The sequence below is a fragment of the Phascolarctos cinereus genome, unplaced genomic scaffold (genome assembly GCF_003287225.1).
Source record: "Phascolarctos cinereus isolate Bilbo 61053 unplaced genomic scaffold, phaCin_HiC Scaffold_8;HRSCAF=390, whole genome shotgun sequence".
Lineage (NCBI taxonomy): Eukaryota > Metazoa > Chordata > Mammalia > Diprotodontia > Phascolarctidae > Phascolarctos > Phascolarctos cinereus.
Window position 1 is genome coordinate 10,612,928 of NW_027556291.1, and position 72,089 is coordinate 10,685,016.

The 72,089-nt window shown below is 39.7% G+C and overlaps 1 pseudogene across 2 annotated transcripts; it reads left to right on the forward strand.

Moving 5' to 3' along the window:
* Positions 1 to 7,925: 7,925 nt before the first annotated feature.
* Positions 7,926 to 54,268, forward strand: LOC110192325 (casein kinase I pseudogene; annotated as a pseudogene). Of its 2 annotated transcripts, XR_013483585.1 has the most exons (4): positions 7,926 to 8,115; positions 8,639 to 8,761; positions 16,271 to 16,332; positions 51,860 to 54,268. The product of XR_013483585.1 is annotated as a casein kinase I pseudogene, transcript variant X1 (transcript). The 2 variants fall into 2 exon arrangements; XR_013483586.1 differs by having other exon boundaries at positions 7,926 to 8,761.
* Positions 54,269 to 72,089: the final 17,821 nt, after the last annotated feature.

The window sequence follows — 72,089 nt, forward strand, 5'->3', positions numbered from 1 at the left end:
CCTGAAATAGCAGGGTTCTGGTGTCAGGCCTGCCCCTGACATTTGGTATAATGTAACTGGGCCAAGAGAGTTCTCAGGTCTCACGTCATGGTTAAATTGGGGTAGAGTGCTACAAAGATGGCGACTGGCGTGATTTGATGGACAGCCCCAGCACCTTGGCATCCTGTGGCCGGGGTCTGTCTCATGGTGTATGGGGAGCCTTGTCAATGGAGTAGCTTACCACTCATCAGTGGGTGCTGGATGAAGCTGCCAGGAGGATAAAGAAATGCTGCCAAGTCCAGCATTCCCTGCTTGCTGTTGCCCATCCAGTCAGCGTAAGACAGACATAAGCTGCCCCAGTGCATTCACCAGCTAGAGACAGAGCTCTTGGCTTTTAAACACTGAAGGTGAGGGGCAGCCACTTGAGCTAGTGGGAGAGATCTCTTCTGATGGAGATAGGGACCAATAGACCACAGCTAGAAATCCATGGGCCTGAGAACGGAACTACCATCTCTGATTGAGATTTGCCAAGATCAGAGCTGTGAGCCAGAGGAATGGGAGCAGAAGTGAGAAGGATATTTGGGAACTCCCATCAGTGGTTTAAAAAGAGAAGCCCCATATTTATCTTATCTCTGTTTCCTAGAGGAGGGAGATGTTCTTTACTGATGGAGTAATGTGCAGACAGACTTTTGCCACCAAGGAAGTAGGGAGTTTTCAAGAGAAGCAATGGTTTCTGAGGGGTGTGCTATATCATTCATTCAATGTTGACACTCAGCAGTCGAGGTCAGTCGGCTTAGGGAGCTCTCTGAAGACTTAGTACTGTAGAATCAGTTCAATCAATTAGAGGCTGCAGGTGGGGACCGCCCTTTCTCTTAGGGAGCTGAGGTGGGGAGTTATTTGCACCTGGTCCCATAAAGATGAATTTCTGTTTCAGCTGGCTCTACAATAGGCATTTGCAAGGGAAGGCGTAAAATTCCTAAAGAAAATGGGTTTGATAGATTGGATCTATGAGTACCTCCCCCCTACCTGTGGCAGGTGACCAGCCTGTCTGGGAAAGAGGAGGGGATTAGATCTCACCGGAATGGCTGGCTTTAGACTTGAGATACGGGTCTCCCCTGCCATACAGATGTCAGCTGATCACTTGGTGAAATTGGAGAAGGAGCTTGGCACAGCTATGATGGGCAAATACTGCTTTCAGTGTACATAGGCACTTTGGAGATGGGGGAGGGTCCCAGAGGCTGATGCCCTGCTAGGTGGCAGGGGGAGCTTTGGGTGTGGCTCCTGAAATGTCTGATTTATGAGAAAGTAATTGTTGGCCGGCCTCGGGAGTGTTAGATTATAAGAGGAGTTCAGCCCCACTCAAGCCTAAAGTAGCTGCTAAAATAATGGGGTCAAAAGGATCCCTGTGGGCACAAATTGACTTTGAAAACTACATAGTGGCATTATCTATGTTGTGTTGTGTTTTTATTTATTTTGTTAAACATCTCCCAGTTATAGTTTAATCTGGTTGACATCTCTGTCCTAAAACACCTGTTCCATTTGGATCATTCAAGGAAAGTTACAGAGAGCCAGACTCTGAAGGGAAGAAGTTCCATGGGCTCTTAGGAGTTAGTATCTGTGTTGGCCTTTTTATCCATCTCTAGGTAGCTTTATGTGGGTAAGGCCAAAGGGAAACCCTTGCAGTTGCCTGAATCACCTCGAGTAGTTAACATCAAACATTTTCAGATCCCTAGGGAAGTGAAAGCTGTTTCTTCCCTAGTGATGTAAATGAAAGAAGCTGCAGTAGTTTGTTATACCATCTCCCCTTTACAACAGTTCTGTATTGCCTGTAAGGAAGGCAGCTGCTACCTGGCAGCTTATGGTACACTATGTGGAGCTGAACAAAGTCATTGTGCTCACCGCTCTATTTCTTGCTGATCTTGTCAGTGTTGTAGACCAGGTAGTCCAGGCCCCAGGCAGTAACATCGGGTTATTGGCCTCCCCGATGCTTTTTGCTCTATTCCCATGGCTGAGATTACTCACTAGCATTTGGTTTTCACTGTCCTTCTCTAGGATTATCTGAACTATCTCATAATTTGCCAGGATGGTGGCCACAGTCCTGAAAGAAATCTCTCTTCCTGAGGACATAAATGTACACTATGTCTTCATCGAAGACCTCACGGTGATTGGATCAGATAAGGCCGTGGGGGCAGAGGCACTGGATCAGATGGTGGCTCCTAGCAGGGTCCAGGGGTGCAAAATCAAACCGAAGCACCAAAATCCAGTCTTTTGCAGACTATGCCCTTTCCTAGTGGTCCCAAAGCCTCCTTGGAGGAGTTCACTTTGCTCACATCTTTCCTCCTGTCTGGTGTGCCTGCCGCCTTGGCTCCAGGAGCCACCCCCCCCATTAGGCTTCACCTCTGCTTCTCAGTGGTGCACAGAAGACTCCTAATTGCTCACCATTGCTTCACCATTGTACTTTGTTACTTCAAAGGGCGTTCAACGTGGTTTTGCAGTGTTTTGCTTTCTTTACTGTTTTTGAGAGGCAGTACGGTAGAGTAGATAAGAGTCCTGGACATGGCATCAGGAAGGCTTTTATTCCACTTCTGCTTCCCAGGTGTATGACCCAAGTGTGGTTACTAACTTCTCTGGGTCTCAGTTTCCTCATCTGAAAAATGGGGCTAATGCCTGTAGTACTTGCCTCATAGGGTGGTTGTGAAGCTCAAATGAGATAGCATGTCAAGTGTTTGCAAACCTTGAAGGGCTATGGAAATGTCAGTTATTATAAGTGTGGTGCAGTGAAAAAGTGCTGGATCTGGGGTCACAGAATCTGGGTTGAAATGTTGCCTCTTACTACCTCTGTGACCTTGGGCAAGTCTTCAGCTCTCTGGGCGGAGCTTAGTCTCCTCATCTGTCAAATGAAGTAGGTTGTTGGAATAGGTTACCTTGAAAGTCCCTTCTGGCTACAAATCCATGATTTCATGAGCCTCTTACAGCCCCAACTTTAGCTTGCTTTTCAACAGCCACTTCAGGATCTTGCTGTCTGTCATGTTCCAGATATTCAGACCAGGTTAGGTTGAAGCAATCTTCACTTCAGTGCTTATGTAGAGTCTGATGTCATCTTGATTGTCCTTAAATTAGTGTCATTCCTCCCGTTTCCCCCCATAAACCAGTGTAAAATACTCCTGCATGCTGGCTTTAGCTGGAAATTTTATGCTGACCTAGCATCTATCCTGCCTAATCCCTTTGACCTGATGTCACCTAATTATTGCTTTTGTACCCTATTTATTATTATTATTGCTATTAATTATTTCTGTTCTACCCTACTCAGTAAACTCCCAATATTCCCACTGCTTGCCTGCACACATGAGTTCTGGATGTTGGGTTAGGTTTTTCAGGTGCCACTAAGACCCACTTCCTCAGGGAGAAAGATGAAAGTGAAGTCTCCTAGGCACCCAGGTCCCATCTCTGTTCCTCTTGTCATTTTGTGCCAAAGGCTGGCACCCAACCTCTCTGCCTGCTATGAGTGTGGCATATGGGAAGGGCTGTGAACCGTGTAGTCTTTGCAGCTGTACACGTACATCCACATGCACACATGTACCACTACTTCTATTATAAGCATCATCTCTGACTGTGGAGGAGAGCAGAAGTTTCCTGTAAACCTGATCACACCCTGGATGCTGGTATGTAATATTCCATGGGACCATGAGGCAAATACCCATCATGTCAGGAATTCCTGAGGATCTGCACCTGTTGGGGTCTGGCCCCTGCAACTCCAGATGGGGCCTGCACTGTTCCGAACTGAAGATATTCTACCATCAACCAGAGGGTTAAATGAAACTTTGCTGACACTGTCTTCAGTGAGAATTCCCTGAACCAAGGAAGCTATAGGATAATTGAGGGAAGGACTCAGTGAGCCCTGCCCTCCCACCTCCCATCATGACAGCTTATAGCATTGAAATAGCATTTCTGAGTGGATGGGCATGTGTGTGTGTGTGTGTGTGTGTGTGTGTGTGTGTGTGTGTGTGTGTGTGTGTGCATGCTCCAGTTAGCCAATTACAATTCAAAACTCCTTCCAGATTGACTTAGCAGGCCGTGTGGTGAGAGTTGGTCACTGGAATGACTTTTCATCAGATCCTTCAGATCTTGGCAGTAGCTAACCCAGCAAGGTGCTGCACTGTCTCTCTACCTTCTAAAGTACGTATTGGCCTTCTTGATTCACTGTTCATTACAAAGTGTTCAATGAATTATTTTACAACTTTCAGATCTGAAAAATGAATCCTGTCATCTCATAGCTGGAAGGGGCTTCAGTAACTATCAAGTCTAACCTGCACCTGCAAGAATCCCCTCGACAGCACTTCCCACAAGTGGTCACAGCCTTTGCTTGAAATCCTGAAGCAGCCCATTCCTTTTACAGATGTGATCAGAGTTAGGAAGTGTGTTTTTATATAACCAGGCTAAAACTGCCTCTTTCCAAGTTCTATCAATTATTCCTGATTTGGCCCAAAATAAATTTTCCCTTCTTTGAGCTGGATATAACCTCAGCCTTCTTCAGCCCTCGCAATCCAGCAGCCATGGAGATACAGGAAGGGGGGAGGGACTAAGATCACACATTATGTTATGGGTAAGAGGAAAGAAAATAAGGGGGATTATTGGGGTTCTGGAGAGGGAGGGATACTTGCTGATGATTTGTACATTTTTATTTTTATGCTGCAGAGTTTCTATATCTAAATATTCCTCTCTTTCTTTCTTATGTAGGAAATAGATGTTGAAGTGAAATAGTTGTTGAAGTGCTGATGCCACTGAGTTTGAAAAGCAAGGAGACCAGAAACTCATTCTTTGCTCTCATATAAATTAGTAATGACCAATTGAAAATTTCATTTCTTGAGTCTTGTTTTTTTTTTTTCCCCATCCCAATTTGAATACATCATCATGCAGTATGGAAATTCAGTAACAATCTACAGAGGTCTCCTGGGAGAAATTGGTATAGCATATTTCTGAAAGAGTTGTATTTTGTTGTAAATGTTGGTTCTTTATACACGGCCCACCATATGTTGTCAAAATGTGTTAGCTCCCAAGATACTTGCATGTACCTCTAGGGTAGGAGCTGCCATATTTTTAAGGTAGTTTTGCCTATTTTTAGTGTTCATTTCTTTTTAGATTCAGATTTTTGAGGATTTGATATGCATATGTGTGATCCCAGGCAATATTTATGTAGCACCTATATTTTTCAAGTGAATATCCGCAGGACTGAAATCTAAGCTCAATTTTTGGAGTATATACAGTATATACAGAGTATAATTCTTTACAAATTTTGGGAATAAGAATCTCTGTTGCTGCTATTTGGACCCATCATCATGTTCTCATACGTTCTCCTCTCCTTTTCTGGTGGGCTGTCAGATAAGCTTTTAGGACAGTATGCCCTGAATAATATTAACTTCAATACTAATAAACTTCTAACTCCATACATAGTCCTCTTGCCATGGAGTTAGGATAAAGCCCCAAAATCTCAACTAAAAAAATCTTGAAATTTTAAGTGCCAGCCCTAAAGTGCTCGCAGAAAGGTTCAATTGGGAAAAAAAAAAGCACCAAGTATGACTCCTGCCTTCTGCAGCTTACTGCCGCTACAACCCAGAGTCAGTTAACGTAACCTGTGTGGGCCTCAGTTTCCTTATTTGTTAAATTCAGAGTGTTAGGTTAGATAAGCTCTTAGGTCCCTTCCAATTTGAAATCTGTGAACCATTCATTAAAATAATTGTCTTTAGCAAATTGTAGCTGATGGTTACTGTTTCTCATCTCTCACCATAATTCTTCTCTTCAGTTCAACAAATCATTTACTAATTCCTCCTATGTGCCCACTAGGTGCTGAGAATCCTCTTCCTTCTTGAATTCTCTGTAGCCATTGACACTGTCCATCACCCTCTTTTCATTGATACTATTTTCTCTCTAAGTTTTTATGATACTGCTTTCTTCTAGTTCTACTTGTTGGACATCTCCTTTTCAGTCTCCTTTACTGGATCTTTATCCAGCTTATGCCTGCCAATTGTGGCCCTCTTCTCTTATTCCACTCTACCCTTTCATGTGATTATCTTATCAGCTCCTGTTAATTCAGTTAACATCTCTATACAGATGATTCTCAGATCCTTTTTTTTTCAGCTCTGACCTGTTTTCTGACCTCTAGTCTCACATCTCCAATTGCTGATTAGAAATCTCGAATCAGATATTCCATAGACACCTTAAACTTAATATGTCTAAAGCTGAACTCATTATATTTCCCTCCAAACCCTCTCTTTTCCCTAATTTCCCTATTACTGTCAAGAGTACCACCATCCTCAACTTCTCACTCTCTCTCTCTCCACTCCTCCCATTTATAATCTTTTTGTCAAGTTTTGTCTTTTTTTCCTTCACAACTTCTCTCATATATACCCCTTTCTGTCCTCTGACACTGCCACTATTCTGGTATAGTCCCTCATTGCCTCATGCCTGGACTATCGTAATAGCCTTCTCAATGGGCTCCCCGGCAGAAGTCTCTCCCTAGTCCAGTCTGTTGTCAACCCAGATATCAAATTGTTCTTCCTGAAGCTCAAGTGTGATCAAGCCAACCCTGCCCGTTATCTCCTCTAGCTTTCAAAGTCTTTCATAATCTGGCCCCTTTCTACTTTTCAAATCTTCTTATACCTCCCCTCCTTGTACTCTGTGATCTAGTAACCCTGGTTTCCTTGCTATTTCCTTGTATAAGACACCCCACTGGGACAGACTCATTTTCTCTGTCTGTCTCTGTCTCTCTTTCTTCATCTGTTTCTCTCTGTGTCTGTCTGTCTGTCTGTCTCTGTCTCTCTCCTCATCTTCACCTTCTAGTTTCTCTGGTTTCCTTCAGGTCTCAGGTAGTCCTTTCTAATTCAGGAAGTCTTTCCCAGCCCTCCTTAATCTTACTGCCTTCCTTCTGAGATTATTCCCAGTTAATCCTGTGCATAGTTTATTTATCAGTGTTTGTCTTTTGTTCACCCCTATTACATTGTGAGTTCCTTGAGAACGCAGACTTTTTTTGCCCTTCTTTGTACCCTCAGTGCTTAGAACAGTACCTGAAAAATAGAAGGTGCTTAATAAATGCTTGTTTACTAATTAAGAAGGCAAAGACAGAAAAAGCCCCTGCTCTCAAGGAGCTTGTGATCTGTGAAGGGAAGCGAGATGCATGGATGAGTAAACAAGGAACTCAAGGCCTGGGATTGTTATATGGCTTTGCCAATGGCACACCAGTACTGAGTGGAAGAGCCGGGGTCAAAGCCACATCTTTAGATTCCAAAGTCAATATTTTTTCACTTGTGCCCCTCAGAGTGATTTGGGGGTAGAAGTTATGGTTTTAAGATTTTTCTTAGTGATGACCTTAGAACCTTATCCTAACTTCATGGCTATTGTATGCACATATGACGTTAATAAACATCTGTATTCTTATCTGAGAATCTTTTAAGGAGAGGAGAATGTGAATGAGAGAATGAGAGGGGGTCCAGATAGCAGCAGCAGCAGCAGCAGCAGCAGCAGGCAGAATGATTGACAGAAGGGTCCAATAACAACTGGAGGAATCAAAAAAGGAAAAAAAATGTAGGGGACAACAGCTGAATGGAGCCTTGGGGTTAGTGATCCCACCAGGCAGAACAAGGAAGGGGAGTGTTCCAGGCCTGGAGGACGGAGACAAGATGGCATGTTGTGGATGCGGAACCACAAGCAGTCTGGTTTGGCTGGAACTGAGAGCCGGAGGCTATAGCCCGAGGGCCCAGATCTAGAATTGCTTTATTATAAGGGGCTCCTGGTTGAAGAAGCTCCCACCACTAGTCAGCGTATCTCCCAGCCAGGATACATCAGGACAGCTCTCTATCCACTACTGCATGGTGCCTCTGTATTATGATTACTGCTATTGTTGTTGTTGTTGTTGTTGTCATCATTTGACCCCCCCCCCCCCCCCCGTACCAGAGGCTCCTCTCCCAACTCCTTAGGGCAGGCTGCATCTCTTCAGGACACCTTCTGTCAGTCTCCCTAAAAACCCACGCTTGCCCCCTCCAGGTGAGCACGGACGACGCTGTCACACCTCGTCTCACTGTTTAAAATGGCAATAGTTTTCATTTGCCATAAAGCATTTGCCCAGCTTTTGATTTCCACAAGGTAAGCAGCAGCAGCCATTATAAAGAATGAGCTTCCTTGTCAGAGTCAAGCAACGTAGCCAGATTGGGTCCCATGGCCAATTTATAGAACTTTTTTTTTTTTTAATAAAGGACCATATGTTAAAAAGCAACTTTAGAAGAAAAGCCAAGTGTTTGTAAAAGATAAGGGCACTGTGGCTTTTATTCCATATGCACCATACATGCTGTATCTTTGGGATTCCTCCCTCTACAGCATCAATGCTGCTTGTACCTTTGGTGTAGGGGCAAGGTCATCTGCAGAGGGACCTGCATTTCTGTCCGGAACACATTTGGCTCCCTAGGAAAAGGGCACTGTGGGAAGAGTCTCCCATCTCACCCTCTGCCTCCCTTTGCTGCCCCTCACCCCCGGGGATATAGTGCAGAATCCATGATAACACAGTGCTCTGTACCATGCAGGCTGCATTGACCTGCTGGCATTTAGAACCCTAGGATCAGAGTTGGAAGGGATCCCAGGAGGCATTTAGTTCAACCTCTTCATTTTCCAGATAAGAAAACCAACGCCGGAAGAGGTGAAGTGACCATATAAGTGAGAAGTGGCAGAGCTGTGACTTGAATCCCGGTTCTACAACTCCAAATACAGAGAGTATTCTTTCTACTAGATCACTGAGGTACTATCTCCAGTCTTTGCCTCTTTCCTCTTTACTGTTTCTTACTTTAGAGATACTGTGGTCCTGGGTCAGAATCATAAGCCTCAGAGGCCATCTGGTCTACCTTATCCTGTAGCAAGAATCTTCTCTATATCACCCCTTCCCTGACCACCGCCCCTCTCCCCACTCCCTGCACCTCCCCGCCCTGGCCAGGTCATGCAGGCTTTTCTTGAAGATATCCACTGATGAGGAAATCATGGCCTCCTCCTGAGACAGCCCTTTTTACATGGGTCCAGCTCTCATCATTATATCAGTCTAAAAATTAATTCTCAGCAACTTCCACCTATTGGTCCTAGTTCTGGGATCAAGCAAGATGCATTCTTCTTCCACATGTTAATTCTTCAAAGGTCTAGTGACAGTCATACTCCCGCCCAAGTCTTCTCTTCTTTAGGCTAAGCTCCTCCAGTCCTCAGAAAGTGTGGTTTCTTTAAGCTGATGACTCCTAAACCTTCACTTCCAACCCCAAAGCTTTAGTTCCAATGGCCTACTGGATTCCTCTGCCTAGATGTGCCCCGACCCCTCAAACTCCTCATGTCTAGACCCAAACTCATCCACTTTCACCTCAAACCAGCTCTGAACAGTTGGACCTTTTTTTCATAATGATGTCATCATTTTCCCAGTCACCCAAGTACGAAAGCTCAGTCATCCTTGAGGCCATCCACACAGTCACAAAGTCCTGGTTATTTATTCTTCTTACTTAATACCTCTTGCATCCATCCTTTCCTTTCCCTTCATACTATTATCCCACTTAGACTTTATTACCTCAGGTTGATGGCAATGGCTCCCCAACTGGAAGGCCTTTTTAATATAACAAACATTTTAAGGGCAGAGCACTTTCTATACATTGTCTCAGTTGAGCCTCCCCATAACAGCTCTGGGAAGGAGATGTTATTATTATCTCAGTTGTCCAAAAGAGGAAACTGAAGCTCAGTTTCACCTCAGAGAGGTAAATTGATTTGCCCAAGGTCACCCAGGGAATACATTTTCAAGTCAGGATTTGAACCCAGGTCTTCCTAATTCCAACTTTAATACTCTTTCCATTCTTCCCACGTCTAATCCTACCTTATGCATGGAGGCCAGGTTGATCTTCCTGAAGAACTGCTTAGTCACCTCATTCTTTAAAAGCCTTCACTGGCTACTCTTTGCATTCAGGAGAAAGTCCAGAACCCTTAGCTTGTCATTCAAGGCCCTCTCTAATCTCACCCCACATTAATTTTCCAACCCTTTCTTCCATAAGAAAGGCATTATGACAGTGGATGAGTTCTAAAACTAGGAAGACCTGGGTTCGAGTCCTACCTTTTATATATACTGATTGTCAATCCCTAGACATCTCACTTACCCTTGCAGTGTTCCAAGCAATTCTTTACAGCCTTATGTTTCTGAGATGCTATTGGTAGGAGGAGTTTCCTCACTTGGAAGTTGTGTATGACAAGAAAATCACATGTCCAGTCCCTGTCCTTCTTCTATTACTCTTCTCTACAAACCCTCATTTCTATCCAAACCAGACCATTTACTGTTCCTGGAGTATATATATTTGCTTCCCCTCCTCTGTACATTTATTCATGCTCTTCTTCCACTTAGAATTGCTAGCATGTGTATTCAACAATGGCCAAGTGCCTCACAAATATTAACTTATTTGAGCCTTCCAGCAACCCTGTGAGGCAAATAGTATTATTGTTGCATTTTGCAGGTGAGAAAACTGAGGCTGAGTGATATTAAGTGCTTTTCCCAGAGTCACATTGCTAGTATGTATCTAAGGCAAGATTTGAATTAAAGTCCTTACATTGTACCACCTAGCTGCCTACAATGCCCTCCTTTACCTACTGATTTGAAAATATGAAAGCAAGCTCCTTAACTTTACAGATCATACATAGCTATCAGCAATATCTAATCTGATAGATGAAAATGTCAATATTCAAAATCTCGCTGTACAGCTTGGAACCAATGGGGTGAAAGTGAGCATGATATAGTAGAAAGGATGCTGGATTTTGAGTCAAAGGATCTGATTTAAAATCCAAGCTTTTATTTATTACTTGCATGACCTAGATCAAATAATTTCATTTTACTGGACCTCATTTTCTTTTTTTTTGGAAAATTTTTTATATTTTATTTTTTCCAATTACATGTAAAAATAATTTTTGAATAATATTTTAGTTTTCCAATTACATATAAAAATAGTTTTTAACATTTGTTTTTTAAAAATTTTTCAGTTCTAATTCTTTTCTTCTTTCTCTCCCCTGTCTCTTCCTTGAAAAGAAACACATTTGACATAGATTATATGTGTGTAGTCATACAGAACATATTTCCATATTAGCCTTGTTGTAAAAGAAAACAAAAACCCTAAAAAAAACCAACATGAAAAATAAAGTAAAAAAAGCAAACAAACTATATTTCAGCCTGCATTTAGACTTCATCAGTTCTTTCTCTGGACGTGGATAGTGTTTTTCATCCTAAGTCCTTTGGAATTCTCTTAGATCATTGTATAATATTGCTATTACTATGTGCACTGTTCTCTCGTTCTGCTTACTTCACTTTGCATCAGTTCGTACAAGTCTTTCCAGGTTTTTCTGAAAGCATCCTGCTTGTCATTTCTTATAGCACAATAGTATTCCCTCACAATCATATGCCACAACTTGTTCAGCCATTACCCAATTGATGAGTATCCCCTCAGTTTCCAATTCTTTGCCACCACAAAAAGTGCTGCTATAAATATTTTTGTACATGTGAGTCCTTTTCTTTTTTCTTTGATCTTTTTGGGGTGCAAGCCTATTAATGGTATTGTCATTTTCCTTTTGTCATGTTAGCCAATTTAATAAGTGAGAAATGGTATCTCAGAGTTGTTTTAATTTGTATTTGTTTAATCAGTGATTTAGAGCTTTTTTTCATATGACTATAGATAGCTTTTATTTCTTCTTCTGAAAACTTCCTGTTTATATCACATCATCATTTATTAAGTGGGGAATGACTCATATTCTTATGAATTTGAGTCTGTTCTCTATATTTTTGAGAAATTTCTCAAAAATGAGGCCTTTATCAGACAAACATGCTGTAAGAATTTCCCCCCAGTTTCCTGCTTTCCTTCTAATCTTGATTGCATTGATTTTGTTTGTGCAAAACCCTTTTAATTTACTGTAATCAGAATTATCCATTTTGCATCCCATAATGCTCTCCATCTCTTGTTTGATCATAAATTCTTTCCTTATCTATTAATCCAACAGATAAAACTTTCCACGTTCTACTAATTAGCTTAGTGTAATTTTTATTGCATTATAATCTGAAAATTATGTATTTAATATTTCTGATTTTCTGCATTTGTTTCTGAGGTTTTATGCGCTAATACATGGTCAGTTATCTAACTTTTTCTAAAATTTTATTCATCTTCTTTCTTGTTTAATTTGTGGTTAGATTTATCAGTTTCTGAGAGGGAAAAGTTGAGATTCCCCCACTAGTATAGTTTCATTGTCTGTTTCCTTCTGTAGCTCATTTAACTTTTCCTTTAAGAATTTGGATGCTATACCCTTGGATTCATATATGTTTAGTATTGATATTATTTCATTGTTTATGGTACCTTTTAGCAAAATGTGGTTTCCCTGTTCTTTCAATTTTTTTTCTTCTATTCTTGCTATAGCTAGCATTTCTAGTACAATATTGAATAATAGTGGTGATGATGGGCATCCTCACTTTGCCCTGATCTTATTGGAAAGCCTCTTAGCTTATCCCCATTACAGAAATGCTTGCTGATAGTTTTAGACACACCTTATCATTTTAAGGAAAGATCCATTTATTCTTGTGCTCTCTAGTGTTTTTAATAGAAATGGGTGTTGTATTTTCTCAAAAGCTTTTTCTGCATCTGTTAATCATGAGATTTTTGTTGTTTTTGTTATTGATATGGTCAGTTATGTTGATACTTTTCCTAATATTCCTTGTATTCCTGTTATAAATTCTACCTGGTCATAGTATATTATCTTTGTGATATATTGTCGTAATTTCCTTGCTAGTAATTTATTTAAAATTTTTCATCAGTATTCATTAGGAAAATTGGGCTGTAGTTTTCTTTAATCTATATTTCCATGGCCCTTTATTGTAATTTTTATTGCATTATGATCTAAAAATATGCATTTAATAATTCTGACTTTTTGCATTTGCTTATGAGGTTCTTATGCACTAATACATGGTTAGTTATCTAACTTTTCTAAAAATTTTGTTCATCTCCTTTATTGTTTATTTTCTAGTTAGATTTATCAGTTTCTGAGAGGGAAAAGTTGAGATTCCTCCACTAGTATAGTTTTATTGTCTATTTCCTCCTGTAGCTCTTCTAACTTTTCCTTTAAGAATTTGGATGCTATACCATTTGGTTCATATATGTTTAGTAGTGATATTACTTCATTATTTATGGACCTTTTAGCAAAATGTAGTTTCCTTTTGCTTTTGCTTTGTCTGAGATTAGGATTGCTTCCCCTGCTTGTTATACTTTAGCTGAAGCATAACAGATTCTGCCCCAGCTCCTTATTTTTACTCTGTGTATCTCTCTGTTTCAAGTGTGTTTCTTGTATACAACACATTGTTGGATTCTAGTTTTTATGCTATCCACTTCTGTTTTATAGATGAGTTCATTCCATTCATATTCACAGTTATGATTACTAACTATATTTCCCCCCATCTTATTTTCCCACTATTATCCTTCTCTCTTTCTCCTTTTATCCTGTCCCTCCTCAAATGTCTGTTTTGCTTCAGACCAATACCTCCCCAAATCTGTCCTCCCTTCTATCAGAGCCCCCTTATCCTCCTTCTCCCTTCCTTCCCTGTGCAGTAAGATAGAGTTCAACTTAGTGTGTCTTATTCCCTCTTTGAGCCAGTTACAATGAGAGTAAAGTTCAAGTATTGTTGCCACCCCCGTCTTCCCCTCCACTGTAAAAGCACTTCCTTTTGTGCCTTTTTTACGTGAGATAATTTACTCCATTCTACCTCTCTTACCCCTTTTCCCACTTCATCCCTTTTTCTCACCCCTTCATTTTATTTTTTTGAAATACCATCATAGTGAACTCACTCCCATGTCCTCTATTTGTGTGTACTACTTCCATTTAATGTGGAAGCTGCTAAATCTTGTGTTATCCTGACTGTGGCTTCACAGTACTTGAATTGTTTCTTTCTGGCTGCTTGAAATATTTTATCCTTGACCTGAGAGCTCTGGAATTTAGCTGTAGTGTTCCTGGGACCTTTCATTTTGGGATCTCTTTCAGGAGGTGATTGGTAGATTCTTTCCATTTCTATTTTACCCTGTGGATCTAGGATGTTAGGGCAATTTTCCTTGATAATTTCTTGAAATATGATGTCTAGGCTTGTTTTTTGATCATGGCTTTGAGGTAATACAAAAATTCTCTTCTGGATCTATTTTCCAGGTCAGTTGTTTTTCCAATGAGATAGTTCACATATTCTTCCATTTTTTTTCATTCTTTTGACTTCATTTTATTGTTTCTTCATGTCTCATGGAGTTATTAGCTTTCACTTGGCCAATTCTGTTTTTTTTTTTTAAGGAATTATTTTCTTTAGTGAGCTTTTGTGCTTCCTTTTCCATTTGGCCAATTCTATTTATTAAGAAGTTCTTCTCTTCAGTGGATTTTTGCGCTTCTTTTACCACTTGGACAACTCTGTTTTTTTTAGTTTTTCTTCAGTTTTACTAAGCTGTTGACTCTCATTTCATAATTGTCTCGCATCACTCTCATTTCTTTTCCCAATTTTATCCTCTAGCTCCAGGGCTGACCACCACCCCAGTGAGACAGATCTTTCCTGATGACTTCCTAAGTTGTCTTGGCCTGGAAAATTGCTCCATCCTGACCTTTTGTCGGTTCCGCTGCTCTGGAATGCGTTCTGAGGTGTTATTTTGAAGTTGTTTGGAGGGGAACTGGGGAGAACTCAGGCGAGTTCTTGCCTTTTCTCCTCCATCTTGGCTCTGCCCTCCCAATTTTCTTCCTTTGTAAAATGAGGGGGTTGGACTAGATGATGTTTAAGGTACCTTCTAGCTCTAAATCCTGTCCTCATAGCACTGGAAAGGATCTTAGGTATAGTTTAGTCTAACTCCCTTATTTCATCCTAGCATTAACTTCATGTGGGATAAATGTAAAGTTCTGTATTCAAGTGGAGTGCATACATCTAGACATCCTGATCCAGAACCCCACTCTCACAGATTAGTTGGGTTCTTGAGCAAGGAAGGCTATTCTTCCTCTCAGTGTGCTTCCCCCTCAAAATTATCATTTGAGAATTATTTTTGTCATCCAGTCTTAAGTAGCTTTTAGAACAGAGTATTTACTGATTCTGCACAGTAAGAACAGTTACAAAACATCCCACCAAAACTGTGTGACATGCTCTCCCACAAGTACAAAGAGCCTAGAGGAAAGTGAATTTGTACTAGGACAGAGCATGTGGTAAAGGGGAAACTTCCAGGTTTCTGGAAGTCTTTTCCTCCCATTCATGGAATGCTCAAGAAATTCCTTTTAGACATGATATTGCTTCTTTGTTGAGATCTTTGTCTAGCTCTGAATCTGCATCCAGTCTGTCTTTGGCTTTTAATGCATTAACTGCCATCAGCTCTTCCTGGGGTGCTATCAGAACACTGATGGAAATTCCGACATCCTCTCAACCCTTTGAAGTTCCAAACGACCTTCTCTGGCCAAAGCAGAGTGGGGGGAGGAGACCTCAATTCAGTTGGAGCTGGGTTCATCTTCAAGTGGTTCAATGAGAGCATTATGCTTGTTCTAGACTCTAGAATGACTCTGTTCTCAGTTTGCTTAATAATTTATAGATGACCCCTAGGTTTGACCAAGCTTCCTCAGCCTATCTGAACCTTTTCCCAATGCAACTTCACTCTAGTTCTAAGTATTTTTTTGTGTTTAGTCTAAAGCCTATGATCAAGATTGATTGCTTCTTTTTACCCAATTAACGTAGCAAGATATCTTATCACTTACTTTAAATGGGATGGGGTCATTTATTTGAGTAAATCAATGGAGATTCACCTTTATATTCTCCCTCTCCCCAGTTTTAATATTTACTGTCCCCAGAAAATCTAATGAAATATGTTTAGCAGAGTCCATAGTCCTAAATCCTGGCCTTCAGGTTTAGACGAGATTTTATGTACCTGAATGGAAAAGTGTCTCCACATTGATTAGATCACAGCTACATAGGTGTACAGGAATATGTACTAGGAACTAGGCATTGGTAATAGTAACTTAACATTTATAAGACCCTCCGAAGTTTTCTTTAGTTCAGAGAGAGTAATGAACACATTGGTTTCAGGATGATGAACTTTCTTCCTATAGTAGCTCCCAGGGATCATCACACTTCTCACAGAAGTGTGGTTCTCTGTATCTGGGAAGCAAGTCCTTATGAGGATGAAAGTTTAGGCCCTTACTGTACTGTAGAAAGGTTTTGAATGACTTTCTCACTGAAATAACCTGTAACATCTCTTTTTTACAGTTTGCAGAAGAGGAAATGGAGGCTCAGTAAGATGAAGTGAATTGCCCGTGTTGAAATAGCTGGTAAGTATCAGTTATTGTGTCTCCAAATATGATGCTCTTACAACTTTCTTAAGGTCTAGAGGGCTCCAGTGGATTGGGGGAAAAAATACCCACTTCTTATGATATCAGGGATCTTTGGAAAACCTGAGTTCACTAAATTAACACATCATTAATGAAATGGTGGACCAGATAATTGTTCCTTAATTTTCTAAACTTGACTTAATATTTGAAAACCTAAATAATAAAATTGCAGAGTTTAAAATTACCTAATAAAGGAGGGGGGGAAGAACCTCCTGAAATGATTTCTACTTAAAATTCAATTGTAGCATGAGTGAGAAGGCAAAGAAAAACCTCAAGGAAAGAAAGAAAAGGGTGAAAAAAGAAGAAAAGGTGTGATTAAAACTTTGCCCTCTCTTTGCACAAGCTTAGATTCTAGGACCAGTCCCCAGATAGGGCCAATTTCTCCTTTGTTATCTTACAAACTTCACTCTTCCATGCAGCTATTGGACATGGGGGAAAAATCATACATCTTGAAAGAGCCTTTCAAAATTGAAACCAGGCCTTTCACAAGATATATTTCATCCTATAGATATGCTTATCTTTAAAGGTGGTTAATAAATGGGTATGTGCTTATAAAACTCAACCATGGCCTGCAAAAAGAAAGGGTCTGGTATAAGTAGGAGACTCAAGATGCTCCAGTCAAAGCCATGTGGCTAGACCATAAAGAGCTATAACGATGATTAATAAAATGGCCAATTAGCATAAAAACCTGACAGAGAAAATGCACCAAAGACAATATCTTTTTGGTTAATATATTTTTATCTTCATTTTTGTACTGAGCTTGAACTTCCTTGCTCAGGTTATTGTAGAAACAACCTGAAATATGAGGCTTTTGAAAGTCATCATTCACTGAGGCCCCTAGTACGCTCGTCAACACCAGTATCTCTTGTTTCTCTGGGAGGGTATTTTAAACATTGGCCCATTCTACAACAGATCCAAGCTTTAAATGACCCCCCTCTCTCTATACATATATGGGTGTATGTATATACATGTATATATGTGTTTGCATTGTATATTATATGTATACACATGTAATGCATGCATGCACATCTATTGGTATATGTATGCACACATACATATATATCTATGCATGCATGTTTATATGCATTGTAATCTATACATATATGCATACATAGACATAAATACCCACACACAGATTGTGCACATGCATGCATGTGTGTATGTTCATGTACAAACATAACACACATGTATCTATGTGCATGTGTAATATGCCACACACAGACACATGTTCATGGGTGTGTGAGCACATAGATATTTGTGTGTTTATACATATATGTGTAGACATGCATGTATATGTTTATACATACATGTACTCAATACATGTGTATACATCTGTAGACATGCATACATACATAATTAAAGGCAAGAATTTACCAGATGATCTTGGAGAGGGGAAGCTGAAGAAAACATAAGTCTTTAGATACAGACAGCCCTTGTTAGTTGAAGGGCAGGCCTGAAAACTTATTTTGCCTTAATGGAGACTTTGTAATCCTAGGTATTTGTTTCCAAAGGCTTTGGATAGAGGCATTACTCCTGATGAGCCAGGAGGAGGTTCAACGTTTCAAAGACAGGTGAAAGTTCTCCTTAGCTGACTGGCTGGGACTCTAGAGGTGAAGATTCTTCTAGACTAAGTTCTTAACCTTTGTTGCATTCTGGATGGACCCTTTTGGCCATCATCTGGTAAGGCCTGTGGGCCCCTGCTCATAAAAATGTTGTTAAAGATATAAAATAACATATGTGAGATTAGGAAAGAAACCACTTAAATGCAGCTTTCAAAATATTTTTAAGTTTAAGGACCACAGGTTTAGAAACCCTCTTCTAGAAAGAAAAGTGATACAACCAAGACTTAGAACTGATAGGTTCCTTTCATTAGATACTGATTTTCATGGGTTTTATATTTGGGGGTGTGAGCATTTTCCTTTTTCACTGCAACAGCTGAAGCTTAAACCTCTTGTCTCTAAGCTGAAAGAAAATGGTAGAGACCACCCTTTTTCTTATGGGATTGGGGGAGATGTTGCACATAAGCTGGCGATTCCAGCTGAAATCCAGATGCTGATAGTAGAGAGAAACTCTGTAATCACATGCCTATCAAAGCAATGGCTAACAGAGCCCACAAGCTCAGTAGAGCAATGCATAGCAAAATCTATGTGCCCATTGGAACAACACTTAGCAGTAAACATATGATGCCTAGCATAAAACCACTTCTCAGCCAACACAAGACAAGCAGAGCATCACTTGCTATATAAGACCAGTAGGAAGGAGGCTCAGTAGCAAAATATCATCAGAACATGTGGGCCACCAAGCACAAGTTACCCATTGCTTTGAATGCACTTGTCATATGTATCCTCTCTACATGCATCCCTCCAGATCTGTGGCCCTGGCCACGTATGTGAAGAGGGAAAGAAATAAGTATTTATATGGCACCTGCTATTTTCTAGGTACTGTGCTCAGCACTTTACTAATAGTATCTCATTTGATCCCTATAGCAATCCTTTGAGGTAGACATTGTTGATATCCCCATTTTCTAGTTGAGGAAACTGAGGCAGATAGAGGATGAGAATTGACCTGGGGTTACACAGCTAGTCTGAGACTGGATTTGAACCCAAGTCTTCCTGAATTCAGGCCCAGTGCTTTTGTTTCGTCATGATTTTTAGGAAATCTAATGATTTTTTAAAAATTATTTTTATTATAAACTTAAAAAATATCAACAGACTTTAATATTTCCATATACAAAAAAGAAAAAAGAGGATTGTATATAAAATTGTAAAATCTGTTTTATGTACAGAATTAAGTATTGTGGTGAAAATAGGTATTTGGCTAGATGGACCTGAAAGTAGTACGTTATGATTGGATGCAGAGCTGGAAAGGGTCTTAGAAGACATCTAGTCCAATCCCTTCATTTTATTTTATCGACTTAAATTTTAATATGTTTTTAATCTAAATTGTGTGTGTGTGTGTGTGTGTGTGTGTGTATGCACATGTGTGTTGTATTAAACTTTCCTTTATCTGGTTCAGATAAGAGTGAGATTCAGATAAGCTTGTACTCCCACACTCGCCTTTATATTTGCATACTGGTTTTCTTTTTCTTTCTTTTTCTTTTTTTTTTTTTGGTGTAGCCAATTTTTGATAAATAATAAGTTTTTTCCTCTTCCTCATTTTTGCCATTGTATATTTCTTTTCTCTACCATTTTCTTTATTAAAATAAAATAGCACAAAACTTCATCTAGGTTCTAAGTTAGTCTCTTTGATCCTTGAAAACATTGCAATTTTAAAGGAACAATAGTCTTTTCTCCCCCTATAGGCTATAAGCATTTGATCATCTTTTAGCTTGTTCAACTTATTTAATTCTTAAACATCTTTCTTGTATCTTGGATTTATATTTCAAAAATTCTATCTTGCTCTTTTTTTCCCAACAGAAATGCTTTGAAAGGCTTTGTTTAAAGGTACCTTCTTTTTCTTATAATATTAATTCTGAATTTTACAGGTTATTATCCTTGGTTGTAAACCTTTTTCTTTTTCTTTTTGGCATTTAGTATTTCAAGATTTCTTATCTGTTATAGTAATTGTTACAAAATCTTGTCTGATCTTGACTGTGGTTCCTTGGTACTTATCTCTTCCTGGTTGCTTTCAGTACTTTTTTATTTGACTTAGAAGTTTTGTATCATTTCTGGTTATATTTAATTTGGATTTTTAAAAGAGGTGATCACTGGTTTTTTTTTCTATTTTTACTTTGTACTCTAGATCTAATAATTCTAGACAAATTTCTTCTTATGATTTCCTGAAATACTGTATCCAATGCTCTTGTTTGGTTATGGATTTCAGGAAATCCAGTGACTTAAAAAATATTTTTATCATGAACTTGAAAAGCATCAACAAACTTGAATATTTCCATATAAAAAGAATAGAATAAAAGAGGATTGTATTTGAAACTGTAAATCAGTTATATACAGATTGTTTTTTAAATATATGTCAAATTCAGCATGGTAGTACCAATACTACTCTGCTTCTCTGTGTCCCCTGTTGAACCTACTGAAACATATTTCTGCATTAACCATGTTCCCCAAAAAAAGGAAGAAAAAGAAAGAGAAAAAATATGTTGCAGTCTGCATTCTTAGTCCATTAGTTCTCTATTTGGATATGAACAGTATTTTTCATCATGAGTTCTTTAAAACTGTGGTGGTTCATTGTGTTGATCAGAGTTTACAAAATCTTTCACAGTTGATTACCTTTACAATATTGCTATTACTGTGTACATTATTCTCCTGGTTCCACCACTTTTCCTGGTACCTTAGTTTGGTGCAAAGGCACCACTTGCCATATATGTGTATCACTCATTGATAATGTATCCACTCCACTGGGACATAAAGCCATCTGTGTCTCTTAGAATTTCAGATATGAAATCTTTATTGGACGCCAACCAGAGCCAGTATAAATCCTTGGCGTGCCCTAGGTAAGCTGGAATGGTTTACTATTGAAAACCATGGTTCCTATATGTTACTTGACTCAACCACAGGAGAAATCTTGGCATGCCCTGGACAGCTGATATTTTTCTACAGTAAAATATGTTCATTTCTAAAAAGACAGATACAATAATGTCCTTTATTGTATATTCATCCGTCCGTCTAACTAGCTAGATATCTTGTCTGCCTGTAGTATTGGCTCACAGCTGGACTGCTGGGAAGGATCATAGACTCTGAGCTAGAAGGTATGGAGAGAATTCGTGACCTTTTTTTGTTCCTTCCTCAAAGGCCTTTTCAGCATAAGTGGATTTATTGACGTTGTGAAGTGTTTGATTGACAGCCTGTGTGGAAGGGAAGCTTACTGTTCAAAAGCAGATCCCTGAGTAAGGAACCTCCATATGAGCTCACCTTGCTACCAGGTTGCCCCGTGTTTATGATTCATTCACTTCTTGGCTTTTCCATTGAGCCTAGTGTAGAGGAGACCAGTTAGCCATTTGTAATTTTGGGAGGCAGTGATTACCTCTCCTTCAGGAGCATAAGTGAGAACTGACCACTCCCTCCCTCCTCCCACCGAGTTTCTCAGTGGCATCGTGTTCTATTACTGCTCCCAAGGACTCTTCAGACTCTCATGAATTATGTATCATTAGAATGAGACAGATAGGCCTTTAGAGATGAAACCTATTAATTTTTGTTTTTAGAATTGTAGAAATTATTTTTATTTTAATAAGAAGTTAAGAAATCAGAGCATATGCTTCTGTGATGGGGCATGTCATGCTCTCTCATGACTGGGGTAAAGGTTTTCAATTTCTGATGCTTAAACTTTATGGTCACTATATAAAAATAACTCTGAGGGCCATTCAAAAATGCTTTGGGCAGGAGTTCTAACATTCCCAAAATGATCCTACAAATCCCATTCTTGTATTCTTTTTAAGTTGTTTAGTTTTGAATCAGCAGTCTAAAAGTGTGTTTAAACACTGCAGGTAACCATTTCCCATGGAACAAATAGGAAGGAAATCAGGTTATGGTGAGGGCACCCAGCAGGACTTTTCTACTGTCTACTCGGTGTCAATGTAAACTGATTTCTTTAAGAAAGACACTCTGGGAAAAGAGAACAGATTGCAGGAAACATGTTCTGCATGCAAGAAAGAGCAAAGAGATAGAATACACGATACTCTGAGATAATTATGCAAAGACAGAAACAAAAACTGGAGAAACAGGATAGCAACAGAATAACAATATTACAGCAGGTGGGACTTGCCCAACTAGGTTTGCTTGCAGCAGCACAAAACAGATAATACATGAGCATTCTGGCTCACTTTCTTTCTTTCGTGCAAAATAATTGCTAGCTCATAAGTTCCTGATGGTTTCTTTATCATGGTTCATGTTACTCAAATTGCTATTTGCTAAGCACCAGGTTTGAGCTAAATAAAAAATGCAACATATACCAACTCCTGAGCAATATACGCATCAAGAGTCAGCCTAACAAAACATAAAATTCAATGCATGTGGCTGGGAGAAATAAAAAGAACTCAGGAAATTGAGACATATTTGTGGTTACCCCCTTAATTATCTACATGCTAGTTAAGCATAGCAGTATATAGGAAGGAACAATATCTCATAAGGTAAAAATTTCCTAGTATGGTGTAAAGCAGTGAATGGCAACTAGTTACTTCATTGATGAGAGATGGTACCTTTTTAGGATGGTACAGTTATAGTAATTGGGGGACACTTTGGCCTTTGAAACTCAACAGATGACAGTGACAGCTCTAGCAGTTTGCATAGTCTACACTAAATAAATCTTGCGGGTCAGCTAGGTGGTGCAATGGATAGAGCTCCGGCCTTGGCGTCAGGAGGCCCTGAGTCCAAATCTGGCCTCAGACACTTGACACTTACTAGTTGTGTGACTCTGGGCAAGTGACTTAACCCCATGGCCTCACCAAAAAGCAATCAATCAATCAATCCATCAGCAAATAAATAAATAAATAAGTACTTCTTGGTCAGTTTCATTGAGCCCACTTTAATGAGCAGATCCCTCTAGGCATTTTCCTTGGGAAGAGACAAGCAAGAGAGTGAATGTCAGCCACATCACAGATACAGCAGAAGATGCTGGTCATGCTGAGGGAAATCCCTCTTCCCTTTAGCCCCCCAGCAGGACACCAGTGTGATTCTTTTTCAGAAGTTCCACTTGCTCCTTGTGGCTCCCAAGGCCTCCTTTGTTTGATCTCTCCCTCAGTTTTACATCCTTTGCAGTTAAATCAGCCATGTGATATGCATACTTGGCTCTTCGCTTGACTCTTGTTTTGCAAGCCAATCCAGCTACTGTGATCATATCTGTGAGTGGGCAAGAAGCAAAGGAATACTTCACTCCTTTTAGAAGATAAGGGCAAATGTCTTTCTCCAAGAGGCAGCATGGCATAATGAAGACCTCATAATTTCTGTTAGCCTTGGTTTCTTCCTCTATAAAATGGGGTTAACTATTTGATAATAGGTAAAAAAATGGAAAAGTTGATTAGTTCAACAGATTTGGTAAATAAGGCCTAGAGACAATCAAACATGGTAGGGTAGTGTTTGATAACACAGGCACATCACTTATTCGGGTAAGAGTTTCCTATTCAACAAAAAATTCTGGGAAAACTGGAAAGCAGGAAAAGTAACATCTAGGGGTTCTTCACCTTTTTGTTGTCATGGGCCCCTCTGGAGGCCAGGCTGGTGCAGCCTATGGACCCCATCATAGAATCATGTCTTTAAATGCATAAAATGAAATACATAGGATTATAAAATATTGAAATGAATTTACATAAGATATTTATTTTTAAAAGTTCACGTTTTTCAGGTTAAGAACCACTGGTTAGGTGAGCATTCCTTCCATATTCCACAATAATCTGCAAATGTATATGTGACCTACATCCAAATGGATATAAAAGTTCATACATAGATGAATTCGAGGAGAAGGGCAGGCAGGCAAGTACTAAGTGCTGAGGTTACAAATGCAGGCAAAGAGAAAGGTGCTCCCTGCTCTCAAGGAGCTTACACTCAAATGGAAGATGAAATCCCATAAAAGGAAACTGAAAAGGGTGGGATGGATGAGGTTTTTGCAAGGGAATACTATGGCAGAGTCTGGAGAGTCAAGCCCAGCCAGGAGGGGAATGAAGCATGGTTGGCTTGAGATCATCTAAAAAATGGGGCCGTGGAAGGAATTCACCGGTGGGAGAAGAGGGTTGGCATGGTAAAGGCATGTTCCAGGATGAGATGGCGAAGTCCAGAGAGCCAGAAGCACATGTGCCAGGGAAAGGAGATGCTCTTCATAACTATCCATAGGGGAAGAATTCTTAACTAAACAAGGGGTGGAAGAGATCACATTGGATAAAATAGATGTTTTCAGTTATGTAAAACTGAAAAGTGTTTCTTCATGCAAAATAAATGCAGTTAGAATTATAAGGAAAACCTTTAAGTAGGAATAATTTTTCCAACAAATATCTCTGATAAAAGTTTGATATCCAAAGTATATAGAAGTGATACAAATATATAAAAACAAATAACACTTTCAAATAGGTCATAGATCAGAGGAAGGTAGTTTTCAATGAACAAATGTAAATGTCAACAATCAAATGAAAGATTGAGTGACTAAGGAGACATGTATGAAGCACCTACTATGTGCCATAACTGTCCTAAGCACTGGGGATGATGATAAAAAAGCAAAGAAAGTTTTTTTTTCCCCCCCTTCAAGGAGCTTACTATCTCTAAAAAGAGAAGACATCACATACAGGAGAATGGTGGTCAAGGAAAAGTGTGTTGGTTTGGAAAGTAACTGGGATTGTTAAGTGGATCCATATAGGAATAGGTTGACAGAATTAATTCAATTCTGGATCCAGAACTGGATAGGGTGGCAGAAGGCTGAGGATACAAGCGTAACAGCAGGGCTGCTGGCAAGGAGATGACCGTGGAATTAAGTGAAGCATGGCTGGAGCTGTGCCTACATGTGGTGCGGGACAATCTACCAGCTATGAAACATGACAGGGCAGGAGTTTCAGGGATCAAAAGGTTAATTTCCCCAAAGGCAAGTTTCATAGTTGTTTGTTAAAGCTGCTGGTAAGAAAGGGGCCAGAAAGTGAATCAGTAATAATAAGAGAAATGCAGTTTAAAGCAACCATGAGCTTCAACTCCACATTCAACAGATTGGCAAAGATGACAAAAGTTGAAAATGGAAATTGTTGAAGGGGTTGTAGAAAGACAGGCACACTGATGTATTTTTTCTTTTTTAAATAAGCTTTTATTGTTGTCTTCTGTTTCTTACATCATCTTAGTTATCTCAAATATCCTTCCCCCTCTCCCTCTCAGGGAACTATCCCATATAAAAAATAGTATTTTTTAAAACAAAAACAATCAGCACAGCTGATCAATACATTGATAAAGTTCAAAAACATGTACCATGTATAACCCCTGTGGACCTCCCATCTCCACAAAGGGGCAGGATTGGTGGTATCTTCTCATCTATCTTTATTCAAGTCATGCTCAGTCTGTATAATTTTGTTATGTTAAATTTTGATTTTTATTCTGCTTTCTTTCCATTGTTGTAGTTTTGTGTTTAATTGTCTTCTTGGTTCTGCTTGCTTCACTCTGTATTAGTTCCTGTAGATCTTTCAATGTTTCTCTGTATTCATTACATACATCATTTCTTACAGCACAGTAGTATTCCATTACATTCATGAATCACAGTTTGTTTAGCCATTCTCGAATCTACTTTGTTTCCAGTTCTTTGCTGTCATAAAAAAGTGCTGCTATAAATATTTGGTGTATGTTAGAGACTTTATTTATTGCTTCTTTGGCGTATAAGCCCCGTAATCGAGTCTCTGGTTCAAAGAGTATGACCATTTTAGTCACATTATTTGCATAATTCTAAATTGCTTTCCAAAATTGTTGTACCATTTCTTTTTTAATTTTATTTTATTAATTTATTTTGATTTATCAACAATCACTTCCATAGGCTTTTGAGTTTAAAATTTTTCTCCCCCTTCCTCCCTACCACCCTCCCCAAGACGGCACACAATCTCATATAGGCTATACATTTACATTCCTATTAAACATTTTCACATTAGTGAAGTTGTAAGTAAAAATTAAAACCAATAGGAGGAACCATTATAAAGAGGAAACAAAACTCAACAGAAGAGAAAAAAAAATGATAGCGATTCAACTTCCATAGTTCTTTTTTTGGATGTGGATAGCATTTTCCATCACGAGGCCTCTGAGGATGTCTTAGATCCTTGTATTGCTGAGAAGGGTTAAGTTTATCAATATTAGTCATAACACAACATGGCTGTTATTGTGTACAAAGTCCTCCTGGTTCTGCTCACTTTACTTAGCATCAGACCATACAAGTCTTTCCAGGTTTTTCTGAAGTCAGCCTGTTCATCATTTCTTATAGCACAATAGTATTCCATCACATTCATATACCTCAACTTGCTCAGCCATTCCCCAATGGATGGGCATCCTCTCAATTTCCAGTTCTTTGCCACCACAAAAAGAGCTGCTGTAAATAAGTAAATGTCTTTGTTAAGAGCTAATTGAGTCTATTGACTAATCACTGGAAGCTTATTAGTGGGGGTTTGCAAGCTATACTATTAGTAGTAGCCATCCACAGAAACCTAGAGCAGTAGCTATATATTGGGGAAATAGCCCCTGAGGAGGTGCTACACACAGTTATATACATCTGTTGTGTATACAGTACATACATGATAGCTGTATGTGTATATATATGCACACACATATGTATCATTGTGTATATATACAAATTATATATACAATGTATTCACACATATAATGTCTATATGCATGTACACACACAAAGACAAAAGTGAACAGCTCTCTGACCTCAAAGAGTTTACATTTTAATGAATGGAAAAATATGTGATGTGGTGTGTGTGTCTGTGTATGTGTATAGATATCTTAGCACAGTGCCTGGTACATATTAGGTGCTTAAATGTTTATTGATTGATATATACACATATACTTTTATCTGTACATACATATATGCACATGCGTTACATGTATATAAATACCCAAACATATTGTTTACTTCGTTAGAATGTAAATTCCTTGATGTCAAGGAGTTTTGTCCTTGTGTTCTTGGCGCTTAGCACATTGCCTACTCTTAACAGGTGTTTAAAAATGCTTAGGAGTTGGTTGGTTACCCAAAGCTACACAGGTAGTAATGGTAGAGTTTGCATTCAAAATTAAGTTTTCTAAGTGTAATTCGAATCCTCTATAAAATGTGACTCAATAAATGATTGTAAAGTAAAAAATGACTCTTACAAGAAATCCACTTTTACCCCTTTTCTAAGGCAGAGGGGAGGCAGAAAATAGAGCCCATTTTCTCTCTGGACTTGCTAATGCTGTCAAGAGTTCGAGGTTCCCACATATTTCAAATGGAAAACTTAACAAATTCACTAAAATAGGCAAGACCAATACTAAGTTTATATATTTTATACTATGTAAAACAGATGGAAAAATGCTTGCATTTTGAGTGAGAGGGTGCGAAAGGAACTTGAAAGTTTTAATGTACAGTGATTTTTCACTGAGTTTAAAAAATACTATCAATTCATTTTAACTTAAGTCGGTCAGTTGCCCAATTCTCCCATTATGTGTTTGACTTCTTGAGTGCATGGAAACTACATTGGGCCCTATGCTAACTTTCATTCCACCCTAAGTGATCCTCCACACAGTTACCAGAGTTATTTTCTTAAAGTGCAACCCTGATCATGATTCTCCCCTATTCAATAAATTCTAGTGACTTCCTGTTACCTCTAAGATAGGATATACATTCCACTGTTTGATATTAAAAACTCCTAATAACTGATCCCATCCTACTTTTCCAGCCTTATTGAATATTACTCCCATTTACACACTCTGCAGCGTCATTCTTGCTTGTTGCTCATAATCAGTGTTCCATTTCCCACCTCCTTGTCTTTGCACTGGATGTCCCCCTATGTTTGCACTACATTTCATCCTCACCTCTGTCTCTTAGAATCCATGGTTTTCTTCAGGATTCATTTCAAGCACCTCTTTCTACATGAGGCTTTCTTGATTTCTCCAGCTGCTAATATTTTCCCACTTCCCCTAACTTCCTTATGTTTATTTTGAATCTATTTCTATATACCTATACATGTACCTGCAGTAGAATGTAAGTGCTTTGAGGGCAAAGATTGCTTAATTTCTTTTTTGTATTTTTATCCCCACTGCTACCATAGAGTCTGGCGCAAACTAGGTGGTTAGTAAATGCTTGTTATTTGATTGATTGTTTTCAACCCACTGAAGCATTATTAAAGGTAGTGAAGTCATAATTTACTAGATTGCCCAGGTGGCCTGGCATACTGTCAGAGGGAAACAGTCATTGTAGAGTCAATGCTCCATTATCTGTAATGATGAGGGATGGAGCCACCTTGGAGAAAACTGCATCCTGGTATAATCCTTTTCCTCCTTTTAGTTGCTAGTCCGGATTTTATTTTTTTTTTTATTATAGACTTTAAGACTGTCAACAAACAGAAACATTTCAATATAAAGTGGGCACAAAAACATCATATATGAAACTGTGAACACCTTAGGTTTTTTTAATTGCATATTAAATATAGGTAGTAACACAGTTTCTCCTTTGTGTCCCTTATGAACATTTTATTTTATTCTGTGCATTTTTAATGTTTCATTGATCTCATTTTTCATCTCTTTTCATGATTCATTCACAAACTTCTCAACCTCCACAGAAGCTTTCTTTTGTAACAAATACGTATTGTCAAGCAAGAGAAATCAACATATTGACTGTCTGAAAATATATCTTATTCTGTAAATTTCATCCCTGAGAGGAGGAGTCATGTTTCAACATCAGTCTTTTGAAGTCATGATTGGCCACTCTTTTGATTCAGTTTCTGAAATTTTTCAAAGTAGTTGTAATCATGGTCTAAATTCTTGTCTTGCTTTGGCATCAATTCATACAATTCTTCTTTAGTTTCCCTGAATTCTTTGTATTCATAATTTCTTATGGCACAGTAATATTCAGTTCATTATATTTATAGATCACAATTTGTTTAGCAATTTACTAATTGATGGTCACTTTATTTCAAGTTCTTGATACCACAAAAAGTGCTACTATAGATATTTTTATTCAGAAGAGTATTTTTCTCCTGTCTTTGATCTCTTGGGGGATGTATGCCTAGTAGTCAGTTGCTAAGTCAAAGGGTATGCACAGTTAAATGTTCTAAATTGCTCTTCAGAACAGTCGAACCAATCCATGGCTGTGCCAAGAGCGCAGCAGTGTGTCTATCTTCTCATAGCCCCCCTAAGGACTGCCATTTCCCCCTTTTGTCATCTTTGTTAATTTAATAGCCATAAAATAGCACCTCAGAATTGCTTTCATTTACAGTTATCTTATTTGTCGATCAGCTAGCCTTTATTAAGTACCTACAATGTGCCAGGTGTTTTGGAGCATGAATTGTGATACTTGTTGATAGCTTACATTTCTTCATTTGGAAACTGCTCATTCAGAAACATTGACCACTCATTTATTAAAGAGTGGCTTATTAATACACATTGTGTCTATTCCCTATATATCTTGCATTTTAGGCCTTTATCAGAGATATTTGCTCTAAAGATTTTCTACACTTAAATGGTTCTCTCTAATTCTAACCACATTGATTTTGCTTGTACAAAAAGCTTTTAAATTTTGTTATCAAATTATGTGTAAAGTTATATTTTATGTAATTCAAATTGCATTACATACTTACTGCTGGATCACCTGCCTCAAGTCTCTCCCCACTCCAATCAAAGCCACCAAAGTGATTCTCCTAAACTGTGTGTCAACCTCCTTTCCCCTACCCCCATCCACAGGTACTCTCAGTAAACTCCAGGAGCTCCCTGTTGCCTCTAGAATCAAATTATAATATCCTCTGTGTCAGATTCAAAGTTCTTCATAACCTAGCCCCTTCCTACCTTTCCAGCCTTCTTGTATCTTATTTCCCAGCACATACTATTTGATCCAGTGACTCTGGCCTCCAGGCTGTTTCATGAACAAGTGCTCCATCTTTTGACTTCAGGCATTTTCTCTGGCTGTCCCCAATGCCTAGAATGGTCTCCCTCCTCATCTCTACCTACTGATGGAATTCCTAGCTTCCTTTAAGTACCAACTAAGATTCTCTTTTTTATAGGAAGTCTTTCTCAACCCTTTTAATTCTAATGCCTTGCCTCTCTTAGTTATCTGCAGTTTATCTTGTATATAGCTTCTTGCTACATATTTGCTTGTTGTCTGTCTTATCAGATTGTGAAGTCCTCCAGGACAGCTACTATCTTTTGCCTCTCTTTGTATCCCCATCTCTTAGCATAGTGCCTAGCACTTAGTAGGTGCTTAATCAATGTTGGTTGAGTGATTGATTGAATTATGGAGTAGAAAAATGCTAACACTATTTTAAGAGGGTCTGTTTTGGGGTTTTCTTCAGCCCTAAAGATTAGTGAGCCTTCCTTTACCTGTGCAACATAGGAATGAGGAGGACTCTTGATTGCTAAGTGTGGCAGATAATTTGAGTATTAGAGCACTAATAAAATAAGTAGGGAAAGTGATCTACAGTGATAAATGTAAGCGATTATCAGCAATGGATATTGGAGTCCAAAATATCTGCATCTGTGAAGACAACTGATGGAAAATCCAAATATTTCAAGTTCATTTGAAAATTTTGGCAGAGGGGTCAAGGAGTTAGTGTGATTTGCTCAAGTTTGAGGGCCAATCTAAGATGCATACTAGTTGGATTCCATTGGAATAGATCTTTAGAGAGATTCTTAATTAAGATGGAGTTTTGCCCATATGAAGGGGCATTGTATTTGGGGTTTGTTAGCCATCAAAATTTAGTGAAAAACCTAATAGTGAAAGTGAGAATCTGAGATGAAATTCTTTGCCATTTGGGTAATAGTGTTGTATTTATAATGATTTCCAGTGATTTCAGAAATTTCCCAACTTTGCGAATTTTTAATGATAAAATTTTAGTAGAAGTTAATGGAACTTCCAGAATGGGAAGCAGGGTACCCAGCTCCCGCACAACTACTCCAGCAAAATCTGATGTTCACACCAGACTGAATAATGATCAAGGAATCCAAAGAGAAACTACAGTAAGTGATATCTTCCATGCCAGAATTGCACAAGAGGTCAGCCAGCAGCCTTCAGGCAATAAAATCCTGAATGCTGTGTAATTAGAACCAAACTTGTCTGTAAAGAAGAGATTACAAAATACACTTCCATCTCGTCATTGGAGAGGTAGGGGGCTATGAGCACAAAACGTTGAATGTACTATCAGTCTTAGTTGATGTATTGGTTAGTTGTACTGAACTGCTTCCTTTTTTCCCTTCTCTTTCTTATTTATATAGTTATTTATTTAGGTTGCCAGGGATGGCTCAATGGGAAAGGGAGGTGAGGAAATATTCAGAAAATGAAAATGATGTAAAAGTAAATTGTATCAATAAAATTTTGAATGCTTGTGTTTCATAGCCAATTGGCAATATTGTATTTGAAACTTGGGCAGTATGGAATATCTCCTGTGTGTTTCAGTTAAGCTTCAGTGAGTTATGGTACACACACACAATTGCGTCACTGCAGACATTTGTTGCTAGAACCCTACTGGAATATTCTCCATCTTGGTAGAACCTGCTAGAGTATGTGCAGTAGTACTGGAATGGCCTTCAAGAGAGCATCTCCATAAGGCATCAGAGTACTTTTCTTAAATACTGCAGAGAATAAGGATATTTGATCCCCTGAGGAAGATCTCTTATTCCTGATTTGGAAACTCTGTCTGCTGGACTACTTGTTCCATCTCACATTAATTTATTTGATTGAAGAATGCATGGATCCATTGCTAGTCTCCTTTGAGGATATTGTAAATGTTTGGATGAAATTTTCCTGAATTAACATGGTTGTATTTTACATGAATCAGGTGCTTCCAAATGGCTGGCACAAGGCATAGTTTCCTTTTTGTTTTGTCTGAGGAACTAATGAATAGTAGTTGACATGTATCTACTGCTTTAAAGTTTTTAAAGCTCTGCCTCACTTAAAGCTCACTGATTAAGCCTGTGAGGGAGGTCTTAGACCCATTGTACAGATGAGGCAGTGGAGGCTACAGGGTAAAAAGTTCCTTGGTTGTGGTGGCATAGTTAGGAAGGGACCTTCTTCTCATTGGGAAAGAGCCAGTGACCAGGGTGGTGGGCACTAGGTAAGTCCTGGCCCTGGCACTTAATCCTGCAGGGCCTTTGCAAGTCATTTAACCTTTCTGGGCTTTAGTTTCCTCCAAGTCCCTTCCTAGACCGTGTGGTGGCAGCATAGAGGCAGCCTTGGCTGGAGGGAAAAGTATTAATGAAAGAAATATTGATGAAGCTCCTATGTTACAGAGCATGGTACTAGATACAGGAATGGAGTAGATAAGGCAGGTGAGGTGAGTAAAGGAAGTCATAGGCTAGCCAGTCCAGGGAACAGCATGGGGTATGGAGGTGGGAAAAAGAGTCTTTCCCTCCCTCCCTTCCTTCCTTCCTTCCTTCCTTCCTTCCTTCCTTCCTTCCTTCCTTCCTTCCTTCCTTCCTTCCTTCCTTCCTTCCTTCCTTCCTTCCTTCCTTCCTTCCTTCCTTCCTTCCTTCCTTCCTTCCTTCCTTCCTTCCTTCCTTCCTTTCTCCTTACGAAAATTGCCTACTCATGCCCAAGCCACCTGAATAAGTATGGGATGGCCAGCTCAGCACAAGCCTTAGAGGTTCTGTCCTTACTCTTGCCGCTAACTTGCTGGGAGATTCAAGCAAATCTTGCACAGTACCCTCTGTGCATTCAGTTTCTTAGCTCTAGAAGGAGGGCTAATGTAGTTTTCTGCCTATGGCTTCATAAATATTTAAGAAGGATTAACAAGTTGGGGAGTCAGGTGCAAGTCATTAGGGCATCATTTAGCACAACAGCTTACTCTTGGTTTATTCTATTCTGCTACCTTAGTGGCTCAAAGTGCCCCCAAGTACACCCTGGTAGCAACTTTCTAATCCAGCAGGTTCTGGCCCAATTTGTGGGAAATGCTAAGTAAAATACAGCAGCCCAGCATTAATGAGCCTTATTCACTAACCTACATAAGCCTCCGGGGGCAAGTCCTCTCTAGGTTGTGGGGAGGGAGATGGAAGGGGAAGGAGAGGAGGAGGGAGAACAAGAGAAGAATCCCTAGAGGTGTGAAGCCTGGATTCTTTGCTTCAGTCTGTTGGTGCAAGCTGCAAGGGGTGTTGTCTCCATTCTGACCTTCTGGGCATCCCCACTGGGGATGGAATGATACACCTTAGCTGGAGTCACTTGTCTTTGAGATTTCAAATATTGGAGTTGGCAATGAATGTTGGCTGCTATCTACATATAGGTCAATGACTGCTCAAATGGAGCAAAAATCAAAGTTGAATTGTTTTGGAGGAGGGGACAAACGCAAAGACCATGGAGTACAAGATGGGGCCAAAGGGATGGCAGTGGGCTGAGGAGGTATGGGGACACTAAATAGTAACTTACAGGACTAGAAGAAGAGAGCTGGAGTTCATAATATGTGCTCTCACCTTTGTCAACACAACGGATTTAAATTCTATCCCAGTGCTGCAAAAGATGAGCCAGCTCTCATTCTTAAAATACTCACTTGAGTGACACTGGAGAGGAGAATTTGGCCCAATAAAACAGCCCACACTCCTTTTATTTTAATTGGGCATGATGATTAGATTTATGATTAGATTTACAATGGGAATATGTAAGAGTCTATTATGCAAATCATTCTCCAAGCTCTACCGTTGACAAAAGGCGTTTGTGTGTTTGACCACCCTGGAGAAAGGGCCTGTTATTTGGTTCCATAAAGCAACTGGGCCTGCCTAGCTTAAACATGGGTTTTCCTACAGGGTAGCTGGGCCCCCAGGGACTTCAAAGGCCTGGCTATTGAAGGAGGCAGCTACACCCTGGTACAACAGAATTCCTAGACCTGCCTTCTTTCTGTTATGTGCTAAAAAAAACCTTCAGATATTTGAGACCTTTACATGTGTACTTTTCCTCTTAATGTAACCCCTTGTACCATCTCAACTCGAAAGACTTCTTACTTTTCTGTCTAAAAGAACTTTTCCTTTAAAGAATGCCAGTAAGGCCAACTCAAAGCATGCTGCCCATTGGATAGTAAGCCCTAGTATGCAGACATATGTTTTCCCAACCAAAATTCAGAGTTCCATATGCTCCCTGCTGTGTTTCATGTTACAGAAGTGAATTCTCCTGTGGGTTGGGATGAAATAGCTAGTAAAAAGTGTCTATTATTTGTATCTAAGACCACAAAATAATTTCACGTGGCGAGCTTTTTTTTCCCCCAACCTGCAGGTGCTGAGATATGAGGGAGCATCTATGCAATGTTGCCATTCATAGGAAACTCTTAAATTGTGCTAGTGAATGTTTGTGGCATATTATTTCTATATATATTTTCAGATTTGTGAAATCAGGATGCCTATTTAAAAAAATTCTACCCAGTCTACCCAAGGTCTTTATTTCTCTTTGTTTTCTTAAAACTGCAGAAATCAGTTGATAAGCAAGTACTTTTTAAGTACCTCTCATGTGTGAAGCATTGTGCTGGATGCTGGGGGTGCAGCGACACAAGAGATTGCCTTCTAACCTAGAGGTGCCATGCACGTGGCCCAGGGCATGCAGAGCAGATGCAAAGTGAGCTTGAGGAGGAGAAACGTGGTTGGGAGGGTGAGGATGAAGAGAGGCTGCCTGCCAGACTGGTACTTGAGTGGAGTCTTGAAGGAAACCAAGGATTCCAAGAAACAGGTGACAGGTAAGGGAGACCATTCTAGGTTAGAATGGAGGTATGAACCAAGAAGCTGAGGGGCCATTACAACAGCAACAATGAACAACAGTGAGCATACATGAAAGGGAGGAATGGGGGGGAAGGCTGGAAGGTGAAGAGGGGACCACGTGACGAAGAGCTTTAAATGTCAAGTGGAAGAGTTTATATTTGATCCTGGGATCAGGGAACCTCTGGTGTTTAGTGAAGAGGAGGGTGACCATGGTGAGGCCTGTGCAATTGCAAGGAAAGTCTTGAGGCATGTTGACCAATTAGACTATTTCCATAATCCAGCTCAGAGGTCCTGAGGGCCTGCGGTAAGGTGGTGCCTGTGTCAGTGGAGAGAAGGAAATTGTTGTTTGTTGGTGTTCCTTTGGTGCTGCTTGTAACCCATTTTTGTCTTTGTTAATGCTCTTCCATAGATCCTCCACATAGGAACTGCCAAACATGCTGGAGGCCTTCCCTGGGGGTGGTTTTTTTTAAAAGTACCGATGGACCCTCAGTCTACCAATCTGTTTTCGCTCTCTTGTCCTCAGTGATACTCCTTAAGCCACTTACTTGATGGCTAGAGAAAGAAACAGACAGTTTGTGCCATTAAGGAACTTCCATACTGCCTAGAAGGTTAAGACATGCCCTCTAATATAGGTAGATACAAGATCAATGTGAGGAGAGAAAGAGTATTGGCAACTGGGGAGGATCAGGACAGACACCACGTAATTGGTAGCACCCAAGCTAAGCCTTTAAGGAAGGTGGGGATTTTGAGAGGCTCAGAGAATGCCTTGTACAAATACAAAGAGGTGGGAAATCAAACCCAAAGTTTGAGTAAGAGTTAGCAGTTCAGTTTGGCTGCTGCATAGAGTAGTACATGAAAGCAACTTGGATGCCTATGGCAAATAAGCCAAAACATACCTGGAGGGAGCAGCATAGAATGCACCTTCATATTAATTTTGCAGTTTGTGATGTGGAGTAATTAAGACCCATTTCATTCGATTTGGAATGGAGGCCATATGAGGGTAAGCCTTAGGGTGTTAGCCCTGTGGGCAGAGAAACCCTAAGACAAGCCAAGGCTAATGAGAAGGAAGCCTCCACACTAGGGGGCTAGGCGGTAGAGCTTGAGGAGGATAGGTTCATGAAGTAGCTCACCTGGGGTCTAGTCTTTATGGAGGAAGAAGAGCATTATCTAGTAGTTTCCTGTTTTAACATTCTTGCTAACTAGGTACTAAGCTTGGTTGTTTCTATGCTGCTGAAAATGTGCTAGTACTATCGAAATGTAAATACACCACTTAACAATTTGATAATTCTTTAAAATAATTGTTTTACGTCTTTGTGATTTCAAAATTTTAGTGTTCTGGGGAAGAGTCCTGGTTGCCTCGCACTGGTTAATGCTGTGGAGGTAAAGCAGCACCAAACCTCACTGAATCAGCCCTTTTGTATTTTATTTTAGAGGAACAGACTAAATGAAGGTTTTTGAGCAGGGAAAGGACATGGGTAGATCTAGGTCTTGGAAAGGTTCATTTGGTAGCCATGCAGAAGATGGATTTGAGAAGAAGCAGGCCCAATTGTGAGGCTCTAACAGTAGTCTGGGGAGAGGGCTTAAATCAGGGTGGGGATCAGGTGAATGGAGAGAAGCCATAAATGTTAAAGATGACCAGGGTGCTGAATCAACAAGAGATATGGGCAGTTACCAGCAATTCCTAAGTGCTTTACAAATGTTATCTCCTTTGATCCTCACACATACCCTGTGAGGTAGGTATACTTTTCCCCATTTTATAGATGAAGAAACTGAGGTTCAGTAAGTTGACCAAGGTCACACAGCTAGTAAGGGTCTGAACCAGAAATTGATTTCAGGTCTTCCAACACTCTGGTCTCTCCACCACTTAGCTGTTGAAGGAAAGGTAAGCATCAAGGTTGACTAACTAGGAGGATAGTGGTGTCAGTATAGAGGAAAGGTAGGTGAGAGATGATAATGATATTGAGTTAGAGATGCCTCTGGAACATTTTAGTGGAGGTAACACCAAAATGTAGTTGGTGCTGTGGGGTTGGAGTTGAGGAGAGATATTAAGGCTACATACATAGCTTTGGGATTCACTTGGTTAGGGAAAACTGACTCCATGGTGGCTGATGAGATTGCCAATGGAGAGAGTTCATAGCTAGATGAGAAGAGGGTCCAGTATAGAATTTGAAGGATATCTATGTTTAGGGGCTGGGGGATATATGAAGAACTAGCAAAAAAGATTACAAAGGAGCCATCACATAGCTAGGAAGAAAAACCAAGATAGGATAGAGTGTCCAGGAGTACAGAGGTAATCTGTAGTGTCAAAGGAGGCAGCTAGATGGCTCAATAGATAGAGCACTGGGCCTAGAATCAGGTAGACATGAGTTCAAGTCCAGCTTCAGACACTTACTCCATGTGTGACCCTGGGCAAGTCACTTAACCTCTGCCTGTCTCTAGAGAAGGAAATGGCAAACCACTCCAGTATCCTTACCAAAAAAACCCTATGGACACTATTGTCCATGGAATCATGAAGATTCAGACATGGCTGAGCAGCAGCACAGTGTCAAAGGATGCAGAGATTTTTGTGGAAGAATGAAAAAAGGTCATTGTGTTTAGCAGGTGATAGATTGTGGTACTTTTGGAGAGAACCAGTGCTTTCAGTGGAGTGGTAGACTTGAGACATGAGTGGGTGATAAGAAAATGGTTGCAGTAAGAACAGAATACTTGCTGGAGAATTGACAATGAAAGGAAAGAGATTGTAGGATGATCTTAAAGAGTTGGCCAGATGAACTAAGATTTTTTTTTAAAGGATGGGGATACCTGAGCATTTTTGTAGGCATCAAAGAAGGGACAGGTTGAAGATGATAGAGATGGTCTGATCCCTGGGCAGGCTTCAAGAGTAGATGAGGGTCAAGGGTGTAAGTAGAAAGCTTAGCCTTGATGCGAAAGGGCCATCTTCTCAACAGAGACTAGAGCAAAGGAAGAGAGGCCAAGTCTGAAAAGGTAAAGGGTCTTTGATGTGTAGATGAGAGGATTTGGAGAAGTTGGGCTGGATAGTTTTAATGTTCTCAGTCAAGTAGAAGGTGAAGTCATGTCAGGAAGAGAGGTTGGAGGAAGTTAGTCAACCAGCATTTATTAAGTGCTTACTATGTGCCAAGCACTGTGAACATAGACAGGAAAAAAGTAGAAAGACTGAAAGTTTCTGTCCTCAAGGAACGAACATTCACTAAATAAAAGGAAGCTGAAAAGTCATATGGTGGCAAGAGTGCCCCTTGGCTCGGAGACGAATGAGATGTAGGTGGGGAGCTCTCCAGACGTAGGAGGCTCTTCGCTGGAGGGCTTCATAGCTCTGTTATAGGGAGGACTTCTTTCAGGTAAGATTTGGATGAAGTGGCATTTGAGGTCCCTTTCAACTCTCACATTCTGTGATTCTGATTCTCTGTGATAAAACTCAGTCTGGGAGAATAAAAGAATTTTCATGCAGTGATAAAGGCCTAATCAACTTTAGAGAAGATGAATTTGTTGTTGACAAATTGACAGTTGTTTTGGTCATATGGGTGACTTCTTCAGTAGTGTTGTGAAGACAGGAGGTAGGAATGACTTGGGCTTAAGGGTTGGCTGTGTTTGGACAGCAGTGGCACAAGGCAACAGGAGCTTTGAGAGTAGAGGGCAGTGTAGAGTGGAACTGGCTGACCACAGGACCGTGACATTGAAGAATGAGGCCAGAGCAAGGGTCATGGATGAGAGGGACAGAGGGGCAGCTGATGAGGGTGAGGACAAATGGCAGCGAAGCACTGGAAAGTTGTCAAGATAGGACCTTGTGGTCTGGAATGGAAACCTCCGAGTTGAGATTGTGGAGAAAACAAAGTCTTGGCTGATAAAGAAGCTTAAAATATAACCACTTCTTTGTGCAGTCCAGGTGGAGGCAGTTAAAGAGGCTGATAAGCCGGAAGGCCAGGGTGTTGGTAGAGACATCCACATGTATATTGAAGGCTTCCATTATGTAGGCAGGGCTAGGCTTGGAGCAAGGGATTGAATTCCTTGAGATAGGAGGAAGAGCGATGTGATGGCAGCAACAATGGTTGAGAGGTGACCCCGTGGACCTTCCATGGTAGTGGCAGAGGGAGGGGTCTTCAAGTGGACACAGTTGGAACTTTGATCTAGCTAGTCAATGATCTGCAGAGATCTGCAGAGAGTTGATTCAGAGATGACTCCCACATCAATCACTGGGCCTTCCTCGTCTGTTAAAGTTGAGTGTCTTTCATTTTCTGTGGTTTCTGTGTACGTGAATACGTGTGCTTATCTGTATTGCTTACCATATCTAGCACATTGCAACTCCTGGACAGAGTTTTAACAATATACAGAGGAGAGTCTATAAGGCTTTGGCCTCTTTTATTTCTCAGTCCAAAACTCAATTTTCTAATATTTTTCATCATCCACTTCTGAACCTGCCTTCACAATTTGTTATAGTACAGAAAGAACCCTGTAATGTCATAGAACTTGTCATGTAAGATATAGGGCTGCAGTCTTTTCGGGGTATTGTTTTCATGCTTAGATTTCTTTCCTACCAAAGGTGAGTTGGTTTTTGTTAACCCATAGAATGCAGAAGCTGCAGGGGACCTCAGCAGTCGTCTCGTCTGGCATCCTTGTTAATCTTGGTCTTATTGTTGTCGGTTTTATGTTCTGGATCCCTTTGGCAGTCTGGCAGAGCAGAGAAACTGGCAGCCAGGATCTGTGAGTTACCCCTTAACTCCATGTGTTCTCGAAGTTGGAACCCCCTTTACCGTAGATTCTGTATGCATCCGTATATGAGAGTAGACCAGGTTTGGAGAATGTTTTGTACTAATTGGTCTTACGGTGCCGCCTTAATAACAAAAGCTAGTTAATTAATGCTGATAGTCAATTGAAAGTACAGAAATATAGGCTCCTGAGCAATAGCAGCAGAGTGACACAGCCAACCTGAAAATTCAGAGCCCACCTAGCTCTGAAAACCTGACCTGCCAATATGAAAATGAGCCTATGCATGACATAATTTATCATGTCATCTCTAAGTCTTGATCCGTGTATGCTTGTGAATCTTAGTTTTAAATTTTAAGCATTAATTTTGTGGAGAGGAAATAAATAGCAATCCTATACCTGATCTTCATTAAATAATGAATACTTTGCTGCCACCCTTTTGGGGGAGAACACAGACATGAGCCAAAGCTAAGCTTTCTTGAGTGGTCAGTCCACTACTTACTCGCTGGTAGTCTTGAGTAAGTCACGTTACCTCAGTGGGTCCCAATTTCTTCCTTTCTAATAAGAAGAGGTTGGAAGAGATGTTTCTAAGGTTTCTCAGAGACTTGGAAATTCTGATAGTCTCCTCATGTCCTTCCTCTCTGCATTCCATTCTGTGTCTTAAACTTTCAGAGTTAACTACTTTGAACTAGTTTTTTGTTAGCTCTCTTATGTCTCCCTGTGGTATCAGTCTAAATTTACATAGAAGCCAGAGCCCTGGACCTTCCATCACCCATCTTCCCTTCTTCCTTGCCATTCTCTTCCCATACTACTTGCACAGACCCATGAGGCTGATTTACCTGCCATTTCCCTCCCACACGTAGCTTGTTCTGCTCTCACCAAGTGCATTCTTTGAAATGGCCTCCCCTTTCCTCATCCTCAATCTCTGTACTTCACAGTCTTCTAGGATGGACCCCTACCAACCTATTGATTCACTCCCTTACTCAGTACCCTTTGGCTTTTAGGCCTGGTTTGTACTGACATATATTCATTGGAAATTATTGATTTGGTATTTTGTAAATGCTATTCTCAGTTGTTTGCTGTATGTGTTTCCTTTGTCTAGATTTTTTTGACCCCTCAAGGACAGGTGACACACTTCTTAATTCTTCTGTCTTCCTCCACAGTATCTGATGCTAACTAAGGCCTTCCCAAGGCTGATGATTGATAGCTCCTGTTGACTGACCATAGTCATCTCGTTGTGTCACATGGAGCAGTATTGGAGGGTAGACACAAACACGGATCTGGAGATGATTTCTCATAGTTTGTTTTTCTGTGCGCCTGCTCTTGCCTTCCTAATGCTGCCTCTGTGTCTTTAAAATTCCTGTGAAAATACAACATTTTCCCTTCTCCACCCAATAATCTGTTTCCATTAGGAGAGGAACATTAAGGTTTAGAAATGGGAAGTCCAGAAACTGGAACCATTTAGAAATGCACACAGTGAGAAAGCAACGTGTTTTGGGGTTTTTTTTTCATGCTTAATGAGTTTTTAACCCTGTGCCCCTTCCTGCTGCATTGCAGAGACAAAGGTGGGGAAGGGAAGAAATTTGATATATGCACCAATTCAGAAGAAGATCTGGAAGCCATCATTTTGTTTCTAATTGACAGTGAGTTAAAGGCAAATACTCTGGGATCCAGGTACATTTGTCGTTTTTGGATGCCTTTATTGGCATTAGACCTATAAACACCAGCCGGTCATGATTAGAAGCTTGTGACCTGGAATGAATTCAGTTTTCCGTGAACTTCACAGCACCAGCATCTAACCAGTAATGCAGTAGCTTGCAGGATGCTAACTGGCTGGGCAGCTTTCTCCCAGCTCTCTCCCAGCTCACTCCCCGCTCAGCTCATGGTCTCTACCTCTCTACCTCCTTCCTGGCCTCCTACTGTTCCAGGTGAAACCTGCACTCTCCTGATTGGTGATTCTGCAGCCTGGCCCACCATTATGCCGTGCTCACATTTACTTCTTCTTCTCTGCCTCATTCCTCACCAGCAGCTTGCCCCCTTCAGAGTATCCCTTTCCCCACTTCCCAGCCATTCTTATTTGCTTTTAGCACAGCGCCAAATACCTAGTTAGTACTTCAGAAATGCTCACTATCTCTCACAATGTTGTTGTTGTCATTCAGTTGTTTCAGTCGTGTCCAATTCTTTGTGACCCCATGAGGTTTTCAAGTGGTTTGCCATTTCCTTCTCCAGCTCATTTGACAGATGAGGAAAGTGAGGCAAACGGTGAGGTGACTTGCCCAGGGTCACATAGCTAGAAGTGTCAGAGGCCTGATTTGAACTCAGAAAGCTGAGTCTTCCTGCCTCTAGGCCTGGTGCTCTGTGCACTGTGGCACCACCTAGCTGCCCTACAACAACAATAGGTTACATCTGTAGGGCACATTACGGTTTGCAAAGCACCTTAGAAATATTATCTGATTTTATCATCTCAATAATCCTGGAAGGTAGGTGCTGCTATTATTCTCATTTTACAGTTATGGGAACTGAGGCAAACAAACGTGAAATGACTTGTCCAAAGTCATATAGCTAGTATCTGTGGCCAGATTTGAGACTGGTCGTCCTGACTCTGAGTCCCATGCTTTATCTGTTAACGTGCCACCTCGCTGCCATATATGTGTGTGTGTGTGCGCGCGTACATGTATGTATATATATATATATATAATATGTGTGTGTATATATATACACACACACACACACATGTACATAATATGTGTATGCATCTCTCTTTCTCTCCCTCTCTCTCTGTCTTTCTCTCCCTTCCTCCTCCCCTCTCCCTCTATACCTTCACATGAAGTTAAAGGGGAAGTTTCCTTTATCAAAGTGAAGGTAATCCATGGCAAATACAATTGTACGGATGTTAGGGAAGCCTAGGAAAAATGTCAGTATTCCTGAAAGTCGGAGGAAGCAGTGTCTCTGTGCAGTGGAATATGCTAGGTGAGTAAAATCCAAATTGGGATTTCATTAGAATATGTACTAGCTACTGTTGTGAAATGAGATATACTCCATATTTCATGTATCCATTCCACTTGAGCTCTGCAGGATAGAAGGCTTTTCGAGCTGGGCATGAGAGGCCATGTAGGCCACAATTTCCTGTCTCCATAGGACGAACCTCAGCTCCGGTTAGGGAGTTTGAGTGATTTGCCCAGGATTAAACAAATTGTCTAATAACAAATATTTTATAAGTACTGTGGTGTTTCTAGCATGGTTTGTGTGTTTGGGGTGGGGAGAGTAGGTGGTAGAAAAGAGAGAAATATAATATGCTTTATATCCTCAAGAAGTTTATGTGCTAATTGGGGATAAAAGTGTAACATATGTGACACAAATAGAGAGCATATTGTCATTAGAGGAGAAACCACTGGGGTTGTTAGGAAAGACTGTGGAGAAAACAAGGCTTGAACTGGGCCTTGATGAAGTAAAAAACAAATTTGATACAAAAGAAATCCAGTGTCTTTAGGGCTCACTTTGCTGTTTTAACCCTCGGGAAGGGGAAAAGGGAAGGAAACAAGTATTTATTAAGCTCCTATTATGTGCCAGGCTTATGCTGAGCACTTTATAGATATGATCTCATTTGATCCCTGGGATGCCCTGGGGGGCACTAGTGATGCCTCCTTTTGCAGCACAGCCCCTTGGGGGAAGGTAAGCCAGGAGAATCACTTAAATAGCTTCCCTCTTGCTATGCCCTTGTCACACCCTCATTAGATGCCACTGTGCGCCTCACGCAATATATTGCCATCGCAGAATTACTCAGAGAGGCTTTGAGTCCACGAGTGACGAGGGAATGGGCCTACCCCCCTTGCCCAGTGGTCTCTTATCATGTTGAGGTCAGGACGCTCACACTGTGTAGGGGGGTGAAGGAGACTTCGTGTGAAGCTTTCCAAATGAAAGGGTAGCACCATTATTGGATTTCTTTCAATTAACCTTAATGTAACTGAACAGCATGGATTGTAACAGTCGGTTCTGGAGTTATTCTTCCAGATATAGCATTCTTTGATAAGTTCATGAATCAAAATAATATATTCAGTAAGTGCCGAGAGTGCTGAGTGATGAGGCTTAGCATGGCTAAGGAATGTGCTTGGCTATACCATTGCTATTTAGAGTCATCCAGGAAGGAGTATTGTCCTTTCTGGGTTCGACTCACACTCCAAAGATGGAAGGATGCACAGCTCTGCCTCCATATTCCTAATGAAAGTTTGTGTCCAGGGAATAATCTCCTCTAAATGGTAAAGCTAGAAGTACCTCTCTTCATTTTTCATGTGATGTGCTGGCATCACTGGCCCCTAAGACTTGAATCCCTTGAGACCATTCTAGTGATGTGTAACTTCCAAAGAGGATGATGGAATGATCAAGGTCCTGCAATAACTTTCCACTCACTACATAGTAGAATACCTCAGAAGGGCTCCTGATATGGACACCTGGGTAAAGATTACGCAGACTGAAATTGAAGCCCCTAACAAACACAGTTCCAAGGGGCAGAGCTCATAATCAAGTCCCACGAATCCAGCTTGGGGACCTCTAAGGAAGTCCTGATGCTAACAACAGGAGGGAAGCAGGAAAGGGATCATACATCTTTGGAAGTTGTCACCTTAAGGGAAAACAGGGGTGTATCTGTGAGTCTCCTTCTAAGATAGTGACTTCACAGGGTCAGAGCCTTGGAAGGAACCTCATCAGCTTTCTAATGAAATGACTTTGTGACAAAAAGCTTTCTTTGAGGGACTTCGGAAGAGATGAGCTCCCACGGGACGACAGTAGGCTGGAAGTATTTCTGTTACAAAGCTTGCAAGGTCCTCGCTGTCTCCATCAGGGTATGAGGGGAAATGGTGGTCAAGGTCCCGGTAGCAGGAGTTGAATTTGCCTGCCACATGCTGCCTCCCATCTCTCCTTCACCATGTCCTGTTGCATCAGCCAGGCTGATTTGCCTGCCCTGCATGTGGCAGTTGCTTGGCTTTTGGTGGGGGTGGCGAGCCCCTTCTCCTCAGTAATTCCTTCCCCTCCCCATATGGAGAAGACTGGGCTGGGGTGGTGGTGGTTGGAGAACATTGTGTTCCCAAGGCTCTTGGGTTCAAGGTCCTGAGCATTGTTTCCCTTCTTAGAATGTGAGATCCTTCAGAGCAGGGCTGTGCTTTTGGATTTCTTTGTATCGTTAGCGCCTGACCCAGTGCTGGATGCATTACTTAATAAATGTTTGTTGAATGACTGACATCTGCCAGTTCGAGATGTATTTCATCTGGGCCAGGTGACCTGAATTCATTTAAAGGTGGCTGGGTGCTCTCTTACTATCTCTTTACTTATCCTGGGGATCAGCTCTCTGATAGTCATTTTTGTTCAGTCATTTCCAGTCACTCAGTCTATTAGCATTTATTAACTGCCTACTATGTTCCCCAGACAGTGTGCTAAGCAATGAGGATTCAAATAATGGTAAAAAAACAAAACAAAACAAAAAATAGTCCCTGTAAGTGTCCTTCTTATTGGCAAAGAAAACAAAAGCAAAAAAAAAATGAAGCCAGTTTGTCTTCTCTCTTGTCTGTCTGCCCAAGTAAAGGTCCTCCCCCTTCTTAGATCCTCCTTTTTCTCCCAAAGTAGCTTAAAAAAAATTCTTTTTGTTGTCCTTCACTTTCCTCGCCATCCTTCCCTCACCAGCTTATTCGGAGCTTCAGAATTCCTGGCACTATTCTTAGAGGGCCACGTTACAGTCCTATGTTCATTTTCTGCTACATGGGCTTGACTCCATCTTCCCTTTGTTTTTAAATATATATTTTAAAAAACTCTGAATTTAACCAACAAAAATATGAACACATAACTATCCACTCTCTTCTTACTTTCAGAACTAGCTTGCTTGTTTGTGCTTCCTTCTTTGTACTTATTTAAATGTTTCAGTGTCCTTTTGTTATCGTTCTTGTTGACTTATCTTCTCAACTTCCCGTTCTTCCCCTTGCCTCCTCCAATTAAAAACAGAAACAAAATCTTTGTACCAAACAGACAGAGTCAAATAAACTAAATGCACACAGTGGCCGTGTCCAACCAGTGACAATTTGATAAGTGCATACCATGTGTTGTAGTTACAAAGAAAGGCAAAAAAACCAAGTAGATGAACAGTTCTGCTCTGAAGAAGCTCACAGTCTAATGAAGGAGACCGTTTGCAGTTAACCAGGTGCAAACACATGTTCCCATCTTTTGTCTCTTTGGAAATTTTCTGGGTGTGAGCTGAAATCTAAAGGTTATTTGAATTTACATTTCTCTTATTAGTGATTTTGGATCATTCTTTGGTATAGTTAATAGTTTTCAATTCTTCTTTTGACAATGGTTTGTTCATATCCTTTGAGCCTTGTAAAATGACTTTTGGTCAGTGTGTCCTTTGATTTATTACACTTCAGTCTTTTTTTCTGACTTGTGACTTTACACCAGACCTAGGCTCACTCTCTCTCTTTCTCTGTCTCTCTCTGTCTCTGTCTCTTTGTCTCTGTCTCTCTCTTTCTCTCTCTCTCTCTCTCTCTCTCTCTCTCTCTCTCTCTCTCTCTCTCTCTCTCTCTTTCTCTCTTTTCTGCTCTTTTGAGTATGTGTGCTTGGTCTCCACCTAAGTCACATAGTTCCTGGGCTGACCTCTATCTCTGGGGTTTAGTCCTCCCTGAATATTTGGGGTTCAAACCACTGGATCTTGAGGGCCTTGAATGGTATCTTAGTGCAGAGTACTTGGGGACTTTGGAATCCTTGGGCCTGGGGTATCCTGTTCTAAGCGCATTTATTCCTGGACTTGTCCTTGGTGCTCCTGGAGCCCTGGAACCATTCCACACCTTTCAGAGGTTGTCCTTAAGTTGGTTTCCTGCTATTGGTTTTCACCCCTCACTTGTGCTTTCTGCTCTCACTGCCTCCAGGTACCGAAATGTGCAGGTTACCGATGGCTCCGGCTTGCCCCTGATCACTGCAGGAGGCCACCAGTTTTGGGGTGGGTGCTGGTGTTTGCTCTCATTATTGCTCATGGGCTTCTGGCTGACCTTCTGTGCAGTTCTGGGGTAAAAAAAAAGTTGCTCTAATTTCTCAATGAATTGCTTGAACATTATTCCTACAGTCTGGTGCAAGTTTTAGTTTCTCGCTGGAGTGTACCTGTAGGAGTTGAGCTCCAGATTAATTGTAAGAGTATTCCTCATTAGTCTTTGTGTTTCCAGACTCTCCTTCTCTAACTTGAATCCTACATATCAGCCCTAATCTCCTTAAGGCTGCAGGATGAAGGAGGGTGTTGAACTTGGAGTTAGTCGTGTGACTACTAAGTTCAGTAATTTGCTTCACTGAGCCTCAGTTTTTCTATCTGTGAAACTGAGGTATTTATAATGGAGTAAGTGATTTGATCTTCCCAACAACTTTACGAAATAAAATGGTCACAGTTTTTAAAGTGCTTTTTAAAAGTCAGCTGCTATTATTATAACTATTATTGCTGCAGCTAGGTGGCACAGTGGAAAGAGTGCTGGGTCTGGAGTCAGTAAGACTCATTTTCGTGAATTCAAATCTGGCCTCAGACACTTACTGTGACCCTGGACAAGTCACTTCACCCTATTTGCCTCAGTTTCCTCATCTGTAAAATGAGCTGGAGAAGGAAATGGTAAATCGCTCCAATATCTTTGCCAAGAAAATCCCAAATGGGGTCACAAAAAGTTGGATGTGACTGAAATGACTGAACAACAACAATTAATATGAATGTTAATATCCTTATGTTCCATCCTTGCTAAAAATCTTCCCTGGTCCTATATTACATCTAAGAGAGACTGTAGCCTCCCTAGCTCAAATTTAAGGCCTCCACAATCTGGCTGCCCCCAGTCATTTCTGGGTGGGCCAGTGGTTAGAGCACTGGACTCAGAAAGACCGAAATTACAATCCAGCCTCAGATATTTATTCATTGTGTGATCTTAGGCATGTCACTTAATCTTTGTTTTCCTCAGTGACTCCATCCATAACATGGAGATAAGAATAGAACCTACCTCTAGGGTTGTTGTGAGGATCCAGTGAGATAATATTTGTAAAGCCTTTAGCCTGGCAGATAATAGGCACTACAGAAATGATAGTTACTGTTAGAGTCTTGAAATCTAGCCAATACCTCACAGACTCTCAGATTCCTCAAGAGTCTGGCTAATATGGCAAATCCTTAATAAACCTTGTCTTTGTCTGGGAAAAAAAAAAAAGAAAGGATAGTTACTATTATTGTTGCTGTTAATTCCTATCTTATATTAACTGTCTTTCTTGAACTCTTCATTCTATACAGATTTTACCAGCTGTGTTCCAAACTTGGAATTCCATATTCTTCTTCCTTGAATTTGCCCAAACCATTCCTTATAGTTTGGTTGGGATGCCCTCTCTGTTTCCTTATCTCTGCACCTTAAAATGGTTATCTTCCTTCAAGGCTCAGCCTAAGCCACAGTTCCTCTGTGAAGACTTCCATGATTTCCTTTCTCCCTCTCTCCTCTGACCTCTATTGATATTTGTACCTGATTCAAATGACCTGGTATTTATTTGTGGTGGAAATGTTTTATTTCATTACATTAGAGTGTAAACTCCATGAGAGCAGAGAGAGAAATACTCTAAATGAATGTTAGCTACAAACCTAGACTTTGCCTTTCTATCACTCCTCCCTCCATTAACATCTTAGAACATGGGCTTCAAGTGGTGAATTGAGAAAACTGAGCTTACTTTGTTTTAGATGCACATGAGCACATGGGAAGGCACGTTCTCCTTTTTAGACGTATACAGCATCTGCATTCTGCCCTGTTGCCCCTCATCCTCATCCTCATTCTCACTTTTCTTTTTGAGTTTGAGCCAGGAAATCTGACAAGATGCAATACAGTTTGTGTTCCTGAAGTTGTTGGTATTTGTCCTTTGCTCTCAAAGAGTACCATGGCATCAGGAGAGTGATGTCATGAGTTGCAGGTGAATTGGGTTTAAGTGAGGCAGGGTTGTGCAGAGTCACCAGCCAGCCTCATTTTCTCCTCTGGAGCCCTCTGGGTCCAGTTGCCAGATACAGATCAGGTCAACTGGAGTCGACTGGAGATGGCCGTGGATGCAGTGGGAGACCTTGGCCTTTTGAAGCTAAGGTCTTTAACAGGTCTCAGTTTGACTGAGGCAACACCCATTCAGTGATACTGAAGTATCTTAATTGTGTGTAGAGTTAAGTTTTTTCTTAAGCCAATGGAAGATTTTCTAGAATTGAATGCTTCAAAATGCCATCAATGAAATAGCTGAACAGATTACTAGAAAATTTGTGTGTGAAGCAAGCCTCTAAAATATTCAGACATGAAGTTCCAACCAGGATCTGATGGCTTCCTGTTGTCCTTGTGTACGCATATACATGTGTGTCAGCACATGCACAACTTGCCTGTGTTTAGATATGTTAATCTCACTGAACCTGGGACTGTGTGTATGAATAGATATATAATGTGTGTATGCACGCATGTGTGTGTGTGCACCTGTGTGTGTATGTGTACTCATTTCAGTGAACCTGGAGCCTAAAGAGGATAGTTTGAGTATAAAGCCTGAGTTATGGGATCAGATGGTAAAAGCTTCTGGTTTCTCTACTGATTCAAATCACCAAGTCTCAAAAAGGCTATGAAGATGGAGCTAGTGCCAGGAGCCATAGGACTTAGGGAACTGATTAAATGAACCTTCAGCATATTTTTTTATTACTATCTGAGAAAGATAGGTCTCTTGTGTGACATGGTATATAAAATGATGGGCTTGGCATCAGGAAGAACTGGGTTCAAATCCAGTTTTTAACACTTCCTATCTGTGTGACCCTGGGCAGTTACTTATTGTCTCCTCTCTGAACCTTAGCTCTCTCATCTATAAAATGGGAACAATACTACACAGTTACCTATCCCTCAGAGTTGTGGAGCTCCAATGAAATAATGTCTGTACAGTGTTTTGCAAACTTTGAAATACTATATACAAACATCAGTTATTGTTGTTGTTGTTATTATATGTCATTGCCAGCTTTGATTTGTTGGCTACGGGCCATCACTATGCTAATCAGTATGGCCCTACTCTGCAGGAAGCTTGCAGAGAATTAGCACCTTTCTTATCTGTATAACTCAAACAACTCCATCATACCCAACCTTCTCTGCTGCAGAGAATATGGAAATTGATCAGTCACTTTAATTCATGCACGAGTAGGTGGAAATTGTTAGCCTATGGGTTTCGGACCATACAGGGTTTCAGGTATTCATGTAAACTATTGTTGCCTACATGCCTAATGCCATGGACAATCCAATCCTGTTCTCCCTGCCCCTTCTCTGTGGCTAAATACTAAAAACTTTCAATTAAGTTGAACTCAAATTTAGTTTATTTGGGTGTATCCTGCAGGGCGAGGATTCCAAAGTTTATTTATTTACCCAGTATTAATAAAAACAGGCAGTTAGGTGGGTCAGTGAATATATGCTGATCCTAGAGTCAGGAAGACTCATCTTGCTGAGTTCTAGTCTGGCCTCAGACATTTACTACCTGTGTTACCTGGGACATGTCACTTAACCCTTTTTGCCTGTTTCCTCATCTGTAAAATGAACTGGAGAAGAAAGTGGCAAACCACTCTAGTATCTTTGCCAAGAAAAGACTATATAGGGTTAGACATGGCCAAAAACTGTTTGGGCAACAGCTGTTAGCCAAAATATTCAGAAAAAAATGAGTTTTTGAGGTCGTTACCTGAGTGTTCTGTTATTGCCTGGGTGTTACCTATTTATCTTATTACCATCACCAAGTACTGTCCTCAGGCAGAGATTAAAATGATCTTGATTCTCTGGTAAGATGTGATTAAATTTTCATACCATCGTGAAGTTGGGCTTGTGGCCCTTCCCCTAGTGTGAACAGAAGGACTTGACAATTGCCTCAGGACCTGAAAATGGGCTAATGAGGAAGTGGCAGCTACATACGAGCAGTGCTTTTATTTAGAAAAGTAAATCATCATCCAGAAAGAGTTAGTGAGCACCTAGTATGTGTAGGGCATTGTTCCAGGAGTTGGAGAAATTAAGTGTTTATATAATAGATTCCATTCCCTTGAGGGTTTCACTGGCTATTGGTAGTGACATGAAAGAATGCTGTAAATAACTATTGATTAGAGAAATGCACATTAAAACAACTTTGAGGCACCACGTCCCACCTGCCAGATTGGGTAACATGACAGAAAAGGAAAACTGCAAATGCTGTTGGGAATGTGGAAGAATAGAACACTAATACATTGTTGATAGAGCTGTGAATTGGTCCCTAGAGGGCTATTTGGAACTATGCCCAGAGGGCTATAAAGTTGTGAATACCCTTTGACTCAGCTATACCAGTACCAGGTCTGTACCCCAAAGGGATCAAAGAAAAAGGGTAAAGACTCACATGTACAAAAAATAGTTATAGCAGCTCTTTCTGTGGTGGCCAAGAATTGGAAACTGAGGGGATGCTCGTCAGTTGGGGAATGGCTGGACAAGTTGTGGTATATGATTGTAATGGGATACTATTGTGCTATAAGAAATCATGGAGGGGATGGTTTCAGAAAAGCCTGGGAGGACTTGTAGGAGCAAATGTAGAGTGAAGGGAGCAGGACCAGGAGAACAATTTACACAGGAGCAGCAATGTGGCAAAGATGATGAACTGTGAAAGACTTAACTCTGATCATTACAATGATCCATGACAATTCCAAAGAAGTCATGATTATCCATGGTATCCACCTCCAGAAAGAGGGTTGATGGACTCAGAGACTTCAGACTGAAGCATAGTTTTTCCTTGTTTATTTCTTTCTTTCTGCAGGGCTTATGAGGGAATTTGTTTTGCATGACCATACATATCTATAATGGGCTTCATATTTTTTTCCCCTTTCTTTCTTTCTTTTTTTTAAATTATGTTTAGGCAGTTGGGGTTAAGTGACTTGCCCAGGGTCACACAGCTAGTGTCAAGTGTTTGGTCTGAGGCCGGATTTGAACTTAGGTCCTCCTGACTTCAGGGCCGGTGCTCTATCCACTGTGCCACCTAGCTGCCCCCAGCTCTTTTTTTTTTTTTTTGCCTTGTCAGTGGGTGGGGAAGTTGGTGGAAGGAAAGGAGAGAAAGCTAGAATGGAAAATAAAATAAAATTGAGTTCAAAAAATAAAGTCAGAAGCCAGATTATAGAGTTAAGAAGGGAGAGGAGAGCAGACTGACAGATTTTTCTAGGAGTATTCCCATGAAAAGTTGGAGAAATAAAGGGGCGACAAGTAATGAGGATTAGAGAGTGTAGTGTGATTTTATTTTTGTTTGTTTTGTTTTTTCAAATTTAGGCTTGAAGGAGGGGCCGTAAATTTAGGTGGGAAGTCAGAGTGGGTGGAACGATTTTTATAAATCCCGTGGGAGCCCTTGGCGGTAGGCAGTGGTACTATAGCACCACCTACCACTCTCTATCCATCTTGCAGCCGGGGCATTCGCTTTGACTATCCAACGCGGTTGAAGTCTTGGAAGCAGCTGCACCTTGAACCATCACAGATCTGCAGCCGAGAGCAGCCAGAACTTATTGTTTTAGCTGCGGCAGCTGGTATCCAGGGTTCTCGGGACTTATTGGTGTTATCTTGACTCCTGTTTTACATTCGGTGCCACCGTCTTTGGTTCCTGGAAACTCGAGTCTAGTGGGTGAGTCCTGCCCTGTCCCATCTCCTTCTCAGCAGCCTGGGGGGTCCCCTCTCCTCACGCTTGCAGAATGGCGAGTAGCAGTAGCAGCTGCAGCAGCAATATCCTCAGCTCCGAATTCATTGTTGGAGGGAAATATAAACTGATCCGGAAAATCGGGGCGGGCTCCTTTGGGGACATCTATCTGGCTGTCAACATCACCAATAATGAAGAATTGGCCGTGAAGCTAGAGTCTCAGAAGGCCAGGCACCCCCAGCTGCTGTATGAGAGCAGACTCTACAAGCTTCTGCAAGGTGGGATGGGTATTCCCCGAACCCGTTGGTATGGTCAGGAGAAAGACTATAATGTCCTTGTTATGGATCTGCTTGGACCTAGTCTTGAAGACCTCTTCAATTTCTGTTCCCGTAAGTTCACATTGAAAACCGTACTGATGTTGGCTGACCAGATGATTACCAGAATTGAATATGTGCATACAAAGAACTTTATACACAGAGACATTAAACCAGATAACTTCTTGATGGGTATTGGACGTCCACGAAATAGGGCTGGAGGGAAGAGAAAAAGGGGTGGGGCAGCTGCTAATAGATCTCAGGACCAGTCTTATTCAGGATTGAACCAGTTATTCCTTATTGACTTTGGTTTGGCTAAACGGTACCGAGATAACCGAACAAAACAGCATATACCCTACAGGGAAGATAAAAATTTCACCGGCACTGCCCGGTATGCCAGCATCAATGCACACCTTGGCATTGAGCAGAGCCGTAGGGATGATGTGGAGTCCCTCGGTTATGTCTTGATGTATTTCAACAAGAGCAGCCTGCCCTGGCAAGGAATAAAGGCTGCAACCAAGAAGCAAAAGTATGAAAAGATCATTGAAAAGAAAATGGCCATCCCCGTTGATGTTCTGTGTCAGGGCTTTCCATCAGAATTTGCCATGTATCTCAACTATTGCCGTGGCCTTCGCTTTGAAGAAGCACCCGATTACATGTACCTCAGGCAGCTATTTCGCATTCTTTTCAGAAGCCTGAACTACAAGTATGACTTCATGTTTGATTGGACACTCTTAAAGCAAAAAGCAGACCAAGAGCAGGCAGCCCCTTCTTCTGAGCAGGGTCCGCAGACACAGCCGCCGCCTCCTCCTCCTCCTCCTCCTTCACCTCCTCCTCCTCCTCCTCCTCCTCCTCCACCACCACCCAAAGTAACAAAACCAAGACGGGTAACGAGAAGGGTTTCCAAGCAGGAAGAGGAACAGACGAAGTAAAGCTGATGATCCAGACTCCAACTTGTTATTCTCCAAATCTGGAACTTTTAGTTCATATGTATACTTGCCAAGTGGTTGTGGGCAACCATTTACTTCTTGAAAATTTACCTAATTTCAGCATAAATTGACTGGTCAGCATTAGTGATGAATTATAGCCACTGTAATTGTTAATATTGCATTATATATAAATGTTAATATTGAGATAGTAAAACATGGTTCTAGTTTTCTATTGCATTTTTTTTCTAGTGAAAAGTTAACTAAATGTTTGACGTACAGATGGTGGAAAATTGTGCATATGACAATTTTTTGATATTTTTTATTTTGAACTGTACTGTTTTGAGATCTTGTTTCAAAACTATAGCATAAAGTTTTCAACTACAGTTGTTATAATTGTAAATGCTCATAATTGTGCACTCTTAGGGTACTTACCCTCCTTGCTGTTTCAAAGTTGTAAATGTAAACATTCTTAAAATTATTGACTTCAATGTACAAGCCAGCTGACAGGGTAGCAACCAAAGATTTCAGTTTTTAAGCATATGAAAGACTGTGCCTGCTTACTGTGCTAGAAATAACAGCATTTAAAGTGAAGATTTAAGAAAAACTTACTGACTACTAGATTATCTTTAGGATTCTGCATTAACTCTAATGTTCTTGGTTTAAAAAAGAAAAGCAATATGTTTGTCCCAGAAATTTAGTTAACATCTTAGAACTGAACATATGTACAAGTTGCTTAGATAAACATAAGAACTGTGAACATCTATATGACCTGGGGTTGTATTTTGATTTTGAAACTGAAAATTGTTTGCTGTAAGGAAAATACTTTGAAAAAAGAAAGAAATGCTTTGCTAATTTACTATAGAAAAAATATCTCTTCAATGTTTAAATAAAGTGTTTCTTGACAATTGTTGAATAAATCATTCCTTTGCAAATCATTTTACATTTAGTGTTATGTCTTTTTTTGTTGTTTTTTTTTTCCTTTAAAAAATTAAGACCATGCAAGATGGACAAATTAGCAAGTAGACAAAGAGAAATTGAAATTGGAGGGTGGCAGGGGGAGAGAGGGATGATGGATTGAAGAAACATCTGGAGAAGAAGGGAATGGATGTGATCAAAGTTACATGTACAAGAGCAAACCTTGTTGGGTGTGAAGAGGTCCCTTCTTCATGTGAGAAAAGGGTACTGGAGGAAATAGTATATACTGATGTCAGGAGGTATGAGATAAAGAAAAGGGGAAAAATTGAGTTCATAGTAAATACCCTCTATATCCATGATACATTAAAAGGCTAGGTCATTTACTGAGAGGGTGGGGTCTGAGGATGCCACAGAAAGCTTGAGTAAAGAAAACAGAACAGAAAAGGGATAAAGTTGGAGATTATGGGTAACAGGATTCAGATGGAAAGAAGTGCCAGATTTGGTATGGCCAGGATGCAGACATTAGACCCTCCAGGAGCAAGAGGTCTTTTCCACAGGTAATAGGAAGGCATCCAAACAATGTGTGGAATTTGGGGAAATTTTCCAACAGGTAACACTTTAGGTCTACTGAGGCAAGCTGTTGGCAGCAGTCACTCACTCAAAGGTTGCTGTACCAGTGGGAAGAGGGCACAGGCATGGCAACCCAAGTTCCAGAGTTCATGGAAACTGTGACTGAAAAGATCTCCTGATTCTTATTCCAAGGCTCATTCTGTTAGAGCATACTGCCTCTCTTGATGCTAAAATGCCTGAGCTAGAATTCTGTAGGTGCTTGGGTTTTCTTTCCTGGGGACTATCTTTTTACGTTGCCTTCATTTCTGAATATATGTTTTCTCTCCCTCCCCACCCCCCATCCCAGGCAGTGAACCATCCATTGTAACAAGATTTAAAGATGGGTGGGGTGGGGTGCCAAGCAGTTCAGCCAAACCTACAGATGTGTAAACCACCTCTGACAGGACAATCAATATTCCACAGCCATAGCCCCTCACCTCTGCAAAGAAGGCAAGAAGATGCTTTTTCTCGACTCTCCTTTCAGGTAAAGTGTGGCCAATTGTTTTTGTTGTTATTATTTTTGCAGTCGTTATATGAATTCATTTTCAGGTTCTTTTTACTGTACTGCACCAAATGCTAAAAATACCTCCCAGGTTTCTCTGAATTCTTAGTATTCCTTATTTATAGTGAAGTAATAATATGCCATTACATTCACAGACCACAATTGGTTTAGTTATTCTCCAAATGAGTGCTTCTATCTTGTTTGCGGTTATGTGCCACCACAAAAATTGCTGCTATGAATATTTTGGTGTGTATGAGACATTTATTTCTGTGTTGCGCCTCAGTGGAGTATATGCCTAGCAGGAGGATCTGTGGGTAAAAAGGTATGGACGTTTCAGCCACTTTTTTTATTAGCCTAACACCAAATTGCTCTCCAGAGTAGTTAGGCCAGTTCTTAGCTCCACCAACCATATGGAGCCAAAGGGCCTCTCCAGTATTCATTATTGCCGACTTCTCTACCCTTTGCCAATTTGCTGAGTGTCAGCCAAAATCTCAGAATTGCTTCCATTTGCATTCTATTTTAGATATCTTTTGTTTTTATCACTTAGATTTCCCCTTGTGTCCCTCCATCTCTACCCTCCCAAAGAGCCGTTGCTTAGAACAATGAATTTTTAAGCAGATCTTTAAAGAGGAAGAAGGGAAAAATCTGCAAGAGTGATCAGCGTGTCCCCTCAAAGCAGCAAAAACACGTGTGGAGCCCTACCTTTACAAAGCAGCTTAAGTTTGCTCTTTATCATTCGGCAGCATTCATTTTGGATAGTTTTGCACTTGTTTGGTTATAGTCATTGTGGTTTTCCTAGCTTTATTTCCTTTACTTCTGATCAATTCACGTAAGTTAGCCTGATTCTCTAAATTCATTATGTTCATTGTTTTTTTTTTTTATAGCTCAGTAATGTTCATTGCATTCTGTAATACAAGTTTTTTTTTTTTTAGCTATTACATAATGAATGGATGTTTACTTACCTTTTAGTTGTTTGTTACCTTACCAAGTGCTGCTATAAATATTTTGGTATCTATGGGGCCTTTCTTTTTTTGGAGTTTATGCTTTGGACTGGAATCTCAGGATCCTGGCCACTATCCCCTGCCACTTCATTTGTTCTCTAGAATGGCTGTCCTAATTCAGAGCTCCGAAAGCATTGCCTTAGTGCGCCTGTCTTCCTACAGCCCCTCCAACATTGACTATTCCCTTCTTTTGTCGTCTTTGCCACTTTGCTGGATGGGAGATGAAACAGGACAGATGCTTCTGATTGGCAGATCTTTTATTTGGAGTGATGTGGATCATTCATCCATGTAATCGTTAATAGTCTGCAATTCTGCTTTTGAGAACTGTTTGTTTATATCCTTTAACCACCTCTTCATTGGGGAATGACTTTTGGTTTGAAATATTTCTTAGGTGTCTTCATAACTAGCCCTTATTTGGTTAAGAATTCATCTCCTACTTGTTGCTGTGAAAGGTGTATGATCTGCTTTACTTCTAATTTTTTAATGATATGTTCTTTATATTCAGGTCATGTATCCATAAGAAGTTGATCTAAGCATAAGTTATACCAGGCTGCTTTCCAATTTCCCCAGAAGGTATGGTCTAATAAGGATTTCATTCCAAAGTTAATTATGTTTGGTAGTTTATCAAACATTGGGTTATACAGTTTGATTATTTTTAATTCTTTGTTCTATTGATCTATTTTCTGGTGGTGGTTGGTTTTATTTTTGTTTTTTTTTTTTTTGTTTTTTACCAGTACCAAATGGTTTTGATGGTGGCTGCTTTATACTATAGTTTGAGGCCTTGACATGCTATTTCCCCTTGATTCCTACCTTTTTTCATTATTCCCTTGATATTCTAGAACTTTTTTTTCCCCTCCAAATGAAGTTTGTTATTCTTTTCTTTAACTCTGTAGAATATCTTATTGGTAGTTTGATTGGTATAGCATTAAAAATGTAAATTGGCAGATTGACTCCTAAATATTTTCTGCGTTTTGTAGCTATCTTGAATGGCATTCCCATGTTGTTATTATTTAGAAATTCTGTTGATTTTTGTGTGTTTATTTTGTAGCTTGCAACTCTGCTGAAGCTATTAATTTTCTCAGGTAGTTTAGTTGTTGATTCCCTAGTATTTTCTAAGTAAAACCATCTTGTCAGCAAATAATCAGGTTTGCCTCATCTTTGTCCTACTTCATTCCTTTAATATACTTTTTTTGTCCTTTTGTGATTGTTAGCAGTTCTATTATCATATCAAATGACAGCAAGGAGAGAGGACATCTTTGCTTTACTCCTGTACTAATTGGGAATGGTGTATTTCCTGGCATATTTCCGTTTTATATGATGCTTGCCTTTGGTCAGTTATTCCACAAGCTTTTATTATATTGTAGGCAGGCACTGTACTAACAGCTGAGGTTATAAATAAAGGCAAAACCAGGCCCAGCTTTCAAGGAGCTTATGTTCTAATTGAGGGGAAATGCATACACACATGTATGAACAAATACATTAGGGGGGAAATCTTCATGTAGAAGGTGAGTTTTTAGCTGTGACTCTAGGGAAGCCAGGAGGAGGAGGAGTTAAGGAAGAAGAACATGAAGGACAAGCAGTGAAAATGCATGAAGCTGGGGGGATAGAGGGTATGAAGAACAGGAAGGAGGTCAGTATCATCAGATTACAGAGTGTGTGGGAGGAAGACTGGAAAGGTAGTGAAGGGGTTAGGTTATGAAACCAAACAGAATATTTTCTATTTGATCCTGGAAGTAATAAGGAGCCTCTTTATTTTATGGAGTGGGGGATTAGGTGATATGGTCAGAGTATTTAGGAAGATCACTTTGGTAGCTAAGTGGATAACTGACTAGACTGGGAAGAAACTTGAGGCAGGCAGAGAGAGCAGGAACATACAGAAGATACGGGAAGATATATAGTGGGGTTGGGTTGAGATCAATACATTTATGATATTAAAAATATCTTAACATACTTCTCTGCCTACATTTTGTAGGATCTTTAAAAAAGCATATATGAGTTATATTTTTTCAAAGATTTATTTTTTATACTTCAGGTTGGAATGTGGTTTGAGATGCATTTATTGTTAACATTCCAGTATGTTAATTCTTCCTATTGTTAAACCATTCTTCCTTATATCCTGGTATGAATTAATCTTGGTCATGATTGTTTCTTGAGTGAATGTTGTAATATTTTTGACAGAATTTTATTTAAAATTCTAAAATGATCCTGGTTTGTGATTCTCTCTTTCTTTTGCTTTCTCTGATTTTGGCATTAGGATTATATTTGTCTTATAAAAGGACTTTAGTAGAATGATTTCTTTCTCAGTTTTTGAAAATCATTTGTGTAGTATAAATATTAATTAATCTCTAAAAATTTGATAGAATTCTTCTGTAAATTCATCCAGAAAAGTCCCTTTAGTTATTCCTTTATGGCTAGTTCTATTTCTTCTTCTGAAATTATATTATTTAGGTTTCTAGTTTGGTCTTATGTTAATTTGGGCAATTTATATTTTCCGAAATAATCTATTTCTTTTATAGTCTTAGTTTTGTTGGTAAATAACCAAACATGGTAGCTTCTGATAACTCTCATTGTTTCTTCTGGTTTTGTTGTGATTTCACCTTGTTGCCCATTTGTGTTGTTGATTCGGTTTGCCTGTTCCTTTTGAATCAGACTGGCGTTAGCAATTGTATGGTTTGAAAGAGCGAGTTTTTACCTTGGTTTGTTAGTTGCATAGCCTTTTTTGGCTTGCAATTTATTTATCCTCGAATCTTAAAATTTCACTTGTTGTGATGATTCTGGGCTTGCTTATTTGTTGGCTTTCCAATTTTGTAAAAATACACTTTGAATTTATTAATCCTCTCCTTTTCTTTTTGGTAATATCTATTTTTAGGGATATTATTTTTGCCCTAGACAACTTTAGCTGCATCTCAAAAAGTTTGGTATGTTGTCTAATCCTTATTAATTGTCTTTCACATAATTATTCATTCTGGAATTTCTATGATTTCTCTCTGACCCACTAAAAATTATTTTACTCTGACTCACTCTTCATTTAGGATTTTGTTATTAAGTCTAGGCAGCACAGTGGATATAGGCACTTGACCTGGAGTGAGGAAGATCTGAGTTGAAATCTACCATAAGATACTTATTAGCTATGTGACCCTGGATAAGTCATTTCATCTCTATTTGCCTTAGTTTCCTGATATATAAAATGAGAATAATAATAATAACATTGGGAGGTTGTTGTGAGGATCAAATGAGATAATAGGCACCACAGTGCCTGGCACATAGTAGGCACCATATAAATGTTAGTGATGAGGAATATGTTGTCTCTGTTTAGATGTGTATCTTTTTTTACTCCCAGAAATGATTGCTATTTTGATTATATTATGGTCTTTAAAAGATATGTTTAATATTTCTGGTCCTAAATTTCTTAACAGTTTCTCTGTTCTAACACATGGTCACTTTTTGTAAAAGTGTCATGTAGTCCTGAGAAATATGTGCATTGTTATGTAGCGGGTCCATCAGAATGTACCATAAGTCTTTTAACTCAATTCTCCAACAATTTGCTCAATTCTATATTTCTCTTTTGTTTATATTTCTGATAGATTTATTCAATTGTGAGAGAGGAATATTCAGTTTCCTACTATCATTGAGTCACTATTGATGTCTTTTTGCGATTTATTTAATTCTTCCTTTATGAATTTAGATGCTATGACATTTATAGCATAAAATTTTGAAATTGATATTGATTTGTTGTCTCTAGTTCCTTTCAGCTTATTGAATTTTCTTGTTTATCTCTTTATATTCTGAATTTTTCTTTTTGCTTTGTCTGATACTGTGATTTCAACTCTTACTTTTTGGATTCACCTGAAGCATAATATATTTTATTCCAGCCTCTCAATTTTATTCTCAGTGTATTTTTCCTTTTTTCATGTTTCTTGCAAATAATCATTTTGAGGTTTTCTTATTTAGTCTTTCCTTCTCTTTCATTTTATTGGATGGATTAGTTAGGTTTATATTCTCCTCCATTAATGTCTCTATGATATTTTTTATTATGATTTTTTTGTTTGTTTCCTTTCCTCTTTTATGCAGTATTCAGCCAGTCAATAAACAGTTATTAAGTACCCACTGGATGCCAGGCACTGTGCTAAGGACTGAGGATACAAAGAAAAAAAGGCAAAAAACAGGCCCTTCTCTTGAGCTCAGAGTCTAATGGGGGAGGCAACATACAAACAACTGTATGCAAACAAGCTGCTGACATGTTAACTTGGAGCTGATCACCAAAGAGAAGGCTTTCTGAAGGAAGCCAGAGAAGCCAGAAAATAGAGGTAAGGAGGGAGGGTATTCCAGGTATCGGAGATAGCCAGCGAAAGGGTATGGAGTCAGCAGGTAGAATTTTGTTTCTATGATTAGTTTTAAGGCTACCCCCATCCTCCTCCCTCTCATCCCCCCATTTATCAACTCTTTTCCTAGTTTGGATATGGTAGTTATTTGTTCTATTTCTTAATAGCTCCCCTTCCCCAACTATATATGCCTTTTTCTCAGGATTTCTTTATATTTTTCTAATAATTCTCTTCCTTTTTTGCCTATTCTGAACTTTTATTCTTTGATTTATGATCTCTATACTTCTTTATTTCTTCTTTAGCCTCTTGGTTCTCCTCATGGAATGAAAGCTTCTAAAGTACCAAGTTTGAGTTCCCTCTTCTGAACAATTTCTGTGTTACTGCCTTTGTCAGGCTTGGCCCCTGCCCTCTTTTTTCTGCTGTGCCTCATTATTAAGAAGTACCAATTCATGAGGAAATTCATGAGGATAGAAGGATAGAAGCATATTCCCATGGTAGAAATTTTCCTGTGTTCCACATGGTGGGCCAGGTCCTATGCTTCCCATTCCTGATATAAATCCCACCTGCTTATAGTATATGATCTTTGTGATATATTGCTGTAATCTCCTTGCTAGTATTTTGTGTAAAATTTTTGCATCAATATTCATTAGAGAAAGTGGTCTGTAGTTTTCTTTCTCTGTTTTTGCTTATCCTGGTTTAGTTATCAGCACCATGTCTGTGTTGTAAAAGAAATTTGGTAGCACTCCTTCCTTCTTTGCCTGTTTTTTTTCCCGGATAGTTTATATAGTATTGGAATTAATTGCTTTAAATGTTTAGTACAACTCACTTGTGAATCCATCTGGTCCTGGTGGGTTTTTTCTTATGGAGCTCATTGATGGTTTGTTCAATTTCTTTTTCTAAGATAGGGTTATTTAAGTACTCTATTTCTTCTTCTGTTAACCTGGATAATTTATATTTTTGTAAATATTCATCTATTTCACTTAGATTGTTACATTTATTGGCATGTAATTGGGCAAAACAGCTCCTGATAATTGTCTTAATTTCCTCTTCATTGGTAGTGAATTCACCCTTTTCATTTTTGATATTGGTAATTTGGTTTTCTTGTTTCTTTTTAAAAATCAAATCAACCGATGGTTTATCTATTTTATTGTTTTTTTTTTCATAAAACCAGTTCCTATTTTTATTTATTAATTCCATTGGTTTTCTTTCAAATTTACTAATCTCTCCCTAGATTTTCAGGATTTCTGATTTGGTAATTAATTAGGGATTTTTAATTTGTTCTTTTTCTAGATTTTTAAAAAATTGCATTGATCTGTTCTTTCTCCATTCCATTGAAGTATGTGTTTAGAAATATACATTTCTCCAAAGTACTGCTTTGGCTACATCCCATAAATTTTGACATATTGTCTCATTGTTTTCATTCTCTCTAATAAAATTATTTGTTATTTCTATGATTTGTTCTTTGACCCATTCATTCTTTAGGACTCAATTGTTTAGTTTCCAGTTAATTTTGAATCTATGTTTCCATGGCCCTTTATTGAATGTAATTTTTATTGCATTATTTATCTGCTTTTCTGCATTTGGTTGTGAGGTTTTTATGCATTAATATGTGGTCAGTTTTTGTGTAAGTGCCATGTACCACTGAGAAAAAGAGATATACTGCTTTCTATTCCCATATAGAAATCTAATGTATCTAACTTTTCTAAAATTCTATTCATCTCCTTAATTTCTTGTTTATTTTGTGGTTAGATTTATCTAATTCTGAGAGGGAAAAGTTGAGGTCCCTCACTAGTATAGTTTTACTGTCTATTTCCTCCAACAACTCATTTAACTTTTCCTTTAAGAATTTGGATGCTATAATGGCGGAGTGAAAGCAGTGCCTTGCTTGAGCTCTCCCCCACACTCCTCCAAATACTCATAAAAAAATGGCTCTAAACAAATTCTGAAGCAGCAGAACCCACAAAAAGACAGAGTGAAACAAATTTCCAGCCCAAGACAACCTGGATGCTTGATCAGAAAGGTGTATTGCACCAGGCTGGGAGCGCAGCGCAGCTCAGCATGGACACGCAGGCCACAGCAAACCTGGAGCAGGCCTCAGACTCCTCAATCCACGAATGCCAAAGACAGCTTAAAAGGTCAGCGGGAAAAGTCTGTTTCTGTCGGTGGTCAGAGAGGAAGGCGGGGTCTCAGCTCCATTCCCCAAGAGCCTGGCCCGGGGGGGGGGGCAGCTGCTTCCCGAGCTTCCGGCCCATAGACTGAGGGGGAATCCAGTGGCTGATCAGAGAGGGACTGCAGGGATCACTTTGCCAGTGCTGAGGCAGGAATCTCTTGCTTTGCCCCTGTTTGGATCTGGGCCACAGTTCTGGGCGGTGGTGCTGGGGTGACGAGGAGCGCTGGCATGGTGGAGCTTGTAGTGGCTGTGAAGAGAAACCCCTCCTCACAGTTACGGGACAGAAAAGAATACTTGTGGTCACAGGCCAGGAAAGGAGTAAACACCTCGCCCCTTATCATACCACCTTGGAAGAACTGAAAATTTACAGGTCCCTACAAGTATCTCTGAAAACAGCTACACAAACCCCTGAAGCTTGGGACAGTACACTCTCCACATTGGAAGCAGACTCTTACCTTAACAAAGAGTTTAAAACTCAAGTAATTGGCTGGGATCATGAGCAAGCAGCGCAAAAAGAGTCAGACTATATTATCTTACTTTGGTGACAAAGAAGATCAAAATATACAACCAGAAGAAGACAACAAAGTCAAAGCTCCTATATCCAAAGCCTCCAAGAAAAATATGAATCCGTCCCAGGCCTTGGAAGAGCTCAAAAGGGATTTTGACAAGCAAGTAAGAGAAGTAGAGGAAAAACTGGGAAGAGAAATGAGAGTGATGCAAGAAAATCATGAAAAACAAGTCAACAGCTTGCTAAAGGAGACCCAAAAAAATACTGAAGAAAATAACACCTTAAAAAATAGCCTAACCCAAATGGCAAAAGAGGTCCAAAAAGCCAATGAGGAGAAGAATGCCCTAAAAAGAAAATTGGCCAAATGGAAAAGGAAGTCCAAAAGATTACTGAAGAAAATACTTCCTTAAAAATTAGAATAGAGCAATTGGAAGACAGTGACTTTATGAGAAATCAAGACATTGTAAAACAAATCCAAAAGAATGAAAAATTAGAAAACAATGTGAAATATCTCATTGGAAAAACAACTGACCTGGAAAATAGATCCAGGAGAGAGAATTTAAAAATTATTGGACTATCTGAAAGCCATGATCAAAAAAAGAGCCTAGACATCATCTTTCAAGAAATTATCAAGGAAAACTGCCCTGATATAGTAGAACCAGAGGGCAAAATAGAAATTGAAAGAATCCACAGATCTCCTCCTGAAAGAGATCCCCAAAGGAAAACTCCTAGGAATATTGTAGCCAAATTCCAGAGTTCCCAGGTCAAGGAGAAAATATTACAAGCTGCCAGAAGGAAACAATTCAAGTACTGTGGAAACACAATCAGGATAACACAAGATTTAGCAGCTTCTACATTAAAGGACCAGAGGGCATGGAATATAATATTCTGGAGGGCAAAGGAGATAGGATTACAACCAAGAATCACCTACCCAGCAAAACTGAGTATAATCCTTCAGGGAAAAAAATGATCATTCAGTGAAATAGAGGACTTTCAAGCATTGCTGATGAAAAGACCAGAGCTAAACAGAAAATTTGACTTTCAAATACAGGACTCCAGTGGAACATGAAGAGGTAAACAGGAAAGAGAAATCATAAGAGACTTATTAAGATTGAACTGTTTACATTCCTGCATGGAAAGATGGTATTTGTAACTCATGAGAACTTTGTCAGTATTAGGGTAGTTGAAGGAAGAATTTGGATGCTATACCATTTGGTGCATATGTGTTTAGTATTGATTTTACTTCGTTGTCTATGGTGTCTTTTAGCAAAATAGTTTCCCTGCTTATCTCTTTTAATTAGATCAATTTTTGCTTTTGCCTTGTCTGGGATCATAATTTCTATGAATGCTTTTTTTTTTCTTCAGCTAAAGCATAAGAGATTCTGCTGTAGCCTCTTATTTTTACTTTGTGTTTATCTCTCTGCTTTAAGTGTGTTTCTTGTAAACAGCATTACTGTGGAATTCAGTTTTTTAATCCACTCTGCTATCCACTTCTATTTTATGGGCGAGTTTATCCATTCACTTTCACACTTATGATTGCTAATTATGTATTTCCCTCCATCCTATTTTTTGTTCTGCTTATCCTTCTCTCTTCCTTCACCCTGTCCCTCTTCACAACTGTATTCCTTCTGACCACCACCTCCCCTATCTGCCCTCCCTTCTATTAGCTTTTCCTCCCCTCTTTCTTATTCTCTTATTCCCCTCCCCTCCTACTTCCTTGTAGGGTAGGCTAGATTCATAAACCCAAAGGAGTGTGTGTGTATGTTAGCTCTGCTCCCAGAACAGAGGGGGTCCTTTCTGAAACTTCAGGTTTTTTGCACTACTGTTTTCAGCACTAGTTTTGGAAGTCTTTAAATTTTTGGTTCTTCCAAGGTGCTGCGATTTAAGAAGAGGTATGGTGATTGTTCTGTGAGCAATCACAAGCACTCTTGTCTTCCTGGAACTGTGACCAAGGTCTCCTCTCCCCTGCAGTCATGAGCTCCAATGTGCTAGTACTCCTCCTTGCCCTGGGACTCAATCCTGGGACCATCTATGGGCAATACAACAGAGCCCTGCTCACAGTGCCATCAAAGAGTCCTCTGTAATCTCTTTCTGACCATTTGTCCAACCCCATTACCATCTGTGGGTTGAGAGCTGCAAGAGCCATTACCAAAGATTCATCTGCCCCCAAGGCCTGTGGCTGGACTGTGCTCCACTCTCACCCCAGTGAGACAAACCTTTCTTGGTAACATATGAAGTTGTCTTGGGGTAGAAAATTGTTTCGCTCCATTCTTTTGTTGGTTCTGCTGCTACAGTATGAGTTTTGAGACATTATTTTTAAATTGTTTGGAGGGGGATTTGGGAATGCTCAGGTGAGTTCCTATCTTTACTTACACATCTTGGCTCCATCCCACCCTAAAATCTGTTTTCTTAAAAATATATTCAGGTTATGTCTTGTTGTTCTTTGTTCACATGCTGGACATAAATGAGAGTTTTATACATATAGATCAAAGACCTCGGGAGGTAGCTTTTATAATGATTGGTTCTAAGAAGGATCCTCCTTTTATCTCATTAGCTAGATCTTTTTGCAAGGTACTATGCATCACATCTGAGACGAAGACAGAAGGTTCAGTGCAAAAAAAACTCTTGGTTCAGCTATTCAAGTGTAGGCTTAGTTATCAGCGGGTTTGCTGACAACAGTTTCTGTTTATAGCAAAAAAGAAAATCAATCCATGCCAATGAGTAGATGTATTTTTGCTTCTCTCCAAGTACATTAGCTATAGGTGTATCACTTAACAAATACTATGAAATTGACCCTAAAGTCTGTACAATTGAAGTGAAAGTTTACTATTTTTTTTAAACATTATTGTCATTGTAAGCAGCAATAATGCCCATGCCATTTTTTTTAATGTCCAGAAGGGCACATAGAACTATGCTTGATGGTGGTACTGATCAAAGAAATTATAGAACGTGAGTCCAAATGAAATACAGCAGTATTTGAAAATAACCCCTTTTAGTTTTAGCAAGTACTGCAGTGACACAGGTTATAATTGCTAACCTCCCATTGGGGGGTAGGGGGAAGGCAAATTTAAGATGTAAGTTCTCCGGTAATTTGGTTACTCCTCTGGCATCCAATTCAATATAATGGTGCACACTAGCTTCATCTTAATTTTTAAATTAGTTGTAATGCCTTCAATTCACACAGTTCCTTTCTTTCAGGGAGCTAAAAGTCTCTTAAGGCTTCAACATTAGCTCATTTGTGAGGTGTGAAACCAAATTGCTAAGTTGAACACCATGTGAATCAATTCAGTTTTTTGTCTTAAGAAATGCAAAGCTTTCCTGTCTGTGTATACACAGGGCTTTTTGCCCCTTGAAATGGTTGTCCTTCCTCTCTGAGACCATCTAGTTTCTGAATTGACAATGACCATTTTCTAGTTCGTTCAAAACTGCCAGTCTTTCTGTTTTGTTTGTTTTAAGATTTGTATTATCTGTATAAGGACACGATTATTTTAATTGAAATTTACCATTACTTATGGTATGACTGATTTTTTTTTTTCCACTGAATTCAGTAGTTTAAATATATTGAATTGATACATCAACCAGTTGTTTGGAGTTAGGCAGCAGCCATTACAGGTGAAATAAACAGACTCTGGAATACTTGATATAGTAATTTTTGCTATCACCAACAATTCATAACTCCCTGCAATTGTGAAGATTATCAGAAGGATTGCATTACTGTTCCCATGGTCCACTTGGGCAACTGTGTATAGAAATGACTTTTGTACCAGTAGGGAGACTAGATTCCTCTCTCAGTTTCCAATTTGCTCATCTTTTGGATTGCAAGAGACTCCCCATAGTCTATGCATCTGAATAATTTTCACCTGGATTTCCATGTAGTATTATTCCTTTTGTGTCTCCTCATAGCTTGATCTGCTGTCATCAAAGATAGCCATGTTTGCTGCTCTCCATTGGATTCTATAATAATAGCTCCAAGTAGCACAGGCCTAGGCAGCATGGCACAATGACCGCCATTCTAGACTTTGAATCCTTGGAATCAGAATGATCTGTACTCCAGTTTCACTTCTGAAACTTCTGAGCTTTATAATGGTGGGCAAGTCACTTAGACACCCAGAACCTCAATTTCCTTATCTGAAAAATGGGGATAATAATACCCATATTGTCTCTGTCACAGGGTCGTGGTATGGTTTGTGTGAGATGATGTGTGTGTAAATTGCTTGGTAAACCTCAAAATACTCTAGAAATGTCAGTTATGCACAGTTACTTGCACAGAGCAGACTCATAAACATTTGTTCAGTTGAATTATTGGTATTATTGCAGTTCAGGAAAAACTGGCCAGGCTACAAAGTATTGTGATCTGCACCAGGCCCTGTGGTAGATGCTAAGGACACCAAGACAAAGGCAAATAGTCCCTGTCCTCAAGTAGCTACTATTCTACTGGAGAACACCAAACATTAATTGCTGTGTAACACTTGGGAACTGTTGGAAAGGGCTAGTTGGGGCTGGATGACTTTCTGGTGGCGCTGGGAAGTGGGAGTGAGCAGGGAATAGACAGTGGCCTTAGAGACTAGTAAGACTTCTCTGAAAAGACTTCAAAGGTACCTATGTAGTTATGACCCAGGCTGAGAAAGGGGGACATTGTGCGTAGCTTTGGCATTTCTTAATTTCGTTGTTTTGTAGCAGCTGATAGGGCCCAGCTTGGGAGGCTGGCTATGTCAGTAGTGCACAGAAACCGAATTTACCTTATATTAGTGGTATTTTTTTTCCCTTTACCTGTCATCTTTGTGATTCTGTGATGAGTTAATTAAGATGTTCTCATAGAAGCTGTCATGCTTAGCTACATATGTGGATCTTGAAGAAATGCAAATCTTCTCTGAGATTATGTTGACAAGGTCAAAGTGAAGTGAAAATTTGAACTTGGCAATTTTGAGGTAGACAGGCCATTTGGATAATTCAGGCTTCCTGATCCTAAACCCCGATGAGCTACTTTACCTTTTGGTATTAATAATAGTCAAATCTCTTCAACCCTTTATACTCAGAAACCATAGGCCATGTCTGAATGACCTAAATAATCCGACTGTAGCATAGGATTCACATTATTTTAGCAACCTTAAAAGCCAGTTTTTATTACCCCATGACTGATTTGGATAGTTGCGTGGTTGATACAATCAATTTCAGAGAAATCAGCCATTTACTTGGCCAAAGTAAACAACTAACTGTGTTGCAATTGATTCAGTAGCCGTGAGAAAAGCATGGGAAAGAAAAGGAAGTTAGAAATCCAGGAAGCAAAGTAAGGAAAGCAGTATCAAATGATTTTTTTGTACTCCGAAAGCATTCTGGGATCATGTCTTCAGGCCAAAAAAAGTTGCTATATATCTAAGTGTCTGACAGGCCAAAGCAGAACATAGCAGAGGTTCAGGGGTGCCACCAAATTCTGACCAGGTTAGTGGCAGTATGCATATAGGGCACTTGGATTGCCATAACAGTAGGAGATAAGCTCTTGAAGGCAGTTTTTGTTTGTTTTTGTTTTTGTCCCAGTGCCTAGGACAGTGATTGGCCTATGGTACACACAGTGAATGTACAGATTTGATTAACATTTTAGATACATACATATATGCGTACATACGTATACATATGCATATTGATTATAAGGGAATGAACTCCCTCTTCACCTCTACCACCTGACTCCCCTACCTTCCTCCAAATCTCAGCTCAAATCCTGTTTTCTTCAAGTTGCCTTTCTTGGTTTCCTTGGTGGTAGTCTCTTCCTTCTGTAATTATCTTCTGTTTATACTCCATATATCTCGTATGAGCATAGTTATTTGTGTACTGTCTCTCTTATTAGAATCTGAGCTCTTTGGTGGCTAGGACCATGTTTTAGCCTTTCTTTGTTTCCCTAGCATATAATACAGTGCTGTATCCCTAGCATTTAGTATAGTACCTGGTATACAACTTGACTAACTTGCCTGAAAGAAATGAGGATAATATAAAAACAACAAATATCAATAATTTCTTTTAAATAGGAAGAAATCTTGAAACCCAGGAGTTGACTCTTCCTCTTATTTCCAAATGTTTTAAAAATATATTTTATTGGTGTCTTTTAAAAATATATATCATGATAATTTCCCTCAGTATCCCTCCCCCTCATCATCCCCTGTAGATCCCATGCAATAGTACATTTTTTAAACTTTACCTGTAGCTCTCCATATACTTTTTTTTTAAAAAAAGGATTTCCATTTATTATTTATTTTTAACATTCTTTTCTTCTTAAATTTTGAGTTCTAGATTCTCTCCCTCCCTCCCACACCCACTGAGAAGGCAAGCAATATGATATCAGTTATACATGTGAAATCATGCAAAGCATTTCCACATTAGCCATATTTAAAAATAAGCAAGAAAAAGAAAGAAAGTAAGAAAATTATACTTCAGTTTTCGCTCAGAGTTCATCAGTTCTCTCTCTGAAGGTGGATATCACTTTTTTCATCATGAGTCCTTTGGAATTGTCATGGATCATTGTATTGCTCAGAGTAGCTAAGTCTTTCACAGGTGATAGTCATTACAGCATTGCTGTTACTGTGCACAATGACCTCCCAGTTCTTCTTACTTCTCTTTGCATCAGTTCATACAGTTTCTTGTCATGGTTTTCTGAAACCACCCCCCTCGTCATTTCTTATAGCACAGTAGTACTTCATCAAAATCATATGCCACAACTTCTTCAGCCATTCTCTAATTCACAAAAAAAAAAAAAACCCAAAAACAAAAAACCAGAAAAGAAAATGCTCTTACAGTGGAGGGGAAACAGGGGAAGGTGAGAGGGAATGAGTGAATCTTATTCTCATAGGATTTGGCTTAAAGAGGGAATAACATACATATTCAATTGGGTATGGAAATCTGTCTTACCCTACAGGAAAATAGGAGGAGAAGGGGACAAGAGAGAGCAGGGGGATGATAGAAAGGAGGGCAGATTGAAAAAGGGTGTAATCAGAAGCAAATACTGCTGAGGAGGGGCAGGGTCAAAAGAAAGAATAGAATAAATGGGAGGGTAGCATAGGATTAAGGGAAATAGAGTTCGTTTTTCACATGTCTACTATGGAAGTGTTTTGCATAACTGCACATGTATAACCTATATTGAGTTGCTTGCCTTTTCAATGAGGGTGGGTGGGGAGGGAGGAAGAGAGAAGAATTGAAACCTAAAGTTTTAAAAACATATGTGTAAAAGAAATGTTTTCACATGCTACTGGGAAATAAGAAATACAGGATATTGGATACAGAAGTCTATCCTGCCCTACAGGAAAATAGAAGGGGAAGGGGGATAAGAGAAGGGGGGAGAGATAGAAGAGAGGACAGACTAGGGGAAGGGATATTCAGAATGCATGCCATCTTGGGGTGGAGGGAGGGGTGAGATGGGGCGAAAATTTGGAACTCAAAAACTTGTGGAAGTAAATATTGAAAACTGAAAATAAATAAATTTATTTTAAAAAATCAAATAAAGTTTTTTAAGTGTTTCCATCAAAAAAAAAAAAAGTGCTAGTGCTCTCTTTGCCTAGGAATTGTGACCAAGCCTCTTGCTCCCTTGTGACCGACCACCAGTGCCAGTAAAGGGTCCCCTGTAATCTCTTTCTGCCCAGTTTTCCCAATCCCCTTCCAATATCTGGGCTTAGAGAGCCTGACGCTGCTGCTTCTGCTATGGCTGCTGTTGCTACCACTGCATGTGTGGGCTTTGGGCAGACTTTCACTCCAGTATTATAGACTTCTCCTCCTGACCTCTTAAATTTTCTTAGGGCGGAAAAATGTTTGTCTCACCTTGACCTTTAGTTGGCTCTGCTGTTTTCAAAATTTGATTTGAGGTGTTATTTTAAAGTTGTTTGGAGGGGAATGTTGGGAGAGTTCAGCTGAATGGCTACCTCTTATCCACCATCTTTGCTCCGTCCTTTGTAATACCTATTTTTAAAGAGAAAAAAAAAAGAGGAAAAATCAACATAACTGATAATAGCAAAATGCCCACATATTAGAAAAAGTCTGAAAATATATTCAATGTACCGCACTCATGGACCTCCCATCACTGCAGAGGGATAGGGTGTTTGTGTGGAGGTATCTTCCTATATCTCTTCTTTTTAGCCATGCTTGTTTATTGTCATTTTACAACATTTACTTTTAAAATGTTTTGGTTCTTTCCATTTACGTTGTTGTCGTCACTATGTATATTGTTTTCTCTGTCAGTACATATTAATCTTTCCATGCTTCTCTAACTCTTCATTACATTCATCTTTTGTTATAGCACAATAATATTCTATTACAATCACATACTATAATTTATTTAGTGATTCCCCATTTTATGGGCATCTACTTTGCTTCTGATTCTTTGATATTACAAAAAGTGTTGCTATTAATATTTTAGTATATATGGGGTCTGTCTTTTTATCATTGGTCTACTGGGAGCATAAGCCTAGTAATAGAATCTCTGGGTTAAAGGGTAAAGATATATTAGTTATTTTATTTGCCTAATTCCAAATTGTTTCCCGAAATTGTTATACTGATTCACAACTTTGCCAACAATGCACTAATGTGCCTATCTTCCCACAACCCTTCCAGCATTGACTATTTCCAGCCTTTATCATCTTTGCCAATTTACGGCATGTGTGGTGCAACCTTAGGGTTGTTTTGATTTGTATTTCTCTTATTGTTAGTAATTCGGAGCTTTCTTTCATATGATTGTTAATAGTTTACAAATTTTCTT